The sequence below is a fragment of the Helianthus annuus genome, chromosome 16 (assembly GCF_002127325.2).
Source record: "Helianthus annuus cultivar XRQ/B chromosome 16, HanXRQr2.0-SUNRISE, whole genome shotgun sequence".
In the NCBI taxonomy this organism is placed as follows: Eukaryota; Viridiplantae; Streptophyta; class Magnoliopsida; order Asterales; family Asteraceae; genus Helianthus; species Helianthus annuus.
The window spans coordinates 9,672,879-9,744,967 of record NC_035448.2 but is presented as its reverse complement, the minus strand read 5'-3'; the positions used below and the strand labels follow the sequence as shown (position 1 = coordinate 9,744,967).

The window sequence follows — 72,089 nt, the reverse complement described above, 5'->3', positions numbered from 1 at the left end:
AGGATTAAACCTCATAAACTTGGTGTTTTGTTTAGGGTTTTTAACCCACAAGTCATGTCAAACTTTGTCTTTGATACATGAGTGATTATGGAACAACTTGGGTTGTCCAAACATACAATCCTCACATGATTTGATAATTTCTCTTAGTTAGTGTGTATATTTCTTATTCTTTATTGTATGTTCATGACCCTCCTTGGTTGTTTTTTTTACATCAAGTGTAGTGGTGAACACATAGAGGTGCCTAAATGGAAGACTTGATCTTTCTACCTCCTACATGATTTCTATGACATTTAGAGGTACCAAAATGAAGATTTTAATCTTCTACCTCATGCTTAAACTATTGGACATATTATATAACCTAAATATATTATTCGAATAATCGAATCTTTGATGATGAACTAGTGTTCATATGTCGGGGTACTAGATTACATCATCCTAGACTATGATAACTTGTCACGATTCTAATGGAACCTTGTTCCATGAAAACATCTAAACTCCTTCGAGTTTCCTAGTGTCAAGAACAAGCATCATATGTACTAAATGATTATTTCCCATGTTATTCTCATATCTTATTTTTATGTTGTTTTAAACACCGAATCTCGACTCTAAACATACTTGAACTTTAACCCTTATACATTCGGACTCTAAATCTCTACTCGTCAACAATTGGATAATCGGAAAGCATATGCAAGCCTTGTGAGTATACTCGTATTTCCCCCTTTTTACTTTTACCACTTTTGGGGTATAACATGTTTACTTATCAAAAACTTACACATGAACATTTTGCTTAAACACATGAACATTCCTATAACATGCTATGGCTTGATACTTTAAACTTGGGTGAAACTTATGTGTTGAATTTATCATTAACTTCGTACGAGCCAAACCGTGACATATGTAGCGCTATAGGATTAACGACCCGCCCTTTATCATCGGTAATGTCATGAGCATATTGCGTTTCCTTGGTTTGATATGTTAGACACATGCCATGTTTAAATGTTTATCTTGAATCACATGCTTGCTATGAGGAATTGTTTAAACTTATCTTTTACTATGTATGTATCAAACTTGTATACTCGCCTTTGCCTTTGCATTGAATTTTTTTAAACATGTGACAGGTTGATGAGGATGTTGCTAAGAAAAGAAGTAGTTGAGGCCTAGATACACATATAGACGTTAGGGTTTAATATGTTGTATCAATTTTGTTATGTTGTCATGTTATTTTGTTAAACTTGTTGTATTTGAATTTCTTGTAATGTTGACAATTCATCTTATGAAATGAAATCGGATTATTTAAATACTTGTCACAATTATTAGCGTTATGATGTCTCGAGCAATCTTCACACTTCGTCTCATCCCGATGTTTCCGCCATTGGGTGGGATGTGACAGATTGGTATCAGAGCCATAACTATAGGGAATTAGGAAAAGTAGGAATGCTTTAGCCTAGTCTATAGTTTTAGAGCCTTATTCTTATGTTTTACTTGAAACTACTTGCATGCTACCTTATTTGCTCTTATTCATTCTCTTTTGATCTTTTAGGCATATATGGCGCTTATGTGTTAACACTTGACATGCTATACTTGCTTTATTATGTGCTAATACATGTTTTATTGTCCCACTCATTATGTGCTATTCTTAATATGCTTCATTGTGCGTTTATATTTGTTGTTTATTCCTTTAACATACTCTTTCCCTCATGCATTTTACTCGACTATTCTAAATCCGTAAACACTCGAGACGAATTCACCAAAATAGGCGTGAAACCCACAATTTGGTGAACGACTCACAATCTACCTATTCTTCTTTTTACACGAGATATCGCCATTAAGCTAGGAGTGAAATCCACATCTTAATGGTAAATCTCAAATTTCAAATTCTAGTGGACCCTCGTCAACATGTCGAAATTAAATTTTGACCTGACGAGTACCAACCACACTTAGGATACGAAATTGTCAAGTTAGGGGTGAAACCCGCACCTTGTCGACTAGTTCCACTCCTTGATATTTTGTTTTTCATAAATCCCGCCAAGTCTCGAAATTTCGATTGATTTGGGACATGTAGTAACCGGAAGGGTAAATACCGTTTACCGACTTGTCGGCGAGAGTATTTTACCTATTAGGCCAAAGCATGCTCCTCAAATTCGAAAGACTTTTCGACCACTTTGGTTAGTCAAAGTTCCGTTTTGGAACCATCCAAATTTTGATCAACATGTGTTTCTAATATTTATTTTATACGATGCAATCTTTCAAACTCGAGTATACTTTCGATATTCTCTTTTCATGCACACAACATATTGAACCTTTACCATACATTTATATATATGCATGATTTCATATAATATAATTTCATATTCCTTGTAACGACGAGTGGAGACATATCATTAAGATTGGAGTGATTTCCTTACCTTGACGACTAACTCCACTCCCCTTTTTCTAAAAAAAAAACAACATAACCAACGAGTTAGGGGTGATTCCCTTACCTAGGTGATCGTTACCAAAATGTCTCTTCAAAATATCTTATTATGCAAACTCGATCATATTTTATACCCAAATTGTTTATCATTATTCAAAATACCCACTCATACCGATTTCAAAATGCATTGTTTTATCAAACGTACTTCTTATTCTACAATCTATTTTCACTCAACTCATATACGCGAAATTCATAATCATGTCTTAAAACGTTTTATTGCTCGAACTTCAAAACCTTACGAAATGCTACCTATCAATTTAATCGGCTCAATGAAACTCTTGCCTATGAACTTCATATTCGACTTAATCACTAAAACATGCTCACCTTCTACTTTTAATCAAAATCCAACCAACCTTTCTCAAATACTTATAAGATCTTATAGAAGTTATATGATTGTTTTACCAAATACCCTTTTCAACATCAACAAATCATTTGTTAATTTTTTTAATCACTAAGTCCTTTTGCTAAATTTCTCTTCTAAGGATCCTAGTTTTCACAAGAACCTCCTAAATTCATAATTTCTTCTTTGATGAAACGAACTTACTTTTTAACGAAAACCTTTTTCCTACACCAATTTACAAAACACGTGGGCAAGAAGACTTCATAGGGACCGACCATTTTTCGGATTACGTAAACCTTTTTAAACAAAATTAGCATTTCTATTTGTTACAAAATACGTTATGCATAACCAACGAGTACTTTATGTTCCTTTACATATACAAACTATATTCTACCTTTCAAACCAGGCTCAATCTAATTTTGATTCGATAAACTCAACGTTTTGTTGGAACAACTATACATGCACATCGTCATACACGTTTTAGTCGATATCTCGCGATAACACCATTTATATCGTTCGTATCTACATACTTAGCCTTTCTAATCCGCAATGCCTCAACGTACACCATATACGCAATATTTATTTTTCATACCTACACCTATGTTCATACGTTTTATGCTTGTACTCATACACATACTACTTATACGTTTTACACTTCTGCTTGTACACATACTACTTACACGTTTTATGTTTATGCTCATACATACATGCGTATTCATACTTAAACTTATGCTCATACTTTCATCCTTACTCATGATTCATACATTCGTACCTATACGCGAGCGTAACCTGAGGGATTCGCTTGCGTGGGTCCCACACATACTTAAACATGGACTTGTTTATATACTATATTCTTGTACGTACACATTCTAAACTTTTTTTATGTATACCCCGATTCATACACAACTAGTACAAGCTATGCGGATCATGCGACGATTAGAATAATCACGGGTGCACACGGGATTATAGTGATAGGCGTATGAGAACCATAGAGCGTGCTACTGCGTATGGTAATACACGGAACGTAACATGACACCGAAGACGAAACGGACGTAACATGGTCAAAACATGGTGGATACGCTGCTGGTACTTCCTATATATAAGTGTTTTCACCATGTTACCAAAATTTCGTAAAACGTGCCATGGGAAATTCAGTGTTTTACAGACCTCTTGGACCTAATACAAGCTTTAAGCAACTCACAAACACATTATGTCCGATTATCCATGACGAGACTTCATCCTTAACATGCTACTTTCATCTATCTAATGCCCATATCATTCGTATACTTGCGTTCATTTAGTGTCAATTGTTCGCCCCATGCTCCTATTTCCTACCTTTCATACGAACCTCGTTCACAATCAAGCTCGTTTCAGCATTCAAATCCTAACTTATCTTATTACCCTTAGAACTTTCTAATTTTTAGCCATTTCAAATCGTTTTACCTATACCTGTTTACCCCTGCTTATGCCTCAAACCCATTTCGGCTCGACAAATCATTTTACAAACTTATTCTTATCTTCCCAAAATCTCGTACTTTTCAAAACGTTTCAAAATCTCAAGTCTCGAACTGTTACCAAAACTCTTTAAATCTACCTCTTAAATAAATTTCGGGACGAAATTTCCTAAAGGAGGGGAGACTGTAACGCCCTGCTTTTTCATACTTTCCATAATTAGAAAGCTCGCCTTGTAATGCTATTTTTGGAAATCTTGTATTATTGTAGTCGTCTTTTCGTTGTAAAATCCGAGACTTGGATCATAAATAAAATTTGTATTTCTTTAAATTCACCATCTACATATTCATACATGTTCATACGTTGGAATTCATTGTACATCGAATCCTTATTTGTAATTCATACTTATACGATACTTATTCACGATGCATGTCCATGCTTGTCCTCAAATTGTTGATACCTAAAAACCCCTAATAATATGCTTATTTATACAACGGTTAATCATCTAATATGTGACATATACTTGTCACTTACAAACATGTTACATACTTGTACATTACACTTTTTACATAGTTAAATCATGTTTTATTTCAAATTTCACCTTGTTACAAGTTAGGGGAAACATTGTTGCATATTATTACACAACTTAATTAACAAAATTACTCATTATAATGTTTTAAAAAAATAAAAAATAAAGAAATATGGCAGCCCCAATTCAGCAAAATTCAGCCCCATATAGTTGGGTTTTGTGGGCTAGTTTCAAGGTGTAACCCCTTCTAAACACTTACAAAGCCCAACCCATTGAAACCCTAATCCTTCCCCCTATAAATACCACTTATAACCAGCCTCCCTACCACTTTTGCAACACTAAAAACTCTCAAAACATCCTCCAAACCGTAGCTGAAAGCAAGGGTTCGAGCAGATTGACACCCCTTCACGAAAATGAGCATAACTCACTCATTTCTTATCCGATTCACTCGATTCTTTTTCCTACTACTTTGTATTGACCTTATCTACGTTTCCATGGGTTTTTCACAGTAAATAAGTGTCACACCCCGATTTCCACGTGTATCACCGGTGGGCCCGGTGGGGGATTACCGTGACGATGTTGGCAACAATATAGTCAAACCACACAATTATATAAATGCACAGTGGAAGCTTTAAAGATAAATATATACTTCAACCTCTGGTTGTAATATCAAATGTATTACAGAAGTCGAATATATCCACAGCGGATCAAAATAATAATAAAATATTGTTCATTCAGATACGGCATCAAGTTTGCGAGACTATTCGTGATGCTTAGGAAGCTAATACCAGCCCATTTCGTATAGTACCTGCACTTAATCTTTTTGGGGAAAATACGTCAGTTTACACTGGTAAATGCATTCAACTGACACATTTGAAAATGTTTATTAAAATTGATTTGAATGCACAAGGCACAAACTCTTTTATAACTTGGGAAAATTATTAAAATCTTGTGAACGTTTTACATGTTCTTTTATGCGTTCAGTAGCCCGGGTCGTGCCGGGTTAAAGATTTATAGACACACCACATTGCGTAAAACCGTAGTATAAAAACCAACGGCTACGTCTTTTAATTTAATGTCGACAATATATACCGGGTGTACGCCTACACCGGGATGTCGATGGTCGCGGCCATTTCGTAAAATGATGCCAAGGATATCCGGGACAACGGTCATTAAACCCCCCAAAGGCTTTTAAGAAACAAAACTATTTAAATGAGCCGATCATATTATTTAATTAACCACCTAAGCGATGGAAAAATATAATGCTCAATCAAGCGGTATTAACATACCGTAACCCAAGCCCATATAGGGGAAATAAGTTAAAGTATTTACCTTTGCAAGTATATATCCTTAATTCGATTAAATCGCCGATAGCTTTTACCGGGCTCTTAATCTGGAACGAAGGTTTTAATTAACCTCTTAGAATCCTAACGGGTCTTTATATTGGCCGTAGCCTAGACCGATTGGTTCCGGAATATAAATATGGTTTAATCGCGCGAAGAGGCGAAAACCAAGAATGGAGTGTGATTCTGACCCAACAAGTTCAGAGACTTGTTTTATACGGGCTCAATGTTCACACTCTGGATTTTGGGGTTCAAATAATATATTTTGACCCGTATCGGCTAATTTATGAAAACTAGTTTCATAAGCCGAACCGTGCGCGCAGTAGGCGAAACGGTTAACCATGAGAGTCCTACGCTTATTTCCTAAGTCAATATGCCTTAAAGAGGTTGTGGTATCAGTAGGATACCTTCCGTGACGCCCGTAACGAGTTTTAGTTAATATTACGCCCCGTAGGGGTTTTTCGGTTATTTTAAAGACTTTTAAAGAGGTTTTCGAGTTCTACAGGAAATCTGAGTTTCCCGAACAGCTTATAAAGTCTAAAATACTTTATTTATTATTTAAAATCAGTAGTAACTGGAATCGGGTCAAAAGACCTTGTAGAACTCATGTTTTGGTCAAAAAGGGCATATTCGGTATTTACCGAACCGTAGCCATAACCGCAGGTTATGAGCGAGGTAAAAATTATTAAAAATCTTTAAAATTCCCAAAATATTATTTTAATACAGTGGGTAAAAATTTTGGTGACGAAATCTTGGTTTAGATAGGCGTTATGCTAATTGCGCCGTTTATTACAAAAGTTTACTTTAATTGCGCTATTTAGCATAACTCTCATTCTAGACCTCGGATTGACGTGAAACTTTAAGGACATGCTTATAATTTAATAAGCAAGGTTCTGGTCCGTTCACGTGTCCGGAATACTCGTTTTATTTTCAAAATGGCGTTACGGTCAACTTTTAGGCGATTAACGGAAATGTGCAAAAGACTCGGATAACTCATGAACCGATCACAGAGGTTTATACCATCATGTAACCTGGTCCTAAGAGAGTCCTAAGGTATATCTATACCTCACTAAAACGGGTCAGAACTGAAGTGAAGGCAAAAGTCAAACTTTTGCGACATTCGGCTCCGAACCGGGTCAATATAGCAAATGGTCGATTCAAACGAGCGCAAACAAGTTTATATGCTTAATATCATGTTTTATGAACATCAAAACAGGTTTCATAACGTATACATTACAGATTATGTAGAAAATGGCAAAATGACTTTCTGTTGACTTTTTAAGTGCGCGTTTGACTCGATATTTGACATAGTTAGAGTGGTGATCAGAGGGAAACCTTTTAGGGGTTTATTACCCACATAAATACCAACTCAACACTACTTTTGATTCGCCATAAGACTGAACCATCACTGATTTATTTTAAAGTCAAACCGTATTTACGACGGTTTGGCTTTTAGCTATTTACTAAGGAAATGTGAAACCACAAAGGGTTAGATCACTTACAGAAGCTTGAGAGAAGACTTAAGAACACAGAGGAATGCTTGAGAGCTCTTGAAATGATCAGATGAGTGTGTTTGAGGTGTGGTGAACTTATGAGCCAAGTGTGGCTATTTATAGTGTTTACAAGGCCATTAGATCATCACAACACATGCTACAAGTGATCATGGATGATGGGCAGGTGCCCCTAAGTGATATGGGTCGAGCATAGGGTGCCCATGCCTCATTTATTGGTTGTTGGTCGTTCAAAGGCTCCAAAAGGCAAGTAGTTACAAGTTTTCTGCATCTGGGCGTCCCACGCGGCCCGCATGGAGAATCCATGCTACTTTTACGCGGGCCGCCTGAGTTTCAAATTTCAGGCGAGTAAAAGAGGAGGCTCGCGGCCCGCCTCAACTTAAGCCAAAACCTCACGCGGGCCGCGAGAGGTTATGTTTTCAGAATTTCTAAATCTTTTGTAATGATTAACAGAATCGGGTAATTAATAACGAAATCTTTTGTAATGATTTACCTGGCCTTTCGGGTTTGAAGGGGTAACTTTGCGGTTTGGCCCTCGGTTAATTACAACTAAGGACCTCGTGTTATTTACCCGCGTTGTTAAGTCCCCGGTTTGTTTATTAATTATTCAGAAAGCCTTAACTTTCATTATTGACGCTTTTAACCCTTCTCATACGAATTCGATCATATCTTTCTCGTTTTAAAACGGAACTTCGTGGAATTTATACAGGATATTCTAGTGAGCGTATAATACTGTTACGAAGCCTTGGGAACGTTAAAGGGTCACTCAGAGGTATAATTAAACATGTTGACACAGTTAACCCCTGTAGCTCGTAATCTCTCACTTTCTTCCGCGTTTTGCTTCCGTACGATCTATGATTCATTCGTTTGAAGGTTCAAGCATTATTTAGGGTTACTATACAGTATATTTACCCTTATTGACATTTATAACCCTCGAATTTACATACTTTCAAGGTTTGTCAAAATTAGTCCTTTATTTATGATAGATGCCACGTGTAATCAAATGACACGTGTTAACACATCATTGGACACAAAATTTCGAGGTGTTACATCCTCACCCCCTTAAAATAAATCTCGACCCGAGATTTACTCAAATAAATAGGGGTACTTTTCTTTCATTGTGTCTTCGACTTCCCACGTATATTCGGGACCTCTACGAGCATCCCATTTGACCTTTACAATCGGTACGTGCTTTCTTCGAAGCTTCTTCACCTGTCGATCTTCAATCGACAAAGGTTTTTCTATAAATTTTAAGCTCTCATCTATATGCACATCTGTGTGTGGAATCACCAATGATTCATCGGCGAAGCACTTTTTGAGATTGCAGATGTGGAACACATTGTGAATTCCATTGAGCTCTTCAGGCAAGTTCAACTTATAGGCGACTGACCCGATACGTTCAATGACCTCAAAAGGTCCTATGTATCTCGGACTCAGTTTGCCCTTCTTGCCGAAACGCATCACCCCCTTCCAGGGTGATACCTTAAGCAACACTTTTTCACCTACTTCGAAGTGAAGATCCTTACGTTTTGGATCAGCGTAGCTTTTCTGCCTATCACGGGCAGCCTTGAGACGTTCCCGGATCTGGACAATCTTGTCCGTTGTCTGGAAAACAATCTCTGGTCCTGATAATTGGACCTCTCCTACTTCCGCCCAACAAACAGGCGATCTACATTTCCTACCGTATAATGCCTCGAAAGGCGCAGCCTTTATGCTGGTGTGGTAGCTATTATTGTAGGAGAATTCGATCAGGGGTAGATTCTTATCCCAGTTACCGCCTAAATCGATTGCACATGCACGAAGCATGTCTTCTAGCGTTTGGATAGTACGCTCACTTTGACCGTCCGTCTGGGGATGGTAAGCCGTACTAAAGTTTAAACGCGTGCCCAAAGATTGCTGGAAACTCTTCCAGAAATGAGACGTGTACCTGGTATCCCTATCGGAGATAATAGTCACAGGTATGCCGTGTAAGGCTACAATCTTATCAACATAAAGTTGGGCTAACATATCGGAGCTATACGTCTCCTTGATGGGTAGAAAATGAGCTGATTTAGTCAGCCTATCGACTATGACCCATATTGTATCGTTTCCTTTCCTGGTTTTGGGTAACTTGGTTATGAAGTCCATAGTTACGCATTCCCACTTCCACTCGGGAAGTTCAGGCTGTTGTAGCAAGCCAGACGGCTTTTGGTGCTTGGCTTTGACTTGAGCACAAGTCAAGCACTTTGCTACGTGGGCGGCCACAGACTTTTTCAAGCCTATCCACCAATAGTTTGCTTTTAAATCTTGATACATCTTGTCTGCACCAGGATGGACCGAATATTTGGAACTATGGGCTTCCTGGAGGATAACATCTCGTAGTCCTCCATAAATCGGAACCCATATACGTCCGTTCAGTCTAAGGATTCCATCCTTGCTAAGAGTTAACTGCTCCTCAGTTACTCCTAACTTTTCATTAGGATAATTAGCTTCCAACACAGCCTCTCGCTGCGCAGCTAATATCTTTTCAATTAAATTGTTTTTGGCCTCAATGCTCTTGGCATTGATTCGAATAGGTTTTACCCTTTCTTTCCTGCTTAAGGCATCAGCGACCACATTCGCTTTGCCGGGATGGTACCTGATCTCGCAATCATAGTCATTCAAGGTTTCCATCCAACGGCGCTGCCTCATGTTCAACTCCTTCTGGTTGAACAGGTGCTGGAGGCTTTTGTGATCAGAATAAATCACAAATTTAATACCATAAAGGTAATGCCTCCACAATTTTGGTGCAAATACAACGGCACCCAACTCCAAGTCGTGAGTGGTGTAATTCTTTTCGTGCACTTTTAATTGCCTTGAAGCATAGGCAATCACCTTGCCCTTCTGCATAGGCACACACCCCATGCCCGTGTGTGATGCATCGCAGTAAACTACGAATTCTTCTGTACCCTCCGGTAATGTCAGCACAGGTGCGTTGCTTAGCTTTTGCTTCAGTATTTCGAAGGACTCTTGCTGCTTTGGGCCCCAAATAAACTTTTCTTTCTTCTTGGTTAGGGAAGTCAAGGGCGCATCAATTCTCGAAAAGTTCTCAATAAACCTCCTGTAGTACCCTGCTAACCCCAGGAAACTACGGATTTCGGTAGGCGTCTTTTGCTCTTGCCAGTTCATGACCGCCTCTACCTTAGCGGGATCCACTTGGATACCACGCTCACTTACAACGTGACCTAAAAACTGAACCTCTCGTAGCCAGAATTCACATTTCGAGAATTTGGCGTAGAGTTTCTCACGCTGTAGTAATTCGAGAATGCAACGGAGGTGCTTCTCGTGGTCAGCTTGGTTCTTTGAATATATAAGGATATCGTCGATGAAGACTATGACAAATTTGTCCAAATACGGCTTGCAGACGCGATTCATGAGATCCATGAACGCAGCCGGTGCATTTGTGAGCCCAAAAGGCATCACTAGGAACTCGTAATGACCATAGCGAGTCCTAAATGCTGTCTTATGTACATCCTCATCTCTGACCCTTAGCTGATGATAGCCCGACCTCAAGTCGATCTTCTAGAAATAGCTTGCTCCTTGCAGCTGATCGAATAGATCATCGATCCTCGGCAAAGGATATCTATTCTTTATGGTAACTTTATTTAGCTCTCGTTAGTCGATGCACAACCGCATCGATCCGTCCTTCTTCTTTACAAATAGGACTGGTGCTCCCCAGGGAGACGAACTAGGTCAGATAAAACCTTTTGCCAGCAGTTCATCCAACTGGGCCCTTAGTTCTTTCATTTCCGTCGGAGCTAATCTGTAAGGTGCTCTTGCTATCGGAGCTGCTCCAGGAATGATGTCTATTCTGAACTCCACTTGTCTGTCTGGTGGCAAACCAGGTAGTTCTTCAGGAAAAACCTCGGGGTATTCAGAAATGACAGGAAGATCCTCGATCTTCGGCTTAGGTTCTTCTATTATCACCTGAGCCATGTAAATTACGCAGCCTCTGTTCAAACACCTTGAAGCTTTGAGCATAGATACGTCCTCGGGTAACCCGTACTGCGTATCTCCTCGAATGGTAAGCGATTCGCCACTCGGAGTCTTTAATACTATGTGCCTTTTGCCGCAAATGATTTGGGCCTGATTACGGGATAACCAGTCCATGCCTAGAACAATGTCGAAACCCGCTAGTTTGAAGGGAAGTAGAGATAGAGGAAAAGAATGGTTCTTAATGGACATTTCACATCCTTCTAGAACAGTGGAGACGGTTTCTATCGTGCCGTCTGCTAACTCTACCTCGTATTTCATATCTAGGGTTTTGATCGGCATGTTCAATAGTGTACAAAACTTTTGGTCTACAAAGGACTTATCAGCGCCAGAATCGAAAAGTACTCTTGCAAATATATTATTTACGAGAAAAGTACCTGTAAGCACATTGTCGTTCAGCACAGCCTCCTTTGCATCCATGCGGAAGACTCTAGCATTAGTCTTCTTTGTCTCCTCCGCCTTCCTGGTATTCTTAGGGCAGTTACTCTTGATATGCCCCTTTTCATTGCAACCGAAGCAGGTTGCGTCCTTGATTTTCTTACAATCCACCGTCTTATGATCCTTGGACTTGCATAGTCCACAGGAGGAAGTCTTTGGTTGTGACTGTGAATTCGATGCAAACCTGCACTTCCCAGAGTGGGGTTTCTTGCAGATTTTGCAGTTGGGCCTTTCACCAGCTTGCCCATCTTTCTTGGCCTCAGCCCCTTTCTTGCCGTCACCGTTTCCACGGTGCTTCTTTCCAGATCTTTGTGAGGTATCATCCTCACGTTTCCTCTTCTCAGCCTCCTTGCTCCTTAGGGTCCTCAGACGGACCGCGTCTAAAGTGAGAGACAAGGAGAGGTCAGTAACTGACCTGAAGGTCGTCGGCCGGGAGGCCTTTACACTTGCCTTTATCGCAGGCTCCAAGCCCCCAATGAAACGGGCAATTCTTCGAGGTTCTGGTGTCACAAGGTATGGGACCAGGCGAGACATCGTATTGAAGCTCGTCAAATATGCCTGGCAGTCCAGGTTCGTCATCACCAGTGACACAAAGTCAGCCTCGATCTTCTCAACCTCATGCTGAGGGCAGTAGTTTTCCTTAATGAGAGCAATAAATTCCTCCCATGTCATCTTGTACAAAGCAGACTTACCCGATGCCTGCACCAACGCTCTCCACCACGCCAGGGCCTCGCCCTTAAATGACTGGGACACATACTTCACCACATCCCTCTCTGCACACCCGCTGATGTCCACAATAGTGTCCATCTCATCTAGCCAGGTGATACAATCAACAGCACCTTTCTCCCCTTTAAATTCCCGGGGCTTACAAGATACAAAGTATTTGTAGGTGCAACCCTTAGCATTGGATGCATCAGTATATTCTCTATCGCGATGAACGCTGTTCTCAGTGGACGAGTGTTTGTCGTCATCTTTCTTGGGTTGGGAGGGTGGTTTGGAGTGTGTCTTTGGTTTAGAGGGTGGTTTTGTTACAGATCTGCTATGCGACTCAGTGTATTGACGGTCAAGAGCTGCCTGAACAGCATTGTCAATCAGAGCCTTAAGCTGTGCGCCTGTCAGATGCACTGGCGCATTGTCGTAGTCATCATCATTAGTATGGCTATTCTCTCCGTTGGGATCCGCCATTGTAACTTGAATCTGTTACAGAAGATAACAAAATTTTAGAAGTTTATTATATAATTGTCTTTCATGACAATTTGTCAACCATGGTAACAGAGACCATATTTGGTTAACTTATTACTCATTAAATCTTAGGATTTGAATATATCCTATTTTAGCTATATCAATAACATTGGCGGCATAAAGCCTAATTACGAGGATGTTTTATATTATTAGCCGAGATTTCAGAGAATCAAAGGCATAGAGATTTGAACCGTAGTTCTTTTATCTCTTTCTGACAGAGAGTCATAGACTACCACTGCCTTTTGTCTTTATGAGACAATTATTATGGCCCATAGGCACTACACCTCTAATGGATGTTTCAATATGGTTGGCCCGTAGGCACTACATCACTAATGGATGTTTTAATAAGATTGGCCCATAGGCACTGCATCACTAATGGATGTTTTAATAAGACTGATCACTTGCATAGGTGATTTAACCCACGATTTATAAATCATTTAGTTGGGCTTTGAAATCCTTAAAGGATTATTGTATAAGAATGACGCGCGTGATTTTAACGAATCACATCTGCCATGGTTGTTAACATGCTTGCAGCGGTTAACAAGGAATCTGAATCTTTTAATTAAGTCCTACCATCTTGACCGGATCTTAAAAGACACCAGGCTAGGTTTCACTCTTTAAGATTCTTTATTTAGGCAGATCAATTTAAAAGGATTGGTTTTGATTTATTTCATACATATTAAAACAAAACTCATAACATACATTCCATAATCTTAAATACAATTACATATTGCCCTAAACGGGTCTTTCAAATTGTACATACCTCCATAGAGGTTTAAAATAAGTGACAAGTCCACGCAGGGACTAATACAAGATAGGTGTCCATGTAAGGACTAAAAGATAAGTCCACGTAGGGACTGAAATACGATAAGTGTCCACGCAGGGACTTATTTCAAAATAGAAATGAGTACAACTATTAAGGGCTAATGGTCACGTTTCTTCTTCTTGCCCTTTAGTAGGTTCGCCAAGCCTTTGAGAAATCCTCGGTGGCTCTTTTTCTCTTCCTCGAACTCTCTCTCCACACGATCTAGTCGATGGAGTATCTCTTCTTGTTCAGGAGGAGAAAATCGTGGTTGTGGCGCGTGTTGCGGAGCTGGGGGTCTGGGAGGTATTGGATACCCATGAGCTGAGTAGTCCGCTGTTCCCATGTTCCCGTGAGCTCCGTCAGGGTAGCGTGTGTTATATCTAGCCGACACCACATATGGGTCGCGCTCATAATTGTATTTGTATTGTGCTTGCGACGGTTCGAACGGGTTGTAAGCCGTTGGACCCGTGTAAGCAGGTATGGGTTGGTCATACCCAAATGGTGGCGAATTTGGTGCAGCTGGTGCGGAGTTCGCCTCCTGTATAGGACTTGAAGGTCCTTCTTCTTGTAGTGGCGGATAGTGGCTACTACTAGAGTGTCGAGGGGTGCTGAAGTGGATACCCCCTCCTCCTGGTGTGGACATACGAGCATTTGTCCTCCTACGCCTTGGCGGATCAGGCATTACTGGTTGCGCCGGTGGCGGAGGTGGTGGTGGTGGCGTAACTGCCTCAAAGCGTGAATCCTCAGAGGGATCCTGTGGATGTCGCGGTTGTTGTGATGTCTGTTGAGGTGGCGTGTAGTACCACTCATGTCGGTCAAACAACGCTTGGAAACTGTCTGGCCCCTGATAGGGTGTGCCATGGAAGGATGACCCATCAGAGACTTCTATCGGATGCGTGGGCGTACCACGAGCAGGTTCAGTTGGATCAGTATCTTCATCCATATGGTCCTCGGAGAAGTGATCTTGTGGCCCTAGTGGAACAAAGCCTGAAGGTTCCTGTATGTAGTCAGCTGGATTAAACTGACCTATGAAGTATGGAGTAGGGTCGTCGTAATTTCGGTGCGATACCGAACGTTGTAGAGGTATGAAGGAAGGTTGTGGGTTGTTGGGATCATTTTCTGAGTTTGGCCCAAAGGAGTGCCGGTAGGATGGCGTCGAGCTGTGCGAGGTGGAATGCCTCGCGGGTTCGTAGAGGTCTCTTCGTCGTTGTGGTTCTTCGCTCCTTGTCATCGAAGGAGGTCTTGTACCTGACGGTCCAGCTTCGTGATCGTGATGTGTCACGACATCTCCTCTGCCTCTTCTTCCCCTTCCTCTTCCACGGAATATAACAGGTGGCATTTTCCTGCTCCAAAGCTTATTAAAAATCGAAATGAAAATAAAGACAAAAAGGAGTATTAATCCGAATTTGTCCTAAGTTATTGTCTAGACTCAAGTATGTGCAATTGTGTCATTGAGATTAAACACAATAGGATAGTGTTTAATTCGCTCAACGTTGGCTCTGATACCAACCTGTCACACCCCGATTTCCACGTGTATCACCGGTGGGCCCGGTGGGGGATTACCGTGACGATGTTGGCAACAATATAGTCAAACCACACAATTATATAAATGCACAGCGGAAGCTTTAAAGATAAATATATACTTCAACCTCTGGTTGTAATATCAAATGTATTACAGAAGTCGAATATATCCACAGTGGATCAAAATAATAATAAAATATTGTTCATTCAGATACGGCATCAAGTTTGCGAGACTATTCGTGATGCTTAGGAAGCTAATACCAGCCCATTTCGTATAGTACCTGCACTTAATCTTTTTGGGGAAAATACGTCAGTTTACACTGGTAAATACATTCAACTGACACATTTGAAAATGTTTATTAAAATTGATTTGAATGCACAAGGCACAAACTCTTTTATAACTTGGGAAAATTATTAAAATCTTGTGAACGTTTTACATGTTCTTTTATGCGTTCAGTAGCCCGGGTCGTGCCGGGTTAAAGATTTATAGACACACCACATTGCGTAAAACCGTAGTATAAAAACCAACGGCTACATCTTTTAATTTAATCTCGACAATATATACCGGGTGTACGCCTACACCGGGATGTCGATGGTCGCGGCCATTTCGTAAAATGATGCCAAGGATATCCGGGACAACGGTCATTAAACCCCCCAAAGGCTTTTAAGAAACAAAACTGTTTAAATGAGCCGATCATATTATTTAATTAACCACCTAAGCGATGGAAAAATATAATGCTCAATCAAGCGGTATTAACATACCGTAACCCAAGCCCATATAGGGGAAATAAGTTAAAGTATTTACCTTTGCAAGTATATATCCTTAATTCGATTAACTCGCCGATAGCTTTTACCGGGCTCTTAATCTGGAACGAAGGTTTTAATTAACCTCTTAGAATCCTAACGGGTCTTTGTATTGGCCGTAGCCTAGACCGATTGGTTCCGGAATATAAATATGGTTTAATCGCGCGAAGAGGCGAAAACCGAGAATGGAGTGTGATTCTGACCCAACAAGTTCAGAGACTTGTTTTAAACTTATGCTCATACTTTCATCCTTACTCATGATTCATACATTCGTACCTATACGCGAGCGTAACCTGAGGGATTCGCTTGCGTGGGTCCCACACATACTTAAACATGGACTTGTTTATATACTATATTCTTGTACGTACACATTCTAAGCTTTTTTTATGTATACCCCGATTCATACACAACTAGTACAAGCTATGCGGATCATGCGACGATCAGAATAATCACGGGTGCACACGGGATTATAGTGATAGGCGTATGAGAACCATAGAGCGTGCTACTGCGTATGGTAATACACGGAACGTAACATGACACCGAAGACGAAACGGACGTAACATGGTCAAAACATGGTGGATACGCTGCTGGTACTTCCTATATATAAGTGTTTTCACCATGTTACCAAAATTTCGTAAAACGTGCCATGGGAAATTCAGTGTTTTACAGACCTCTTGGACCTAATACAAGCTTTAAGCAACTCACAAACACATTATGTCCGATTATCCATGACGAGACTTCATCCTTAACATGCTACTTTCATCTATCTAATGCCCATATCATTCGTATACTTGCGTTCATTTAGTGTCAATTGTTCGCCCCATGCTCCTATTTCCTACCTTTCATACGAACCTCGTTCACAATCAAGCTCGTTTAAGCATTCAAATCCTAACTTATCTTATTACCCTTAGAACTTTCTAATTTTTAGCCATTTCAAATCGTTTTACCTATACCTGTTTACCCCTGCTTATGCCTCAAACCCATTTCGGCTCGACAAATCATTTTACAAACTTATTCTTATCTTCCCAAAATCTCGTACTTTTCAAAACGTTTCAAAATCTCAAGTCTCGAACTGTTACCAAAACTCTTTAAATCTACCTCTTAAATAAATTTCGGGACGAAATTTCCTAAAGGAGGGGAGACTGTAACGCCCTGCTTTTTCATACTTTCCATAATTAGAAAGCTCGCCTTGTAATGCTATTTTTGGAAATCTTGTATTATTGTAGTCGTCTTTTCGTTGTAAAATCCGAGACTTGGATCATAAATAAAATTCGTATTTCTTTAAATTCACCATCTACATATTCATACATGTTCATACGTTGGAATTCATTGTACATCGAATCCTTATTTGTAATTCATACTTATACGATACTTATTCACGATGCATGTCCATGCTTGTCCTCAAATTGTTGATACCTAAAAACCCCTAATAATATGCTTATTTATACAACGGTTAATCATCTAATATGTGACATATACTTGTCACTTACAAACATGTTAAATACTTGTACATTACACTTTTTACATAGTTAAATCATGTTTTATTTCATATTTCACCTTGTTACAAGTTAGGGGAAACATTGTTGCATATTATTACACAACTTAATTAACAAAATTACTCATTATAATGTTTTAAAAAAATAAAAAATAAAGAAATATGGCAGCCCCAATTCAGCAAAATCCAGCCCCATATAGTTGGGTTTTGTGGGTTAGTTTCAAGGTGTAACCCCTTCTAAACACTTACAAAGCCCAACCCATTGAAACCCTAATCCTTCCCCCTATAAATACCACTTATAACCAGCCTCCCTACCACTTTTGCAACACTAAAAACTCTCAAAACATCCTCCAAACCGTAGCTGAAAGCAAGGGTTCGAGCAGATTGACACCCCTTCACGAAAATGAGCATAACTCACTCATTTCTTATCCGATTCACTCGATTCTTTTTCCTACTACTTTGTATTGACCTTATCTACGTTTCCATGGGTTTTTCACAGTAAATAAGTGTCACACCCCGATTTCCACGTGTATCACCGGTGGGCCCGGTGGGGGATTACCGTGACGATGTTGGCAACAATATAGTCAAACCACACAATTATATAAATGCACAGCGGAAGCTTTAAAGATAAATATATACTTCAACCTCTGGTTGTAATATCAAATGTATTACAGAAGTCGAATATATCCACAGCGGATCAAAATAATAATAAAATATTGTTCATTCAGATACGGCATCAAGTTTGCGAGACTATTCGTGATGCTTAGGAAGCTAATACCAGCCCATTTCGTATAGTACCTGCACTTAATCTTTTTGGGGAAAATACGTCAGTTTACACTGGTAAATACATTCAACTGACACATTTGAAAATGTTTATTAAAATTGATTTGAATGCACAAGGCACAAACTCTTTTATAACTTGGGAAAATTATTAAAATCTTGTGAACGTTTTACATGTTCTTTTATGCGTTCAGTAGCCCGGGTCGTGCCGGGTTAAAGATTTATAGACACACCACATTGCGTAAAACCGTAGTATAAAAACCAACGGCTACGTCTTTTAATTTAATGTCGACAATATATACCGGGTGTACGCCTACACCGGGATGTCGATGGTCGCGGCCATTTCGTAAAATGATGCCAAGGATATCCGGGACAACGGTCATTAAACCCCCCAAAGGCTTTTAAGAAACAAAACTGTTTAAATGAGCCGATCATATTATTTAATTAACCACCTAAGCGATGGAAAAATATAATGCTCAATCAAGCGGTATTAACATACCGTAACCCAAGCCCATATAGGGGAAATAAGTTAAAGTATTTACCTTTGCAAGTATATATCCTTAATTCGATTAAATCGCCGATAGCTTTTACCGGGCTCTTAATCTGGAACGAAGGTTTTAATTAACCTCTTAGAATCCTAACGGGTCTTTATATTGGCCGTAGCCTAGACCGATTGGTTCCGGAATATAAATTTGGTTTAATCGCGCGAAGAGGCGAAAACCGAGAATGGAGTGTGATTCTGACCCAACAAGTTCAGAGACTTGTTTTAAACTTATGCTCATACTTTCATCCTTACTCATGATTCATACATTCGTACCTATACGCGAGCGTAACCTGAGGGATTCGCTTGCGTGGGTCCCACACATACTTAAACATGGACTTGTTTATATACTATATTCTTGTACGTACACATTCTAAGCTTTTTTTATGTATACCCCGATTCATACACAACTAGTACAAGCTATGCGGATCATGCGACGATCAGAATAATCACGGGTGCACACGGGATTATAGTGATAGGCGTATGAGAACCATAGAGCGTGCTACTGCGTATGGTAATACACGGAACGTAACATGACACCGAAGACGAAACGGACGTAACATGGTCAAAACATGGTGGATACGCTGCTGGTACTTCCTATATATAAGTGTTTTCACCATGTTACCAAAATTTCGTAAAACGTGCCATGGGAAATTCAGTGTTTTACAGACCTCTTGGACCTAATACAAGCTTTAAGAAACTCACAAACACATTATGTCCGATTATCCATGACGAGACTTCATCCTTAACATGCTACTTTCATCTATCTAATGCCCATATCATTCGTATACTTGCGTTCATTTAGTGTCAATTGTTCGCCCCATGCTCCTATTTCCTACCTTTCATACGAACCTCATTCACAATCAAGCTCGTTTAAGCATTCAAATCCTAACTTATCTTATTACCCTTAGAACTTTCTAATTTTTAGCCATTTCAAATCGTTTTACCTATACCTGTTTACCCCTGCTTATGCCTCAAACCCATTTCGGCTTGACAAATCATTTTACAAACTTATTCTTATCTTCCCAAAATCTCGTACTTTTCAAAACGTTTCAAAATCTCAAGTCTCGAACTGTTACCAAAACTCTTTAAATCTACCTCTTAAATAAATTTCGGGACGAAATTTCCTAAAGGAGGGGAGACTGTAACGCCCTGCTTTTTCATACTTTCCATAATTAGAAAGCTCGCCTTGTAATGCTATTTTTGGAAATCTTGTATTATTGTAGTCGTCTTTTCGTTGTAAAATCCGAGACTTGGATCATAAATAAAATTCGTATTTCTTTAAATTCACCATCTACATATTCATACATGTTCATACGTTGGAATTCATTGTACATCGAATCCTTATTTGTAATTCATACTTATACGATACTTATTCACGATGCATGTCCATGCTTGTCCTCAAATTGTTGATACCTAAAAACCCCTAATAATATGCTTATTTATACAACGGTTAATCATCTAATATGTGACATATACTTGTCACTTACAAACATGTTACATACTTGTACATTACACTTTTTACCTAGTTAAATCATGTTTTATTTCATATTTCACCTTGTTACAAGTTAGGGGAAACATTGTTGCATATTATTACACAACTTAATTAACAAAATTACTCATTATAATGTTTTAAAAAAATAAAAAATAAAGAAATATGGCAGCCCCAATTCAGCAAAATTCAGCCCCATATAGTTGGGTTTTGTGGGCTAGTTTCAAGGTGTAACCCCTTCTAAACACTTACAAAGCCCAACCCATTGAAACCCTAATCCTTCCCCCTATAAATACCACTTATAACCAGCCTCCCTACCACTTTTGCAACACTAAAAACTCTCAAAACATCCTCCAAACCGTAGCTGAAAGCAAGGGTTCGAGCAGATTGACACCCCTTCACGAAAATGAGCATAACTCACTCATTTCTTATCCGATTCACTCGATTCTTTTTCCTACTACTTTGTATTGACCTTATCTACGTTTCCATGGGTTTTTCACAGTAAATAAGTCCCTGGAACTCCAGCAAAAAGGCTCCAAAGTCCACTGATTGTTTTTGTTTTCATGAAATACTTGTTATTTCTTACCAAACTTGAGTCTATCTCATCTCAAACCTATGTCCTAATGCTTACAACACTTTAGTGGTTGGTTAGGCTTAAAAAACAAGGTTGAGACACTTAAAAATCAGAGGATTAAACCTCATAAACTTGGTGTTTTGTTTAGGGTTTTTAACCCACAAGCCATGTCAAACTTTGTCTTTGATACATGAGTGATTATGGAACAACTTAGGTTGTCCAAACATACAATCCTCACATGATTTGATGATTTCTCTTAGTTAGTGTGTATATTTCTTATTCTTTATTGTATGTTCATGACCCTCCTTGGTTGTTTTTTTTACATCAAGTGTAGTGGTGAACACATAGAGGTGCCTAAATGGAAGACTTGATCTTCCTACCTCCTACATGATTTCTATGACATTTAGAGGTACCAAAATGAAGATTTTAATCTTCTACCTCATGCTTGAACTATTGGACATATATTATATAACCTAAATATATTATTCGAATAATCGAATCTTTCATGATGAACTAGTGTTCATATGTCGGGGTACTAGATTACATCATCCTAGACTATGATAACTTGTCACGATTCTAATGGAACCTTGTTCCATGAAAACATCTAAACTCCTTCGAGTTTCCTAGTGTCAAGAACAAGCATCATATGTACTAAATGATTATTTTCCATGTTATTCTCATATCTTATTTTTATGTTGTTTTAAACACCGAATCTCGACTCTAAACATACTTGAACTTTAACCCATATACATTCGGACTCTAAATCTCTACTCGTAAACAATTGGATAATCGGAAAGCATATGCAAGCCTTGTGAGTATACTCGTATTTCCCCCTTTTTACTTTTACCACTTTTGGGGTATAACATGTTTACTTATCAAAAACTTACACATGAACATTTTGCTTAAACACATGAACATTCCTATAACATGCTTGTATACGTGATGGCTTGATACTTTAAACTTGGGTGAAACTTATGTGTTGAATTTATCATTAACTTCGTACGAGCCAAACCGTGACATATGTAGCGCTATAGGATTAACGACCCGCCCTTTATCATCGGTAATGTCATGAGCATATTGCGTTTCCTTGGTTTGATATGTTAGACACATGCCATGTTTAAATGTTTATCTTGAATCACATGCTTGCTATGAGGAATTGTTTAAACTTATCTTTTACTATGTATGTATCAAACTTGTATACTCGCCTTTGCCTTTGCATTGAATTATTTTAAACATGTTACAGGTTGATGAGGATGTTGCTAAGAAAAGAAGTAGCGTTGAGGCCTAGATACACATATAGACGTTAGGGTTTAATATGTTGTATCAATTTTGTTATGTTGTCATGTTATTTTGTTAAACTTGTTGTATTTGAATTTCTTGTAATGTTGACAATTCATCTTATGAAATGAAATCGGATTATTTAAATACTTGTCACAATTATTAGCGTTATGATGTCTCGAGCAATCTTCACACTTCGTCTCATCCCGATGTTTCCGCCATTGGGTGGGGTGTGACAAGGGTCCTTCCCAATTGGGGGCAAGTTTTCCTGGGCGTTCAGCGTTAGATGCTTCGTTATCGCGAAGGACGTAGTCTCCCGGGTTAAAAGTACAAACGCGCACGCGTGAATTGTAGTACTTTTCAAGCTTAGTTTTGTACTTGGCCTCGTTGATGGCAGCGTTTTCACGCCTTTCTTCTAGGAGGTCTAAGTCAAGCCTGCGTTCCTCATTGTTATCTATCTTGTTGATAGCCAACATCTGGGGTAAGGGAAGACCTACTTCCGCGGGGATCACCGCTTCCGAGTCATAGAACAGGCTGAAGGGTATCTCACCGTGACTTTTTTTGGGCTTGTCCTGTGGGCCCATAAGATACTTGGGAGTTCATCGACTCAGCCGCGTCTGGCTGTTCCCAACCATGCTTTGATGCCTTCGACTAGACTTTTATTGATACTCTCGACTTGGCCATTCCCTTGCGGATGCGCCACTGAGGAGAATATGTGTTCAATGTGTAGTTCCTTTAGCCTTTTTTTAAAGTCGTCGGCGGCGAAGTTGGTGCCGTTGTCGGTAACGATGCACATCGGTAGACCGAAACGGCAGATGATATGTTCCCAGATGAATTTTCTTGTTATCATAGCGGTGGTTGAGGCGAGTGGTTTTGCCTCTATCCATTTTGTGAAGTAATCGACAGCCACTATGATAAATTTCACCGCACCTGGTGCGTCCGGAAATGGTCCCACTACATCGATTGCCCATTTTTGGAAACGCCATGCGGTGGTGACCGGGATCAAGCTGTTTTTGGGGCGCAAGGTCTTGGGGGCGTGCCGCTGACAATTAAACCACTTGCGCAAGACTTTGACCGCATCCAGGTGCATGCCGGGCCAGTAATACCCAACGTTCATAATTTTGGCCACTACCATGCGTGGACCTGCGTGTATGCTACATATTCCCTCGTGTATCTCTCTGATAAGGTATGTAGCATCTTGGGGATCGACGCAACGTAGGAGTGGCCCCAGGTATGATTTTCGGTATAGGATACCGTCTCTCATTTGATAATGGCACGCTTTGTATTTCAACTTACGTGCCTCAGACTTGCTTTCGGGAGTAACACTTGTTTGCAAGTATGCAATGATTGGTGTCATCCAGGATGTTGTACCGTACTGGATGACATTCACTTGGCGCAGGGGTACAGAGGGTTTTGCAGAATCTCAATGCGTATCTCCTTTTCCAGGTGTTGAAAGCTGGTGGATGCGAGTTTGTACAGTGCATCCACGGGTTTGTTTTCACTTCTATTGATATGGCGGATATTGAAGGAAGTGAATTTTGATTTCAGTTGCAAGGCTTGCTCGAGGTATAGGATCATGATATCCCCTTTTGCGGCATAGTCACCGCACACTTTCTCTGCAACTAACAAGGAGTCGACGTGTGCTTCCAGATGTTGTACGCCGAGTTTGACTGCCAGACGTAGCCCTGCCAATAGAGCCTCATACTCTGCCTCGTTATTTGTGCTTTTAAAATCGAGGCGGATTGCATAGGTAAGCTCTTGGCCATCGGGGCTGACGAGTCGCAGACCCGCACCTGCACCATCCTCGTTGGATGCACCATCGGTATATAGTGCCCAGGTTTCTGAAGAGGATGGTGGTGGTGCAGGGTTTTGTTCTTCTTCGCATTCTTGGATGCGATTTGCCGGTAATTCGGCAACGAAATCAACCAGAACTTGTCCTTTGATTGCGGGGCGCGTCTTATAGTTCAGCGTGTGCGCGCCCAGTTCAATTGCACATTTTGCTAATCTCTCAGAGTTGTCAGGTTTTGATAGGATCGGGCTGATCCTATAGTTGGTTAGCACCGTGATGACGTGGTTTGCGAAGTAACGTCGTAACCGTCTTGACGCGTGCACTAGTGCGAGCACCAACTTGTCCATGATGGAGTATCTTGTCTCTTGGTCGTTGTGCATTTTCCTGATATAGTAGATGAATGTTTGAACTCCCTCTCGCTCCACTATGAGTAACGTGCCTACCGCGTTGTCTGCGGCAGATAGGTACAAGATAAGTGGTTCTTTCTTGCGTGGTGCGGTTAGAGTTGGGAGTTATATCAAACACTTCTTCATCTCCCAGAAAGCGTTTTCGGCCTCTGCGGTCTATTGGAATTGTTCCTTTTTTAAACAGTTACGCAGGGTTTTGATGAAAGGATAGGACATAGCTACATGATTGGCTAAGAACCTATTTAGTGCGGCTAGCCTGCCGGCTAGTCGTTGCATTTCTTTCATCGTGGAAGGCGATGGCATGCGCTCTATCGCCTGAACTTTTTCTGGGTTTACCCTGAATCCATCTTTTGTTTTGATGAATCAAAGGAACTTGCCTTTCTCCATTCCAAACGAGCATTTCCCAGGATTGAGCTTCATATTGACGTTTCGCAGAGTTTGTAATGTTCTTTCAATATCGGTGAGCATGCTATCTTCTTCCATGCTCATGACGACCAGGTCGTTCATATAGATTTCGACACTTTTGCTGATTTGGCCGCGAAAAGTGTCGTTCATCAACTTTTTATAGTTCGCGCCTGCATTGCGGAACACGAACGACATTTTTGTGTAGCAGTAATTTCCGGTAGGCGTACAGAATGCCGTTTTATCTTCGTCCTCGATTGCCATTTGTACCTGGTGGTAGCCCTTGTAACAGTCGAGGAAACACTTCAATCGAAATGGTGCGAGGTTATCGACTTTTTCGTCGATCTACGGAAGTGCGTAACAATCCTTGGGGCAAGCTTTGTTGAGATCTTTATAATCGACGCACATATGCCAGCCTCCGGTTGGTTTTTCTACCATGACTGGGTTGGACAACCAAGTCTGGTATTGGACTTCCCGCAGGATGTGTCACGGCCCCCGCCCCGGTTTTACCTGTTTCAGGACCCGCGGGACAGAAAGTCTGCGGTATTCTGTTTATTGTGAGTTTAGCAGCGGAAAATTTATTTCACAGGATCGGCTAAGTTAAAATATTTCCCGATTTATTTTATTTCATAATTCGGGATACAACCCCGGATACTTTACAATAACAAGATTTTATTAATAAAACATAATTCTTTATTTTATATTGAGCCACTATCTTAAGCTTGAAATGCTTCCCCTTGCATTTTTCCTGAATTACAACAGATCACCTGAAACATGTTTGAAAAAGATTTTGTCAGCGGGGAAATACTGAGTGAATTATTCTAGTTACTGAAAACGACACATTTATTATAATTCACAGTGGTAAGATCTTTTACAATGTCTCTGATATCAACCAACTACCCACAGTACTTTACCACTCGATCCATTGGCCCATACGTCCAATGGTATCTGTGATTATGGTCATATCACCCAATGGCTGCCCCAATGGTGAAGATTATCAAGTAATGTGCACAATACCCCACATACCGGCTGTAACTTGGTGATTCACATAAACTTAATCACTGTAAGTTATAATTCTGAAAATAATTTGGAGTATTGTAAATAGTCATAAACTGTGATAAAAGAATTTATAAAAAGAGAATAACTCACATTACAGATTTAGTACTGACAGAATGTAATTTTTATCCTTGTTTAACCTAATTTCATAATAATGCACACAAAACAGAGTTAGTAATCAATACAGCAGTTACGATAATTTCCCGAGATCAAATACTCGTAATGAATGACCAAGTGCAATACTTCAACTCATTTATCAAAATGACAAACGACAAAGTATAGTACTTCAACTCGTGTATCGAATTATCGACAACGACAAAGTACAATGCTTCAACTCATTTATCGGATTACCGACAAACGACAAAGCATAGCCCAATGTGGGCGGCACTTAGACATTCTTTGGGTATATTGATCCTGGAAACTGAACCGTAATAGCGATCGAGTACTTACCCTGTTCTGCGGCAGCGATTCGATAATTGTGTGTGTGTGTTGGATTGTTTTCTTATAACTCGATCTACGTAACTCCGATTTTCGTCGTTCAAGTGCCAAATTTCAAGTCCCAACCCCTGCTATTTATACTGAAAATTTGACACCGTCGCGTAGCGCGAGGGGGTACCCCTTTAGGCGTCGCGCTACGCGAGTGATCACCCTATTTTCATAGAGTAGCCCTTCGTGCATGTAGGCTTGCTGTGTCGACGGTTTTTAATTTTTCGAATTTTATAATTAGTTATGAAGATAATCGTTATTAGGGTTTTCCCCCCCCCCCCTGAGTTTTAGGGGCCCTGATCCTGATTCTGATTGTTCTGGAAATTCTAGGGTTAGTGCAGAATTACTTGGGTTTCTTAATTAGGGTTTCCTTAATAGAAGTTACCATCCTAATTATTAATTTTAATGAGAGTTGTTACATCCTCCCCACCTTAGGAAAAATCTCGTCCTCGAGATTCACTGGAATAGATGAGGATACTTGCGCTTCATTTCTGACTCTAATTCCCAAGTGTATTCCGGTCCTCTCTTGGAATTCCATTTGACTTTTACCAACACAAGTCGCTTGTGTTTGAGGAATTTGACCTTCTGGTCTTCTATTTGTAAAGGTTTTTCTATGAATTTCAGTTTTTCATTTACCTCTATGTCTTGAAGAGGTACTACCAGAGATTCATCTGATAAACATTTCTTAAGGTTGGATACATGAAATACATCATGTACTCCAGCTAGTTCTTCTGGTAGTTGTAAGCGATAAGCAACTGGTCCGATTCGTTGAATCACTGGAAATGGTCCAACATATCGGGGACTCAGTTTTCCTTTCTTACCGAATCTTACCACACCTTTCCAAGGAGATACTTTTAGTAGTACTTTGTCTCCTATTTGGAATTCAAGTGGTTTGCGACGATTGTCGGCGTAGCTCTTCTGGCGATCTCTAGCTGTTTTCAATCTTCCTTTGATTTGAATTATCTTGTCGGTGGTTTCTTGCACGATTTCTGGACCTGATAATTGACTTTCTCCTATTTCTGCCCAACATACGGGTGTTCTGCACTTGCGTCCATATAGTGCCTCGAATGGTGCGGCTTTAATACTTGAATGATAACTATTGTTATAGGAGAATTCAATTAATGGTAAATGGTTATCCCAATTACCTCCAAAGTCAATTACACATGCTCGAAGCATGTCTTCCAGAGTTTGGATTGTCCTTTCACTTTGTCCGTCGGTCTGTGGATGATATGCAGTACTCAGGTTGAGTCGGGTTCCCATTGATTCTTGGAAACTTGTCCAAAATCGGGAAGTGAAACGACTATCTCTATCCGATACGATGGAGAGCGGGACTCCATGTAAGGATACTATTTCATCCACATATAGCTTGGCTAACCTTTCCATGCTAAAAGTTTCTTTTATTGGTAGAAAATGAGCTGATTTGGTTAATCGATCCACGATTACCCAAATTGCATCATTACCTTTTCTGGTTCTGGGTAACTTAGTAACAAAATCCATTGTTATGAGTTCCTATTTCCATACCGGCATTTCTAATTGTTGTAGTAAGCCTGAGGGTTTCTGGTGTTCTGCTTTAACTTGTGAACAAGTTAAACACTTAGATACATATTCAGCTATATCCCTTTTCATTCCTATCCACCAGAAATTCTTTCTTAAATCTTGGTACATCTTATTATTTCCTGGGTGTACAGTATACCTAGATTTATGAGCTTCCTCTAAAATTTTCGATCTTAAATTTCCTTGTTTAGGTACCCAAATTCTGCTTTGGTGAAATTTCCAAATTCCATCATTTCCTTGTTCTAATTCTTTTAGGTAACCTTTCATTCCTTCGGCATCGTCCTTGATTGCCGTTTTCTGGATTTCTTTCACTTGTTCCCGTAAATCTACTTGTAGATTTATTCTAAGAGCACGGACTCGCTTTTGCTTTTCATGGAACTTACGACTTAAGGCATCTGCTACTACGTTGGCCTTTCCTTCGTGATATTGAATATCACAGTCATAATCACTCAGGACTTCCATCCATCTTCTTTGTCTCATGTTTAACTCTTTTTGCCCGAATATATATCTTAAACTCTTATGATCTGTATAAACAGTAAACTTACTTCCATACAGATAATGTCTCCAAATCTTAAGGGCGAAAATTATGGCTCCTAGTTCTAAATCGTGAGTCGTATAGTTTTCTTCGTGCTTTTTCAATTGTCTAGAGGCATACGCAATTACCTTCTTGCGTTGCATCAACACACATCCGTATCCTAATTTTGAAGCATCACAGTATACTTCAAAACCTTCCGTTCCTTCTGGTAAGGCTAAGATTGGCGCATTGGTTAATTTCTGCTTTAAGATTCTAAAAGCTTCTTCTTGTTTTGGTCCCCATTCAAACTTAGTGGCTTTACAGGTCAGCTTAGTTAATGGTACAGCTATCTTGGAAAAATCCTTAATAAACCGTCTATAATAACCGGCTAAACCTATAAAACTTCTAATTTCCATTGCAGTTTGTGGAACCTTCCAGTTGGTAATTGCTTCAATCTTAGCAGGATCTACGTGAATACCTTCGTGATTCACCATGTGGCCTAAGAATTGCACTTCTTGCAGCCAGAATTCGCACTTCGAGAATTTTGCGTACAACTTTTCTTTTCTTAACAGAGTTAAGAGTGCATGCAAGTGCTGACAATGCTCGACTTGACTTTTGGAATAAATGAGTATATCGTCAATGAATACGATCACAAATTTATCAAAATATGGTTTACAGATTCTGTTCATCATGTCCATGAATGCAGCTGGGGCATTGGTTAATCCGAAGGGCATGACTGTAAACTCATAATGACCATACCTAGTTCTGAAAGCAGTTTTAGGTATGTCTTCTTCTTGAACTTTCAACTGATGATATCCGGATCTTAAATCTATCTTAGAGAAATACCTAGCTCCTTGTAATTGATCAAAAAGATCGTCAATCCTAGGTAATGGGTATCGATTCTTAATTGTGACCTTATTCAACTCTCTATAATCAATACACATTCTCATTGATCCATCTTTCTTTTTCACAAACAACACTGGTGCACCCCAAGGGGATGAACTAGGTTGTATAAATCCTTTGCTTAGTAATTCATCTAATTGCTTTTTCAATTCTAGCATTTCGGTAGGAGCTAATCGATAAGGTGCCTTGGCTATCGGTGTAGTTCCTGGAATTAGATGAATCCTAAATTCTACTTCTCTGTCTGGTGGTAACCCAGGTAAATCTTCTGGAAATACATCTGGGTATTCTGAGACTACAGGAATTTCCTTGAGTTCTTTACCTTTAGTACAAATGATTACGGAAATCATATATACTATTCCTTGGTTTCGTTCATAATTAGCAACTTTCATTACTGATATGAACTTTAATGGCTTCCTAGGTTTATCTCCTGAAATCTTAATTACCTCTCCAGTAGGTGCTTGAATTTCTATAGAATTTCTATCACATATGATTTGAGCATGGTTGGCTATTAACCAATCCATTCCTAACACAACATCAAACTCAGCTAATTTCATAGGTAATAGGTTTGCAATAAACTTATGACCTGAAAGTTCTATTTCTACTTTTTGCAAAACCTGATTAATTTCTATGGAATTTCCATCTGCAGTTTCGACTGTAAAGATCTGCCTAATTGTAGTTAATGGTAACTTAAGAGCTTGACAGAATGAAGTATTTATAAAACTTTGGTTCACACCAGAGTCAAATAATACTTTTGCATAGACGTTGTGGACTAAAAACGTACCGGCGATCACCTCCGGAATGAGTTCTGCTTCTTGAGTAGTTAGCTGGAAGGCTCTGGCATTCTTCTTAATAGTTCCTTCAACGGGTTTGCCTTTGTTATCAGTGATTTTGTTCAGTTTAGGAAATTCGGTTTTGTAATGTCCTGTTTCTCCACAGTGAAAACAGGTTACAGTTTTCTTCTTACAGTTTTCTTCACTATGGCCCACCGATTTGCAGAAGTTACAAATTGCATAGCATTTTCCAAAATGCTTCCTTTTGCAATTTCTGCAGAATGGCGGGATGGAAGATTGTCTTGTTCCTTTCTTCTTGAAGTTACTACTATTACCCACCCTAAATCCTTGGGTAATTTTCTGAGCCAATTCTTTCTTCCTATCTTCATCTCTTGTGCGTATCAGTTCGTCGGTTAGGGTATTAGCTAATCCTACTGCATCGTCAATAGTGCGAGGTCTCGCAGCTTTAACGATATTGCGAATTTCGCTAATTAATCCTCAAATATATCGAGAAATGAGTACCGGTTCTGGCGAAGCCAAGTTAGGTACCACTCTCGCATATTCGAAGAATGTTGAGGTATAACCACGACAATCTACCCCTGTCATTCGATGATTTAGGAACTTATTTGCCATTTGTTCCTTCTCATACTCAGGACAGAATTTTCTTTCAACAAGATTCTTAAATTCTTCCCAGGTCATAGCATAAGCCACCCGTCTTCCTTTTGCCTGTAGCACCGTGTTCCACCATTCTAGTGCTCCTTCCTTAAACAGATTTGAGGCGTACATGACTTGATCTTCGTCAGCACATTTGCTTATTGCAATTACTGCTTCGGTTTTCTCTAACCATCGCAGTGTTGCAGTTGCTCCTTCGTTGCCTGCAAATTCAGCGGGTTTACAAGCAAGAAATTCTTTGAAAGTGAAACCAGGTGTTGCAGCCTTTCGTTTCTTAGGGCGCTGCGTGTGCTGAGATTCATTGTCATGATTTATATGATCATTGCCCCCGTTTATACTGTTACTGAAATTATCTTCGATGGTATGTTTACTAGGAACGATATGTTGCGGATCGTTTGGATTTTTCATAGCAGCAACGAACATTGGAATTGCGTTAGCTATTCCTTGGGCAACCATATTTTCAATATCTTGTTTGGTCATATATTGATCTTCTGGGTGTTGCTCCGATTGATTAACTTCATTTACTGGTTCGTTATCGTTATTTGCCATCTGATGATAAGTTATTATGAATAATTAGCAATTAACAATTTATACAAATCATTAAACAAGTTATAACACATAAAGCCCAAAATTATCGATTTCTCGATTTCATGTTATATCCGTATAGTATGCATCAATACACACAAATATCTTACAACGTTTTATTTGTTATGTTACAACTGGTTTCGCTATTTACTATTACTATTATACAAAGATAGTTTCCGTCCTCCTACTTGTCATTTTTAAAAACGAAGTTCCCTCTCGTCATACTTCCAGGCAATCTGTCCCCCTATTTCCCTAATTCTATTCCCTGCATCCATCAACTCTTCACCAAAATGGCGAAGTTCAGCCAGGTTCTCATTGCTCATCGGTGGATTGGGTAGGGGTTCTGGGTCGGACTGTGGAAAGAATGAGTAAGCGTTATTGACAATATTTTGAAATTGCCAATCGTTGGTCCACCATTCTTCCATTTCTACAGGTTGGTTATGGACTATTGGTTCAGTGAGGGTTGGTGCAAAATTCATAGGAATTGGGTTTTCGATAGGATAAGTAAAAATACCCGGACTGACAGGTTGCATAGTCTCACATTTTTCTAATAAAATATCTATCTGATCCTGAAAAGTAACTCTTTTGGTTTGGTTAGAACTTTCTCCAACTTCTACTTGGGTTGGGTTAGAACCTTGCCCTATTTCTATTGCTATTTCCTGAGAATACTGATCGAACTGCTCCTCCATTTGCCTAACCTCATTAGCTTCAGTTTCCTGTTCTTGTGGATTAGGGTTTTCCTGGATTACAATCGCTTTTCCTTTGTCTAAAGGTTTACTAGTTTTAGGGGTTTTTGTAACTGTCTTTCTTTTACGTATACGGCTTCCCCATACATAATTTTTCTTTGGCCTCCTTTTTGGTTTGGTCACTGGTGGAGTAGGGAGTTTTACAGGTTGGTCCACATCAGCAATATATCCCGTGAATTCATGAGAAACTTCTATGTTCACTGGGTACAAATTGAGGTTCTGAAAAGCTTCAGATATCTCGTTCATGCTGTGTAGCATATATGCAAAATGCATAAAATATTTAGTTAAAACTTTGGAACAAAGTTTAACAAATAACATGGAAGTTTTATTGCACACTATTTGTACAAAATACAGGAAAACACACTCAAATTTATTTCACTTTTATTTATTTACTTATTGGGAAGTACTGCTTGAAATTTTAGGGCATTTTTAAAGATTTGCATGTTCTGCCACAATAGCTAGCATATATAAATTTGCCCATTTTTCATTTTATCTTCCCAAGGTGATTTATCGATTAAATCCTGGGTTTCCTTTTTAATTTTCCTTTCTCTGATTTGCTCCTTACTTTTCTTAATAATCATACTCCTTTTTCTAGGAGAAAGCGGATTTTCATAATTCGCTTTTTGCACAAATATTCCTTCCTCAGGAATATTAGGGAGCTTTGAAATTTTAGTTTTAGACGAACTGCCTTCTTCGTAAATTGATCTATCTAATTTAAGATAGATATCTTGCAACTTTTGTTTACCCATACTGTAATTAACAAATAATCAGTTAAAAACACATAAACACATAATCACATAATAGTAATCAGGAAAATTAAGTATCGTTTAAATACTTAATTAGCTTAACTTAGTGGCTCTGATACCACCTTGTTTCTGTCACGGCCCCCGACCCGGTTTTACCCGTTTCAGGACCCGCGGGACAGAAAGTCTGCGGTATTCTGTTTATTGTGAGTTTAGCAGCGAAAAATTTATTTCACAGGATCGGCTAAGTTAAAATATTTCCCGATTTATTTTATTTCATAATTCGGGATACAACCCCGGATACTTTACAATAACAAGATTTTATTAATAAAACATAATTCTTTATTTTATATTGAGCCACTATCTTAAGCTTGAAATGCTTCCCCTTGCATTTTTCCTGAATTACAGCAGATCACCTGAAACATGTTTGAAAAAGATTTTGTCAGCGGGGAAATACTGAGTGAATTATTCTAGTTACTGAAAACGACACATTTATTATAATTCACAGTGGTAAGATCTTTTACAATGTCTCTGATATCAACCAACTACCCACAGTACTTTACCACTCGATCCATTGGCCCATACGTCCAATGGTATCTGTGATTATGGTCATATCACCCAATGGCTGCCCCAATGGTGAAGATTATCAAGTAATGTGCACAATACCCCACATACCGGCTGTAACTTGGTGATTCACATAAACTTAATCACTGTAAGTTATAATTCTGAAAATAATTTGGAGTATTGTAAATAGTCACAAACTGTGATAAAAGAATTTATAAAAAGAGAATAACTCACATTACAGATTTAGTACTGACAGAATGTAATTTTTATCCTTGTTTAACCTAATTTCATAATAATGCACACAAAACAGAGTTAGTAATCAATACAGCAGTTACGATAATTTCCCGAGATCAAATACTCGTAATGAATGACCAAGTGCAATACTTCAACTCATTTATCAAAATGACAAACGACAAAGTATAGTACTTCAACTCGTGTATCGAATTATCGACAACGACAAAGTACAATGCTTCAACTCACTTATCGGATTACCGACAAACGACAAAGCATAGCCCAATGTGGGCGGCACTTAGACATTCTTTGGGTATATTGATCCTGGAAACTGAACCGTAATAGCGATCGAGTAATTACCCTGTTCTGCGGCAGCGATTCGATAATTGTGTGTGTGTGTTGGACTGTTTTGCTTATAACTCGATCTACGTAACTCCGATTTTCGTCGTTCAAGTGCCAAATTTCAAGTCCCAACCCCTGCTATTTATACTGAAAATTTGACACCGTCGCGTAGCGCGAGGGGGTACCCCTTTAGGCGTCGCGCTACGCGAGTGATCACCCTATTTTCATAGAGTAGCCCTTCGTGCATGTAGGCTTGCTGTGTCGAAGGCTTTTAATTTTTCGAATTTTATAATTAGTTATGAAGATAATCGTTATTAGGGTTTTGCCCCCCCCCCCCTTAGTTTTAGGGGCCCTGATCCTGATTCTGATTGTTCTGGAAATTCTAGGGTTAGTGCAGAATTACTTGGGTTTCTTAATTAGGGTTTCCTTAATAGAAGTTACCATCCTAATTATTAATTTTAATGAGAGTTGTTACAGGATGCCTGCGGAGAGCAGTTCTGTGACCTGCTCATGCATCGCCTCGTTCTTTGCAGACCAAAGGTGGCGTTGGCCTTGGATCACCGGCTTGATACCTGGCAAGGTATTCAAAAAATGTTACGCGATTTCGCGTGGCACCCCTGTCATGTCTGCGGGTGTCCACGCAAAAATATTCTGGTTCCTGAAGAGGAGCTGCTTTAGGTGCGCTATGATGTTGGGGGACAAGGCGTGGCCTAACGTGACTGTTTGCTCTGGGTGTCTCGCGTTGGGAACCCACTTTTCTGGTTGGGTGTTGGGGGTAGGCGTTGCCATCTTGTTCGGACCCAGCTCGTCCGACGACATGACTTCCCTGCGTGTGTAGATTATCGCAACCCCCGTTTCGGTTGGGAAACCGACCGCAGAGTGGGGTACTGACGTAATCATGTTGAAGTCGGCTTGAGATTCTCTCCCGAGAAGCACGTCGTATTTGGAGGTGTGAGGTAAAACCATGAAATTCACCTCCTCCGTTCGTGTGTGCCTTCCGTTGGTGAGGCGCACAGGAAAAGTAATTTGGCCCTGGGGGAAAACAATTTCCCCTGTGAACCCGGCCAAAGGGTAGTCCACTGCTTGCAACCGATCCTTGTCTTCTTGATCGAACTGGTTGAAGCACTGCTCGTATATGATGTCAAAAGTACTGCCCGGGTCGATGAATAATCGCTCGGTGCAGTAGTGAGCCAGGTGGCCTGTAATAACGACGGCGTGCCTGTCGCGCGGATCGCCTCGGACTTTTGGAAAGATGACTTGCTCGTCTTTCCAGTCATTGTCCGGTCTTCTCGCCGCCTTGCGCGGCTTTCCTTTGCCTCCGTTGATCATATGGGTTGAGGCCACATACATGGTGCTCTTACCTGCGGAGGTGCCCTCGTTGTGGGGGGGGGGGGGTGATGCGCTTGGTTGGCTTTTGCGCACCGGGCAATAGATGTTGCAGCTTACCCTCCTTTAGGGCCCGCTCAATCTCCAGTCGGAGACTGATGCAGTTGTTTGTTATGTGGCCCGAGTCCTTGTGGTACTCACAATAGAGTGTGAGATCCTGGTTTTTCTTGAACTTTATCGGCTGGGTCGGTCGCAGAAATTGCGCGTCCGTGAGGAGGACGTCGCTTAGCGACTGCGTAATCTCGGTTCAGTTGCGGTCCCGAGGCTCTTGATTCGACGCCCGATTTTCACATTGGGCGTTGATTGTTGCCCTTGCGTCGTGCTGGTTGTTACGCGGGACATATGGCTTGAAATCGCTGCCGCGATTCCATGTGTCCCGGTTGCGCTTGTTGTTGCGCTTAGGTTCATGGCCGGAGGACTAGCCTTCCGCTTGGGGCTGTGCCTTTGGGAGGTGCGGTTTAAGGGACCGCTGGGTCTGGGCATATGTCTTGACTGCAGCCATGACATCTTCCCATTTCTTTGGCAAGCCTTCCTTGCCGGAGATGGTCATGACCATTTGTTCGTCTTTAACGACTACAATTAAATGGTTGCGTGCCATCTGGTCTGCCATGCCACCTATCTCCAGGCATTCTTTGTTGTAGCAGACGACGAACGACTCATGAGATTCGTTGTCTCCGCGCCAAATGTTCATGACGTCTATCGAGTCACGCTCGTGACGTCGCTGTTGGCAAAAATGTGCGAGGAACTTTGCATGTAAGTCCTCGAATGAGGCCAGTGACCCTACTGGAAAAGTATCGAACCTAGCCCTGGCCAGACCCGTTGCACCCTACGCCGATGAAGATGTTCATGTGATCGTCCGGGTCGGACGAACCATTGTATTACCCAACGTTTAATGGGAATTTAGTGGTGGTGACATCGGCGTGGGCATTCTCCGGGATAAACTTTGAGTTTTCGGCCGCAGATTTTGGCCTGTAGGGTTGGCTCTAGGCGACTGTCATTGGTGCCACTTGCTCTGTACTGTCAGTCCCACTTGCCTTGTGGGCAGGATGCGGTGCCGTGCCGCATCGCTACCTGCGGTAACTGCCGTTGTTCCCGCGTTGTCCTTCTGGCAAAGACTGTGGGATGCGGTGCTAGGCCGCATCGCCACCTGTGGTGACTGTTGCTGTTATCCAGATCCCTTGTATTGATAGAAGTGTTCAAAGGATGCGGTGCTAGGACGCATCGCTATGCGTACACCGTTTTCATACACTAGATGCGGTACCGTTCTCATACTCCAGGTAAGTCCTCTTCCATCACTGGGCAGATTGGATTCGACTTCTGTGTTCGCGCGTGTCCGCACGGACACAGATAGGTCTTTAGCTAGTGGGGGTTTTGATAAGGGTAATGGTCACTCGCGGTCATGCTGACGCGAGAACTGGGACCATACCCCTTCAACAGTAGTGTTTCAAGTTTCAACACAACTATTATACAAAGGTTTACATAAAAAAATTAAATAGATAAAACTCGATCAAATCAGACTGAAAACAGGGCCGACTCAAGGGGGAGTGAAATAAAGCAAGAGCTTTAGGCCTCCATTTTCTTAGGGCCTCAAATTCTAAGAAAATATATTATATGTTGGTAATTTTGGCTTTGAGATTGTTAACATTGAGGTCTATGATCTATAATTATACGTATACAAAGATGATATATGAATAATAGGATTCATAGCAATTTTTTTCGTTTACAAAAAAGGCTCCAATTTTGCTATCCGCTTTAGGCCTAGAAAAATTTAGAAAATTTTGAGCCGGTCCTGACTGAAAATCATCATTTTATTTTCTACTCATTTGATCGTTCTTATTTGTATTTATCTTTATATTATATCCAACTAGAGTTAAGCCCGCGTGTTGTGACGCTGACATAATGAACGCAAACCATTTATAATATAAATGGACCGCTAACTGTTATTGCATATTCTTAGTTTCTAGTACACGACACTTTCATACGAAATGTAATACAATAAATCAACAAAGTAAAGAAAACCAACAAATCAAAAGGGTACAACCAACAATGTACATAAATCTTGTAAATTAAGAAGCCCACCCAAATTTTTGTGTACTAGAAAAGCACAAGCATCATGGTTTTGTGGCATTTTTTCCCATCACTGGTTTCATCCGGTTACAGGTACATGACAAAAATGGCTTAATCAGTGGTTACGCCCATCAGATGATACAACCAAAAAGCACCGACTGTCTTGGAAGTGCGTGTGCCGGTTGATCTACAAATAATAATAAGTAACTGTCTGTTAGCATAAGAAAAAGACAGTTAATATATAAAACGATAAGTGGTAAGCTTACCATGATGTAATCAACTCCGACACACACATTCTAGGTTGACGTGTGAATCTGAAATACGCACCAACTAGGCAAGCGATAAGGAAATGACAAGTCATCGGAGCAAACGCAGTTCTGCATAAAGTCTAACAACCTATTGCACAAAATAACAAAAATGCATAAGTTGCTAATGCCAACAAAGTTAAACACTCAAAGCATATATTCAACATTCTGTAACAGAAATATAATCAAAGGTTAAAGCAATGACGCGAAAGCTAAAAGCATTAACTTACCATAGGCACCAATGAACCTAGGTGGTCCAAACCCCGAAGCAAAAGGAACAACACGACTAGGAAAACAGAACCCAAAAAGGAAAAAATATAATTAACAATGAAAGTAGATGTTACTGATTAACATTATGTAAATACATTTACAAGCTCAGGTTATCGGCTACAAGTGGTGGCTGCATTAAACCCACTTTCGTTGTCATGCCTAGATAAAAACATCTTCATATCCACAAGAAAGTAACCATGAATACGTCATCATATCTAAAATAGGCAAAGTATGGGTCATTTACCTATCCGAAACCCAAGGGCCAACAAAAAAGCCAACGTAACAAATAAGGAAAGAGTCTCACATGAGGTTGCCCTCACCATCATCGACCAGTTTAACCAAAAGTAAGCAAAAGAGTACTTACAAACATCCACCAATGGTAGTCGACATGTTTTTCGGATTCCAATTTGCGTACAAAGTACATACGATGAACCCAGAAACAAATTTCTTAACCAAATCAAAAACAAAACGAAAGCGGGGAAAGCACAGTATAAATAAAGGCTCGAATCGTAGTAATGGAATTCGCCTTCACCCAAATCTGTCATGGCTACAAACGTAGTTGCAAAAGGTGTAGAGAAAATATACAAACAATACAATTGCCATCTACATTTCCCAGCCAAGATATAGATCGGATCTACAAAGTCCAATTACTACAGCCAATCATCATTACAACCTCGCCATTAAAAAAATACAATAGCAAAAGAACATGAAAGATAAATATGTAATTAATATGTTACCAAAGGTCCCAACAAAGCAAAACATATCCAAAGCACACCATAATCCTTTCAAAAGAATTAATTCAAAGATTTTTATGCATTGTTGGTTTTACCTCCAACTTTGTGTGTCTCAGCATAGCGTCACAGACACACAGACGTGTTAGGCATCGCTCGAGGGCGTGTGTGTGCCACGTCACCTGTGAACCTATACGAGCACGCCACACAGTCGCGCCGTATTAGCTCACTCTGGTGCGCTGCGCACGTCACATCAGGCCCCATGCACCATGCGCAACCGCGCGCCTTCATGCCATGTCACGCGCTTCGAACCACTTGCTCCTTGCAGCCCATGTGATCCACCACGCGCACGTGGTCAAAAATACAAAGGCGGCTCACGGCGATGCGAAGTGTAAAGTGCGCCATTGATGTGTGTAAAATGCAACATATAAAACACATCATTTAAGGCATAAAACTAACCCTTTTTAAGTACTAATGTTGGAAAAAGAGTGTTTTTGTCTTCCTTTTGTATTTTCAGGATGAAATGAGCTCAAAATCACAAAAGAAGCAAAAAGACCACTAATTCTACCATAAATACAAGAAAAGGAACAAAAGTAAACTGCCCGGACCCTCAACGACACCTCCCAAGACAAAGAGAAGAGAACAGAGCCTGAACACGCCCCGTGTCCAGTGAACACGGGGGCGTGCCCAGGAAGCAGCAGAAAAGACAAACCAGTAGAAGCTTCCATTGCTCACCACGGGGCCGTGCCCAGCGGACACGGGGGCGTGTTGAAAGTACAGCAGGCGCATTAATTGTAATTCGCAATTACAATTAATGAAGAGAGAGAATGTCAGACGGGCACGGGGCCGTGTCCAGCGGACACGGGGCCGTGTCCAGCGTTCTGTTCAGCCTATAAATAGAGGAGCTTGGCTTCATTCTCTCTCATCCCTTGGCACACCACCTCTCTCACACTTCATCCACCACCCACCACCACCATAACACCATCATCCACCACCATCATCCATTGTCCATCATAGAGTGTGTGAGTCGTCTCGGGATCCAAGATTGATCGTAAGAGTTCTTGACAATCAAGGCCATGTTTGCCTAAGTCTCTTACATCACTTGGTGAAGACAAGTGTTTAGTATAATACTTTTTATTTTTAATCTTTTGCACTTTTTATTTGGTTTTGTATTAATGACTTTAATAACTAGTTACTTATGTTGAAGGTGATCTTTCCTTATCGTTTGTCCGTGGTGTCTTGGCATTATTTTACTGTCTATATAAAATAAAAGATTTTCACCATTCATATCTCCACGGTCTATATGGAGGTATGTTGGCTACCTGGTCGGGGGTTAAGGGAACGGTTTGGTAAAGGTCTTGCCCTTGTTCAGCGTTTAGAGGTCCTGCTTGGGACCTGGGTCAAATTTAGTAGGATCTCCTTCAATACCCATAGGTATTGGATGGCGGGGATCCAAACTCTTTGACCCCCTCATAAGCTAACTACTATTAATACTATAACCCGGCTATTTAGGACTGTATCCCTGCTGACTCAGACTACTTAGCCGAGGGTAACGTCACCGCCAAAAGCGGGGCCTACCATAATTTGCATTAATAACTTAATTCATTATCTTTCAATAATCCGACCCTTTAGGATTGTATCCTTGCTGACTCAAACTACTGGGTTGAGGGTAACGTCGCCTTCAAAAGAGGGGCCTACTACAATAACTAAGATAATCTCTTAAACAAGTGCAAAAGTGCGAAAATAATCAAAGGTTATACTAATACACGTGTCGGATCCAAGTGATTCATCTTGTCTATCTGTTTTTATTTTATTTTCTTTTTCAGCATTTAGTTAGTTTTTATTTTTCTTAGTTTAAAAACATTTTCCTAACTTTTTGATTTGATTAGACGTTGAGGATAAACCGGTATTAAAAGCTCTTGTGTCCTTGGACGACCTCGGTATCTTACCAACACTATACTACGTCCACGATGGGTGCACTTGCCCATATGTGTGTTTAGTGTTAGTAAATATCGTGTTTTATAAATTTAAAACTTGGCTAAAAGTGTAAAAAGGGCTTAAATATATATCTAAAAATATAACACACTTCACGCACATCAGCCATCAATATCTCATTCATCTTAGCTCCGTTTTGGACGTGGTTTAGTTCGTTGCGAATCTCTTCCAACATAGAACACAAACCCTCAAATAAATATATAAAACCCGTTCATTTTCTTATATTTATATCTAGTCCAAAATAGGAAAAAATCATTTTCCTATATTTGTGAAAAATGTTATTTTCATCAATTTTTCCAACATGTTATACGGCCCGTATACATGTAAAACAAAAAAAAAGATTCCAATACATTTATTTCTGTACAAAATTATTTTATACGGGCCGCATAACATTATACGGCTCTTATAGACTAGAGATGTAAAAATAAAATTACAGAAGTGTGTATAAAATTAGCCTTTTCAAAGTGTGTTATATCTTCACGCCAATGCGCCACACACCACATATCAACTTCACTCACATAGTCACATGTAATCATTTTCGTCCGATGTTAATTCAAAATTGGATTTAGAAGAGTCTCTGCCACATATTATTACATTTATAATCGTATATGTTGTTATCTTACTTAACTTAAGATACGGTATTAAGTGTCATGTATACTCATAAACGTTTTCATTTCTATCATCTTTTTTAACCTTTTTTTTTTCTACATATTCTATATTTTATTTAGTAGAATTGGTTTTTCTATTCAAAAGGTGGTGGCGGCGCAACTTGTTGCCCGACTACCTGCCACATATTTTTTAACCTTTAGCGACGAAGAATTACTATTAACGACTTTTTTAACCCGATTCAAAAGTCGCACAACGTCAGGAGCGAGACCACCAAAGGTATCAAACGCAAACGGGACAAACACGTGTTGATTCTCCAGGCAGGCTTTCTCATGTTTTGCCACTTTGCTCGCCTCTGCCTTGAGCACTGCTTGCCCTACGACAAAGCCTTTGTCCTTGAGCCCGACAAGGGGGGAGACTCCAGTTAGATCTACACAAGCGTGTTTCCCACCTTCCCATCCAAACACAAGGATGTCCGCTGGGCGTAAAGTGGACCTCCCCTCTAAGGGGTCAGTCAGGAAATTTACTGGAGCCTCCTTTTTGGCAGAGATCTCGGCCCGCTTAAGAACATCACATAACACATCTCTCACCCAATCATGCCGATATTTAAACCCTGGTAGCTCTTTACAGTGGATCGCGTGCTGGCCGAAAGAATCCAAACACGCTTTGCGGCATACCGGACATGGCTCGTCAACTGGGAACAAAGGAATCATCAGTCGGTATCTAAGTATAGCACGATATTCCATAGCCGACATGTGTTGCCCCAAGCCTTCAATAGGTACGACAGACAGAAAATCCTGAGCATGTGGGGCACGTAGACATTCAAACACAGCTCTTTGCCGAGGGGATAAAACAAACTTCTCTTCAAACCTCTTGACAATTTCGCCATATAAGGCATTCGCCAGAATTTTATGGGATTTAGGAGGGGTGGTGTCTTTAATGTAGAAACCGCCAATATCAAGGTCGGGAAGAGAACTATGCAAAAGGTCCAACGCACTCCTGTAATCGGAGTCTAAAACATCCCCACCACATTCTCGGAGTATGTGGTCTTGTAAACCCCAAGATTGGGCCCTTGAAGCCACGAATGCATATGAAGAGGCATCATCGGTCGTACAAATCACTAAGCCTCCGAACCGGGTCGGGAGAGAAGCCAACCTCCACTGGAGATCTCCAAAAAAGGTACCCCCACAAACAACAATATCCTCTAATGCTCCCCGGAGGCCTTCATAAAAAACAGAGACAACTCCCCCGACCAAAGAAGGTTGACACGTTCGAAGACCAAACAATAATTTAGCAACACCCATACAAGAACGAAGCAAGAGGAGCTCGCTTTGAGGGTCCTATAGGCGTTTAAGGCACCTCATCAGCTCGATTGCACAGTTCGCTCTTTTAAGAGCCATACTACTAATAAACTCTGCATCACGACTAACGACACCCCCAGGAGTTTCACACCCAGCACCGGCCTCTCAATCCCCCGAGGGAATAAGCCCTCCTGAACCTTTACACCATTGCAGGTTGGCCAGAAAACTTCAGTTTTCTTTATATTAAGTTGAAGCCCTAAGGAAGGACCCTCAGCTCTGATGATATCTAAAGCATTAGCCACTTGGGTGGCATCTCCAATAAGCGTTCCGTCATCTAGGTACCAGACGTAAATAGAAGATTGCAGCAATCTCTTATTCGGTGAACAAGGGGGTGTAGAATAAGGGCAAAAATAATTATATCATAGTATTATTAATTTTACTTACTTATACTCTTTAAAGATTTACATTCATAATATTGTCATATGAAAATGATTATGTGTAATGTGAATATAATCCCCTTAGGGGTATGGGTACCCAAGGGTAGTACCTTTGCTCCCATCGATCAAATCCCATCATGTCAAAAGTCTAAAAACTATGCTTAAGCCATAAAACATTGACGACGTCTTACCTTTGCAATGAACTGTTTTTTTGAACTTTAATAAAGTCAAATGCCTCGATCAATCAAAACCCATCAATCAATCACAAGGTCAACAACCTTCTCAGACAACTCAAATCTTTCACGGGTACTCTTTAAGGCATAAACAACCCGCCAGCCCTACCCTTGTGGGTGGCGGCGATGTTGTGACACCTCAACGAACCCGGGGAGGGTACCCGCATGGGTGCCCCCTCTTCTACTTATAGACGCTTAGCAAACCATAAGAAAAGCCCTAACAAAATGGGAATAATGGAAAGTTCATTGGTTTACAATATGTGAAAAGGTGAGACCCTCACTGGTTATTTGAAGTTGGGACTGCTGCCGGCCAATAACTAATAGTTGAGATTTTTAAAATTCATTATTAAAAAAAAAATACGATGTTTTATTGGAGAGTAGAAATTCATTCTTCATGCCAATGATTTTTAGATCAAGTGATGGAAGGCTTGCATTTCTTTTGGGAGATACAAGTTCAACTCCCACTTGGTACACAGTGAGGCACTCGTGAGCAATGATAGGAGACATAGGAAAACTTGGGTTCGATCCTTGAGCCAAACGAGTTTTACCAATAATTTCACCGTCGTGCCTACGAGCGGGTGGGTTACCGGGTTTTCTTCGGAATTGGTGGTGGACTCGGATTACTCTCGGAGTACTCCGTTTAGTATAGTGAGTATCCCGAAAATGCTCGAGATTAATTTTGTTGGCCGTTCAAAAAAAAAATCCTCATGTATTACTCAACATTCATTACTCTCTTTTTATCTCTCTTCCCTTCTCATACAACACACTAATCCTAAAGTTATCGCAAAAAACGCTTCCTCCAGTGCTACTACGAGTCTTAACAATAATTTTTGTTTTGTGCAACCATTAGGCAACGTTAGAAGCAGTGACTATCACTCGGGTCATTTTAACAATATCCCACAACTATTTATTTGGTGTAAATGAGAACAATATCGTGTAACATCATAGCTCATACACTTAAAAATATCAAGACTTCTTTGTTATATAAATGTTATACCATACAAGTTTTAATAAGGGTGTATAAACTATAAATTCATCCCAACAAACCAAGTCACGTTTCATTAAATGCCGTCAATTATTGTTTAATGCGATTTGGTTGGAGGAGATATTCATATGTTAACTACTAAGATCATACCATTGGCAACGATATTATAAATATATTAAATGGATGGGACCCACCAACTGGACCCCTTCTTCATCATACGACATGGATATGGATGTGGACCTACAAACAACCAAACAAGCCCCGACAGTTTCACGAAATCAAGCGCCCTTTTTTCCTGTTTCACCAAATAATAAAACCTCGTTATCTTTCTTCCTCATGCATGTTGATGGGTCGGGTCCGTTTTGGGTCGAACCCACAAACCCGTTAGCTAAACAGGTCGGGATTGTGTTAACCCGACGGATTTACAGGTTGAACTGTTTAAACCAATTTGTTTTGTATTTGTTTTATACCATAAATTAAAGGGTAAATTGCCATTTTAGTTCTTGAGGTTTGGTCCAAATTGTCATTTTAGTACAAATAGTTTTTTTTTCTTCTTTGGGTCCCTGACTTTTCAATTTTCTTGCCATTTGATCACATTGCCTAACTCAGTCTAAAAATCTGGTTATAACCAAGGCTATTTTTGGCATAACTGTTGTGTAGTGATAACCAGGAGTAGTTTATAACATAATTTATAAACCTCATAATAATTTAATGCCAAAACTACCCCTGATTATAACCTGGTTTTTAAAATAAGTTAGGCAATGTGATCAAAATGACAAGAACAAGGAAAAGTCAGGGACACAGAGGAGAAAAAAAACTATTTAGACTAAAATGATAATTTAGACAAAAACTCAATGAATAAAATGGCAATTTACTCTAAATTAAATGTGTTATATATTTTACGTCAAAATTTAAAACTTAATAGAGAGCTTTATTTGTGTCAAAATGTAAATTTAGAGTGCTAATATGCGAAAGAAAAAAAAAACTCAGGTTAATAGGGATGTGTTTATGTCAACCCGCGAACATTCGTGTTGTATTCGTGTTCATATGTCTGACATGATTTTTGGATTCGTGTCATGTTCGGCTTTATATCAAATTTACAGGTTCGCGTCGGGTTAAACCTGCAAACCCGTTTAGCACTCCTAGACTATAGACTTAATACTATGCGAGTTACCTGTTTAAAAAAGAAAATATAAATTCGAATATAAAACCACTTAAAAAAATCGAATATAAAACCACTTACGGACCAAAGAGCTACTATTAACGGCTACTTTCATGATTTCATCATCGATTATAACTTTTACTTTATATAATTTAACAGGAAATAATTATTTCCATATTTTAATTTGGCGGCAATTTGTTCTTTTTCTTTATTCTCTTTGACTCCACCAAATCAGCACAAAAAACAGGAAGAAAGTCCACATTACAAAAAAACACAATTTAATTTCCACACAAAAAAAAATTTAACTAATCAAATAGGTGAAGAAAGTGAAGTCGGGTCAGCTGATGATGGCATATCCGGCCCGACCCGACACCCTTCAAGCATGAACACCACATCCGACATTGAAGGTCTACCAGTCGGGTCAGATGTTGTGCATAACAACCCAACTTTTAATCCTAACAAGAACTCTTCCCACTCGGATGATTCCGGGTCAAGCTCCAACAGACCCGGTTCCAAGAGTTCAGAAATTTGGCCTTTTTGTAACTGTTTTTTAACCCACTTCACAATGTCCTCATCATGGTTAAACAAAACCGGGTTTTTCCCGGTTAGGATTTCTAACAAGACCACCCCGTAACTATAAACATCGGCTTCTTTTGTCGGTTCACCGGTTAATGTGGCTTCCGGGGCCACATACCCGAGTGTCCCAACCGGGCTTGTGGTTGTGGATGTTGATGGTTCGGATTGTGTAAGCGCGGTTAGCTTGTTGAGACCGAATTCGGATATATGTGCTTCGAAATCCGCATCAAAGAGTATGTTTTGTGGTTTAATATCCCCGTGGAACATCGGGATCGAGTGTAGAAAAGCTAGCCCTCGAGCGATGCCTAACGCGATTAAATGCCTCATTGGCCAGTTTAAAACGTGCCCGTCTTGATGCACGGCCTCTTGGAGAAGAGTGGCTAGGTTTCCATTTGGCATGTAGTCGTATACAAGTAAGCGCACGTTATCCGACCGGCTTGTGAAATACCCACGGAGAACGGTCAAATTTTGGTGTTTGACTTTCCCGAGAGATTCGGCTTCTCTTTGAAACGTTGCTTCTGGAGCAGAAGTATCCAGAAGCTTGCGGATGGAAAGAACTGTTCCATCCGCAAACGAGGCTTTGAAAAGAAGCCCAAATGTCCCCCGATTCATTACATTTTCTTCATCAAATTGTCGCGTTGCCTCGAGAACATCCGTGTAAGTGATTTTGTTCTTGAACACCACGAGTTTCGGAGCCCCGTTTTCTCCTCCACCGCTCTCTCTACCGGAACTTCCACGGGCCGGGCTTGGTTTCTTCACATCACCGGATTTCCGCATTCTTAACAACTTTCTACGCCACCGGAAAAGCAGAACAACATACCCACAACACAAAACTAACAAAAGCAAACCGCCACCCGCAGCCAAACACATCAGTAGAATTAGTTTCTTCTTCCTTGAAGAAATCTTTCTCTTGCATTTTCTTTCAGATGGCTTTCCGCATAACCGATTGTTTAATTCGAACACCCAAGGATCCGTAAATCGATCACCTAACATCTTTGGTATCTCACCTTCAAGATCATTCCTTGAAAGGTTCAAATGTTCTAGGTTAGGAATCGAGGAAAGACTCGCCGGAATTTCACCGGTCAAGTCATTCGAAGAGAGATCCAACTCAGTTAATTTCGATAATTTCGAAACAGATTCCGGTATCTGGCCGGAAAAATGATTTGAACCCAATAACAAAGAGTTCAAAGAAGAAGCATCTGAAAAGTTTTCCGGGATTTCACCGGTTAATCTGTTATGACTTAGATCAAGCCTTTTCAGATCAGATAGTTGCGAAAGACTCCCCGGAATTGAACCGGTCAAAGCATTCCAACCGAGTTCTAAAACCTCAAGACTTGAAAGACTCCCCAATGCTGCAGGAATGGAACTATTAATCCTGTTATTCGAAAGCGAAAGCACAGCTAGAGACGAAATGAAGCCATATTCCGCAGGAATATGGCCCGAAAACGAATTGGACGATAGATTCAAATGCTGCAAACTTGACAAACTGCTAAAACTTTCAGGAACATCACCAGAAAACTTATTTTCTTCCAAAGCAATAACTTCCAAATTCGGCAAACCGAAAAGCTCAACCGGCAGCTCACCCGAAAAACTCTGCTTACTCAAATCAAGCACACTGAGGCTTCTCAAATTCACAACAACAGCCGGAAACTCACCCGAAAAGTGGCAACCGCTCATGTTTAACTCTGTTAAACTCGATAAATCCCCAATGACAGTCGGAAAACCACCCGAAAAATTATTATTACTTAAATTCAATGAACTTAAGTTACTAAGCTGTGCTAATTCTCTTGGCAAAGCTCCAGTAAACTTATTATCACCTAAGTTTAACGATTCAAGCTCCGAAAGCTCGAATAAACTCGACGGTAAGCTTCCGTTGAATCGATTTCTTCCAAGTGAAAGAACCTTTAACCTCTGCAATCCCCCAAACATATCAGGAACTGGACCTGAAAACCTGTTTCCTTCAAGATCAAGCACATTTAACAAGCTACATTTTCCAATTTCTTCAGGAACATAACCAGTAAACAAATTGTCAGCCACTTTAAGCTCCTCTAAACTTAACATATTCCCAATTTCAACTGGTAAATAACCAGAAAATAAATTTCCAGATAGATCCAAAACTGTAAGCGTGTGCAAATTTGTTAACCAAAACGGCAACGTTTCATTAATAAGATTCTCGTGAACGTCCAACACTTCAATAGAGTTCGAAAATGTTGTCGAATTCGAGTTTTCGAACAAACTGGTGAACTTATTAGACCTTATTTTCACGATTCTTATCGAACTACCAGATCTCGATAACAGAGATTGCGGAATTGAACCTGTAAACATGTTACCGGAAAGCGAGATCACTTCCAGATTCGGAATCTCGCCGATACTCGCCGGAATCAGTCCTTGTAACAGGTTATCATCGGCGCTAAAGTGAATCAGTGACGAGCAGTTAGCGATCGCCGATGGTAACGTGCCGTACAGCTCGTTCGAGTCGAGAAACAAGTATTGCAGGCTCTGGAAGCTTCCGATTGTCATCGGAATCTCACCGGAAAACGAATTGAACGATAAGTTAATCAGCTGGATCTGAGACGAAGCTGAGAGATTCGCCGGAATGTTTCCGGTGAATGCATTGGAAGAAACGTCGAGGTATCGAATTTCCGGCGGTAAGTTGCCGGAGATTTCACCGGAGAGGAGGTTGTTTGCGACGTTAAGTATTAATAAGTTAGTTAGGTTTCTGACCGTCGGAGGTAAGCCGCCGGTGAAGTAGTTATTTTGTAAATAAACATTTCGTAAGAGAGAGCATTTAGTCAGAGCCGAAGGAATTGAGCCGTGAAAGTTGTTAGAATGCAAGCTGAGCCGACGCAAGTGAGTCAGCTCGGATAGCCGGCTTGTGAGCCAGCCCGATAAAGCGAGCCGAGGTAAACGAAGCTCGTGAACTCGGCTGCCGTTGCAGGAAACGCCGCGCCAGTCACATGGCGCGTATGGAGTTGACGTGTTCCACGCGTCCAACGCGCCCAAAGGGTCCCGTACGTTTTGTTTGAAGGATATTAGAGCTTGTATCTCGGTTGGTTCCGCCGTTGTGGAGATACTGGCGTAGAATAGCACGATGGCGGTTAAAGAAAGAAAGCGAATGATAGCAGTCGTCATGGGCAAACGTATGTTAAGAGTTTAGCAGCAGGCATGCCCAAAACAAACAATGGAGAAAAAAATGAAAGAATGATTATATATATATATGTTGTAAGAATGTGTTTGTGTTTGGGTTTGTTGGGGTGGTTTTATAACTGGGGTAGCAAATGAAAGGGGTTTGCTATTTATGGCAATAATTCTTTGTGAGTTGTGTTATTTAATTAAAACTTAGGATTAGATATAAACAGAGTAAACTTCCGTTTTGCTCCCTGTGGTTTGGTCATTTTAACGGTTTTGCTCCAATAGTTTAAAAATAGTCATTTTCCTCCCTGATCTTTCGAGTTTGTCGCCAGTTTGCTCCCTAATCTTTCGAGTTTGTCGTCAGTTTCCTCCCTGATGGAGTTAGAGGCTGGGAGCAAAATGAAGATAAATTAGAAAAATCAGGGAGGAAAATGGCTATTTTTAAACTATTCGAGCAAAACCGTTAAAATGACCAAACTACAGGGAGCAAAACGGAAGTTTACTGATATAAATAATATTAACATGCATCTGGACAAATGCTATTTGTATCAGTAATGATAAAAGTAAAATGTTTGGAATAGACAAAACATGTTATTATTTTGGTTGACAAAGTTATTAGTTTGACTTAACCCATGATACTTGGTAATGATCATGAGGATACTGCTGAAGTAGATATAATGATATAATCATTATACCTATTTCCCCCACTGTCTTTTGGAAAATTTTCAAGAATTTACAATGGTTTGAATCCTGTATATGTCTATGCCATGGTTGTATTTTGTGGTTGAAGATTGTTTTACATGTTTAGCCATTGGTGGTATCGCGACGGTAGGTCATCACCGGCAAGTGTTCCTATGTAAAGGAGATGGTACTTTTATAAAAAGAACTCTTAGAGTGATCTTGCTTAGGAAGAAAGCTCAACCCAAACAGTTCCTTCGGCGTTTGGTTAAGCTCTACTATCCCGACCAACTTAGCAACAATCTCCGCACTCTCCTTAATGTGATCAATGTCGTTTGTTTTGGTCCATACTAATTGAGACAACTGGAACCTTCTATATTTCGAGTCCAATGAAATTCCCCACTTTTGAAAAAGTACATCTCTTTGCGTCGATGAAAACTTCTTTAACATTTTCTTGCTCAGCATTACTCTTTCGCGACTAAGAGCGCGCGCACTGTTGAATTATTAAACATTTAAACCAACTGAACAACGGGAAGTTAAAAACGGAAATATGGTAGGTACCTTGTGGCACGAGATGGCGTGTTCTTTAGAAAAGAGAGTCTTCGAAGCTCAACCTCCATGTACACGGAATCAGATCGATCGCCTTTAAATAGCAAGAAAAAGTAGGTCCGGTGAATCAAAGGCGTGTTGCATTCATTCCACAGTTTAATTATTTCTCTTCTTTGTTTCTCAAAAACCATAGACCAGTCTTTTTCAGGATCTATCGGCTCATTGGCTTCTGGTTCGGTCTTCTTATCCTGTCATTAGATTTTTCATAAACAACCCTTTGTTTTTTTAAAAGACTAAAGTTAGTTATAGCTAGTATATAAGCAGTGGCGAAGTATAGAAGGGGCGGGGAGGGGCGCCCGACTCCCCGAACTTTTCGCTCAGTAGTGTTATATATATAGTTTTCGTATAGAAATTTTTGGGTATATACGTTTTCGACCCCCCGGTTCTATAGAATTTTTTTGGTATAGACGTTTTCGACCCCCCCCCCCCCGGTCATTCGGGTCAAGCTTCGCCACTGTATATAAGAACAACATTGTACCGGTTCATTAGAAACATCTGATGATCTTATCTTCTGCTCTATTTCTTTCTCATCGAGACTCGTGACAGGAGTACTAGAGTCTTGTTGATCTATTGTTTTAACATCTGCCTCTGATTTTGATCTTGGTATGATTTGTATATGTTCGTCTTGTTTTCCAGTTTCAGATCCGTTATCGTCAGTGTTCTCTGCTATAACTTCTTTTTCAGATGATGCATTCGTAGTCAACGCGTAACAACTTTTGCTTCTCGTTAAACAGATGCCTTCTGAATCAGATATTTCTGAGTCGGATGAACATGGAGATCGTTCTACTTTTGTCTGAACGTCCTGAGTGATTTCCTTCGGACTTTCATAACTATCATCCATTCCGGTCTCGTCAGCAGTAATAATATTGTTTATGCTCGATATTTCCTCGATATTTTGATCTTCTTCCTTGCTACTGTCTTCTAAAACTTTTGCGATATTATTATTATTGTCTATGCTTAATGTTTTCTCAATACTTTGATCTTTATAGCTGTCTTCTGGATTAATTGTGATTTCTTTAGATGGGTCGGGCACATAATGTTGACCCGAAAAGTGCCTAGGTGAGTTCTCATCAAGAAAGTCAACTTTTGAACCTTCCATGTCAGCATGACCATATTTGTTCATTGAATCACCCTCATATGTTTCCAATGCAGGATATTCATTGATTAAGCTCTTTTCGTAAATGTCACTAGTCTCGGTCTCGCCCTACATAATAACATCAAGGGTAATGATAAGAAGCTAAATATTCTTAATAATTATTTAGCTTAACGGAAAAGAGTAAAATGACATTTTCGTCCCTGAGGTTTGGCCAGTTTTGCCACTTTCGTCCAAAGGTTTGTTTATGCGCATCTAAATCCAAAAGGTTTAAAATCTTGCCATTTTCATCCGGCTCGTTAACTCCATCCATTTTTCTCTGTTAAGTCAGGGGTATTTCTGTCTTTTTTGTTAACTTAAAGGGCAATTCGGTCTTTTTCACTTTATGTACAAGCATTCTATTCTAAAGACCGAATTGTCCTTTAAGTTAACAAAAAAGACGAAAATGCCCCTGACTTAACGGAGAAAAGTAAATGGAGTTAACAAGCCGGATGAAAATGGCAAGATTTCAAACCTTTTGGATCCAGATGTGGAAAAACGTGGAAAAACAAACCTTTGTACGAAAGTCGCAAAACTGGCCAAACCTTAGGGACGAAAATGGCATTTTACTCGATGGAAAATAAAACCTACCCAAGGTAAAGAATTTGGATCAGTTCCGGTTACTCGAATTAAATAATCAAGTCGAGATTCAGCACGATCACGTTGCTGAGTCAGCTCCTCTATCTCTTTCCCCATCTGAGTAAAACAGATATCAGAATCAGACGAAATTAGTTATTATTATTATTTTATAACCGAGTCATGTAACCGAAATCCCGAACTCTTGACCTTTTCTATTTGAAGCTCCATCTCTTTTATAAGTGCTGCAGAATCATTTGAACCGGGAGGTAATTTGAGCTCGTTTGCCAATCTAGCCAATTCTTGTTGCAACTGTTTCACCAACGCTTTATCTGATATTACGACATTAACTTGTGCATTTGTACTGACATCTTTCGCACAAGAAGCGAATAAAAGCGTGTTTCTTGACTGGTCAACATGACTATGCGCGGGAGACATAGTGCATACTATCGCAGTTCTTGCATTACCTCCAAGTGAGTTTTGTAGTATGCGTGTTAGCTTTGAGTTTCTGTAAGGAATATGACTTTTCCCTCCTTCGCTACACCCAAATAAGAGTAAAATGCCATTTTCGTCCCTGAGGTTTTCGTCCAAAGGTTTGTTTTTTTCCCATGTGGATCGAAAAGTTTTGAAATCTTTCCATTTTCATCCGGTCTTTTTACATAAAGTGAAAAAGACCGAATTGCCCTTTAAGTTAGCAAAAAAGAAAGAAATACCTCTGACTTAACTGAGAAAATGGATGGAGCTAACAATTGGCAAGATTTCAAACCTTTTGGATCCAGATGCGAAAAAATAAACCTTTGGACGAAAGTCACAAAACTCAGGGACGAAAATGGCATTTTACTCCCCAAATAATAAAGATCGTTCAGTTTGAACATAATCAATGCAAAATTAATAAAATATTAAAAAGGGTAAATTACTTTTTGAGTCCCTGTGTTTTAGTGGTTTTAACCAGTTGAGTCCAAAAGCAAAAAGTTTAACGACCTGAGTCCCTATAAGCATTTTCATTAACCATTTGAGTCCTTTTGAGTCCAAATTTTAACCTTTTGAGTCCAATTTTTTGGACTCAAATCGTTATAAAATGAACAAAATTGGACTCAAAACGTTATAAAATAAATGGTTAGGGACTCAGGGCGTTAAACTATTTGATTTTGGACTCAAGTGGTTAAAACCACTAAAACACAGGGACTCAAAAAGTAATTTACTCTATTAAAAATAAACTGAAAATATGCACCTTAACTTGCGAATAACAGTTCCTAGCGTTAGAAGACTGCGATTTATGTGACTGCCTTCTTTTAAACGTGTACCAGCTGCTAACGTTTGAGAAGCACGCTCACTTCCTGCTAAATCAACAAAGTTCTGCATAGACCATAGTAACCAATTTGGTTATTAATCTTTTTACCAACATCATGGATCTATGACAACAGATAATTAAGTGAAGGTTTAACGTAATGCTTATTGATAGGAATTTAGGAAGCGTTCATACCACAGAAGCTGCAAGTGTTCTTCCACTGTCAGATCCTTCATATGCACATGCAGAACTTTCAACTGTCTGAAATAATTAATGGGAAAATCACCAAAATGGACATTGACCAGTCAACGTTACCAAAATGAACATCGATCGCGTCTGTGGTAGACCCGATCCTTGAAATCCATGCAAAGTTTGCGTCTGGGTATGAGATTGTGCCATGGGTTTCCGCGCTTTTTTCTTTTCCACCACGATTTTTAAACGAGCATAACTTTTTTCATACGATAGTATTTTCTTATAAAAAAAATACACCAAGTTACAGATAATAAAATTCTCTTTAATTTAGTGTTAACTTTTTTAAAAAAGAGTTAAATGTCATTTTAGTCCATGTGGTTTGGGTCATTTTGTCAGTTTAGTCCAAACGTTTCATTTTTCACCTGTGGGTCCCAAAAGGTTTCACCGTTGCCATTTTAGTCCACTGGGTCAACTTCATCCATTTTTTCTATTAACGAGAAGGGCAATTCGGTCATTTTAGTCCACTGGGTCATTTATATGTAATTCTGTTAACTAGAAGGGCAGCTCGGCCATATAAAATGACCGAACTACTCTTCTCGTTAACAGAAAAAATGGATGAAGTTAACCCAGTGGACTAAAATGGCAACGGTGAAACCTTTTTGGACCCACAGGCGAAAAATGAAACCTTTGGACTAAACTGGCAAAATGACCCAAATCACAGAGACTAAAATGGCATTTAACTCTTTAAAAAATATTAACGCGTGAAAAAGTTATGATCATTTAAAAATCATGGTGGAAAAGTAAAAAAAAACTAAGGATTATGACACATGTCAGTCCCTAAACACAATCAATGTTTAGTGGATGTTTGGCAACTTCTGAATGGTTAATTGCTGAACCAATAAGAGGTCTGAACCATTAAGTGTTGGAGGTCTGAATCATTAAGAGCCTAATATAATTCTTAACCGTTCAGAAGCAAATGTCTGACCAATTCAGCTTAGAGGTCTTAATCATTCAGACTCAGTATAATGCTTATCCATTCAGAGGCAAATGTTAGAATCATTCAGACATCTGCTCGCGAAACAAACAGTCTGGACCATTAAGTGTTGAACCAGTAAGAGGTTTGAACTATTAAGAGCCCCATTTTGGTCAAGTGAGTGGGTTAAACGTTTAATTTCGTGATTTTCTCATAATTAATATCCAGTCAATGATTAGTGTCTATTACTTTCATTATGTTGATATGTAGTTAGATTAAAATAGGTACCAGACGAAGAATCTGATGAGATCTGGAACTCATTTCATTCAATGTCGTCTCCCCGGTTTGCCTCTCAGCTATAAATACATATGGCTAACTATATCATCAATACAAATTCTTGTGTAACGAAATAAGTATAATAACATATGAATAAGTATATGATATTACCTTCACATGCAGAGATAAGTTCTTTTAAATGGTTGCAGTCCCTCAGATTAGCTTCAGTTAGTTTTTCTACAACTACCCCTTTCTGAAAATTCAAAACTTTAAAATATATTTTTTAGAGTTAAATGCCATTTTAGTCCCTGTGGTTTGGGTCATTTTGACAGTTTAGTCTAAAGGTTTCATTTTTAACCTGTGGGTCCAAAAATGTTTCACAGTTGCCATTTTAGTCCACTGGGTTAACTTCATCCATTTTTTCTGTTAACGAGAAGGCCAATTCGGTCATTTTATATGGCTGAATTGTCCTTTTAGTTAACAGAATTACATACAAAATGACCAAATTGGCCTTCTCGTTAACAGAAAAAATGGATGAAGTTAACCAAGTGGACTAAAATGGCAACTGTGAAACCTTTTTGGACCCACAGGTTAAAAATGAAACCTTTGGACTAAACTGGCAAAATGTCCCAAACCACAGGGACTAAAATGGCATTTAACTCTATTTTTTATTATACATTCGAAAATATTTACTATTTAAAAGTTCTTACCTCCGGGTCATCGAGGAGTCTAAGTTGAGCACCATCGTGGCTTAAAAGATCTCTAACGCATTCGTTGTAGATTTCTATAGCGGAAAATTTCAACGCAAATTCTCGATCATTTTGCTGAAACAGAAAAATGCGCCTTTGAGAAAAAAAGTTCTATAGAAAATGTGTGTGTAAGAAGGACAAGGAAATTACATAAGTACCCTGCTTATGTAGTCATATATATCTGCTATCGCGTATTCGGTAATTCCAGACATGGTGTATGTTTTCCCACTGCTCGTCTGCCCATAGGCAAATATACTTGCTGGAGTAATAGTTATTCGTTTAAAACATATTACTAGACGTAATTATCTAAAATGGAATATTAACAGAATTATGTTACTTACAGTTAATGCCATTAAGAACAGAAAGAGCAATTCCTTTTACTCCCTCCTCATACACTTCTTTTGTTGAACTGTCACACCCGTATACTCGGTCTATTTCCAGAAAAAATCATCATATACAAGTCACATTTATGGGTAAAAAGTTAGATGAAATGCAAGGAGATGCATGGCTAGATGACAGCTTACCAAACGTATAGGCGTTTGGGTATGTTGATCGTTCTGATGGGTTGTTTTTGAATATGATGGTGGTGTTGTTTATACATTCCCAATCGGATGCATCGCCCTTTGCGATTTCTTTTCCGTTCAAAGGCCTAACCCTCACTGTAACAAAAATCTTCTCTTGTGCAGTTGAATCTTGTTCATCACTTATTTCAAACTCGTCTCCCGAAATTGACTCCATATCTGTCATACGATCATGCAGATCAAATATATATGCTTTAGCTCATTGTTCAAGTACAGAATACCCCGAATAACTCTTACTAACAATATAATGTACGTTATACGTCACCCCATTTCTTTTAAGCTCATGATTAACCATTTCCAAAAGTAATACTCAATCACACACGTAGCTCAACACGGTTGAATTTAGATTTTTCTCATATAAACTCCAAGGTGAAGTTTCAAAACAAATAAAATCTCACATTTCCTAACCCTGAATCAAAAGGATTGGAAGTTCAGTTTTATGTTATTTTTTCTTAAATCAACCAACTCTAAATCGATTAACTTGCTTAGCGCCACCCTACCACCTAGACAACTATAGCGCCCCCGGGGCGCCATCAGCCACCCCTCGACCACCATGGAGGGGGCGCTATCCACCCTCCACCAGCACGCTAACGCCAGAAAATGGCTTTGAAGGTGGGGCCATTCTTTTCAACCAATCAAATCTCCTCTTGATTTTTTTTATTTTGTTTAATAGGGGGCTTTAAAGGGGCTTTAAACCATTGCATGCAAGTTAAAGGGAGGGGCTTTAAAACTCCCTATGTGACATGACACTGATGTGGCGCTGATGTGACGTGATAAAGCCCCTAGGGTAGAGGTGTACATATCGGTTTTTTTTCAAAAACCAGTTTCGGTTAATAACCGAACCGGTTTTTTTTCACCCAAATCGAAAACCGTTTCTTTTATAACCGGTTTCGGTTACTAACCGGTTTTTCAAGTCCAAAACAATAACTGGTGTAACTAGTTGGGACCGGTTTTTAACCGGTTTTTGCCAAAAAAAAAAAAAAAAAAAAAACCGGTTTTAACTGGTTTTTCGTATCAAGAATAGTAACCGGTCACAAACCGGCAGTTCGGTTATAAAAAAACCGGTTAAAAAAAACCGTTTCGGTTTTTTTCCCGGTTTCGGTTCTAAAACCGGTTTTTTTACACCTCTACCCCAGGGGCTTTATACCACACCCTCCTGCCTAATCATCAGAAGAAATATATTAAAATTAGAAAAATGACCAGAACAATGAACATTAATTTGAAAACAATAAAAACTTATATTAACCTCTGCATTCATAGAACTTGAATCGAATACCTTAAAACCATATGAATCAATATATCAAATACTAACTTAACCTAGTTCCATTAATCATATAACATTATAACCTGAAATAATAAGATATCTAACCTCATGATAACCGATTCACCGAACAAAAACAACGCAAAAACAACAATCCTCAAACCATTCGGAATTCAAAAAATTCAAGCGGAATCAGCTCAATTGACATGAATCATAATCATCGAAAAGAAGATATTTATGAGGATGAGAGAAATTGCTGAAGATTTGAGGACGTAGAATCGATTAACGTGCACTAGATTATTTCTTCTGGTGATTTTGTTTTAGTTTCTACGAATCCAATAGAGATTTTGGGGAAATTTAATTCGTGTGTGTTGGACCTTTATTATGGACCTATAAGAACAAACCGCCATTTTTAACAAACCTAACAGGAAAAGGGAGAATTTGAGATAATTTTGCTTACTGCCCCTTGATTTTTTCGGAAACTACGTTTTAAGTCCCTAAGGTTATGTCTAGTATAAATGAATCTCTGAGCAAACGGTTCACGAATGATTTACTGGTGTATGCTTCGTTTACAGGCGCTTCAATTTCAAGATCAAATTAATGGTCAAACTCTTATTAGTAGTTTATCAAATTAATTTCAATTCAAGATCTTTTTATTTGTATGCATGGTTGCAGTAGTCGTTAAGCGCTTACTGTTAGAAAAATAAACCGGATTTACAGGATCAGCCTATCATCACCTCCTTTTTTTATAATATTGTGTTTCCTTTTTAAGCTTATTTGGTTTCCTTGTATTCTAAAGGAGCCGTTGCCTTTAGTCTCTATATTTAGGGTGGCTTCCAAGTTGTAAATGCATCACAGAAATAAAGAACCACATTCATTCAATAAAAATAAACTGATTCTTGGTTCCTTTCCGGCTGATTACCGTTTAACATGGTATCAGAGCGGGAATAAATCCTCGCTTTCATCATTTACCCGGAAAAAAGACGGATTACTGCCATGCCGGATTCCGACGGTAATAATCTGTCTTTACAGATTGCCAACCTCTTGAAGGAAGGTTTGAATCAAACCAACACATCCACAAAACATAGCGTTTCCGACAGCCTCCGTATCAATATCCAACTCAATAGCCAGAACTTCGGGCTATGGTCTCGTATGATACGGGTGGCTATTGGTGGGAAGTCAAAAAACCTTCTTAGCCATCTCGATTCGAAACCACCCGAAAGCACGGATGCTCGATACGACAGTTGGGAACAAGACGATTTGATTGTATTCTCGTGGCTGATTCAAAACATCGAACCAGCAATCGCGAGTAACCTTACAGAATTTCCCACATCTAAAACCTTGTGGGAAGCTCTGCAAACCACATACAGCAGTGGGAAAGACAAGCTACAGATTTTCGACCTTCACGTCAAAGCAAACAGCTTAAAGCAGAAAGAAGTGCCGGTCGAAGATCTCTGGATTAACTTACAAGGGATCTGGGAGGAGATTGACAGAAGAGAGCCAAACCCGATGACCTGCACTACCGATATAAACACGTACAATAGGCTGCGATCCGAACAGAAACTATTCCAGTTTCTAAATGCCCTTGATCATCGATTTGACACCGTGAAACGTGAGATTCTCCGGAGTGAACCTCTTCCAACCGCGGAAGCCGCATATGCTACCATCCGGAAGGAAACGACCCACCAAGTAATCCTTGGAGCCGGGATCTCCGAAACTCAGATCCATGGAATCGCATCTGGGTTAGCCACCACCAATCTGCAACAAACTGATGGTCTAGGGCTAATCTCCAAAGGGTACCGCCGATCGGAAAAACCCACCGGAAACAAAAATGATCCAAAGGCAAAATTAAAGTGTGATCATTGTGGAAAACCTCGCCATACTAAAGATCAGTGTTTCCATCTGGTAGGCTATCCGGATTGGTGGGAGATCGGACCCAAGAAAAACAATAAGGACGAAGGGAAACGCGGCACCTCCACTACCGGCCAAGGCAGCAACGCCGGCGGCCGTGAAGGATTTGGGGGAGTTGTGTCCGGCGACAACAAGGAGAGTACGAGCGGCGGTTCGAGCGGCGGCCATGGCAGTCAGAAAAACCCTCTCTCTTATGAAGATGACAATGACCGTAACATAGGTACTGGGGTTGAGAGAGGCTTCTCAAAACCCCCTTCTACTTTGTTTAACTATAAATTTTTCCCTGAAAGTATCCATCACCTTCTAAATACTAAACAAGATATAGGGACTAAACCTGTAAAGATGGATATTAGTAGGGGACCCAAGTCTGATAAATGTAAACAGGGAATTGGAAAGGCTTATAATGGTTTTTCTATTGGGAACATCAATAATAATAAGAGACATAAATCTAGAAACTATAAGTTTTTTAAGCTGAAAATGAGGGTAAAAATAAAACAACTTGCTTTTAGACGTTTTTTTAATAAAACCAGTTCCCTTAAAATCGCTAAACACATAGGGTATGCAAATATGGCTAATCGGAACACCGTTAACACTGGCCCCTGGATTTTCGATTGTGGGGCCACTGACACCATGACATACGACCCGAATGATATTAAAACCCAAAAAAAACCCAACAAAAACCCATATTAAAACGGCCAGTGGCGAAATTGTCAAAGTTGACGGGGGAGGGACTATAGAGATTGGACCCAACTTAAAACTTACCAACTGTCTCTATATTCCCTCGCTATCACATAAACTTTTGTCAATAAGCCATGTCACAAAAGAACTGAATTGCATTGTCTTAATGCATCCCACGTTCTGTATATTACAGGAGATCAGGACGGGGATGATTATTGGGCGTGGCACTGAGCGTCAAGGCCTGTATTATGTGGATGAGGTGTCCCATGATGGGGTGGCAATGTTGGCTCATGGAAGTGTGGATCGCGAAGTATGGCTATGGCATCGACGTCTAGGACATCCCTCAGACGACTATTTAAAATTATTATTTCCAAAATTTTTTCCTTTACATCAAACTTTAAATTGTGAAACTTGCATTTTAGCTAAGAGTCATAGACAATCTTTTAAACCAAATAATACTAGGGTTAAAATGCCATTTTCATTAATTCATTCTGATGTTTGGGGGCCTGCCAAAATTTGTGGGGGCCAAAACATCCGCTATTATGTCACCTTTATTGATGATTGCACTCGAATGACCTGGACCTATTTTCTAAAAAACAAATCAGAAGTTGTGGATCAGTTCACAATATTCCACACCATGGTCGAAACCCAGTTCAAAACCCAAATTCAAACTTTACGATCTGATAATGGTGGGGAATTTGTGAATGACCGCATGAGAAGTTTTTGCAATTCTAAAGGGATAATCCACCAGACCACATGTGCCCACACCCCAGAACAAAATGGGGTGGCTGAACGAAAAAACCGTATCCTCCTCGAGGTCACCCGAGCCCTCCTAATCTAGTCTAACATACCTACCTCTTTTTGGCCTGAGGCTTTGGCTACCGCCACATATCTTATTAATCATCTCCCAACCAAAGCCCTCAAACTCAAAACCCCAATCGACACACTCGCTGCTCTTACCAACACCGACCCACCCCTCACCTTAGAACCTCGGATCTTTGGGTGCACGGTCTTCGTTCACATTCCCAAGCGTGAACGAAGCAAGCTTGGTCCTTGTGCAGAGAAGTGTGTCTTCCTTGGCTATGGTCACAACCAGAAAGGATACCGGTGCTACAACCCTCTTCGTCGTCATATGCACACTACTATACATTGTGATTTTCTCGAGACCAACCTCTTCTATGAATCCCAACTTCACGGTCAGGGGGAGACTCACTCTACGAATGACACATTAAGTTGGTTAGGATGGCCTACTCCTACTCCCGCTCCCACTGCTCCTACTCCCATGACTTGTGACTGTGACACCCCCGCTACCACATCCTGCCCAAGCCAAAGTGAAGAAATCCATAATGAAGAAATCCACATTGCCTCAGAAAGTGAAGAAATCCACGCCAACAATAGTGCCCCGCCCAACAATCACTCCAAGACTATCCAACAAGAAAATCTGGATATAATTGAGGGGGAACCACCAAACCCCTCACCCACTAACAATACTTGTGTAGACAGTGATACAGGTATACAGGAAACTCAAGGACGATACAACTTACCTCCAAGGGCCAACAGGGGTGTTCCGGCAAAAAGATACTCCCCGGAAAAGGAACCGAAAAAAACAACAAGATACGGGATTACAAATCTAGCAAGTGGGAACCTATCTAAAGAAGCGAAAGCCTACTATTCCGCTATATACTCTGAAGAAATCCCAAATACCGTGGAACAAGCCCTCAAATCAAAACATTGGAAAGAAGCCATGGAGACAGAAATGGATGCCTTAATAAAGAACAAGACATGGGAAAAACACACCCTCCCCCCTCAGAAGAGAACTGTTGGGTGCAGATGGGTGTTCTCAATTAAACGAAAACCTGATGGCACCATAGAACGATACAAGGCCCGTCTTGTCGCAAAAGGGTACACCCAAACGTATGGGATAGACTACTCGGAAACGTTTTCGCCAGTAGCAAAACTTGACACCATTCGAGTTTTGTTCTCCGTAGCCGCAAATGAAAACTGGCCACTACATCAATTAGATGTAAAAAATGCTTTCCTCCATGGTGAATTAAAAGAAGAAGTGTACATGGACCCCCCTCCAGGATTCAGGAATGGCTTCAGGACCGGTGAAGTGTGTCGATTACAAAGATCCTTATACGGCCTTAAACAATCTCCCCGGGCATGGTTTGGAAGGTTTACCATGGTGATGAAGAAATATGGCTTTGCCCAAAGCAACTCTGACCACACGTTGTTCACAAAGCGACAAGGTAAAAACATTACATGCTTAATAATTTATGTCGATGATATGATTGTTACAGGAAATGATCATGAAGAAATAGCAAGGCTAAAGAGACACCTGTCTGAAGAATTTGAAATGAAAGACCTAGGAAGACTCAAATACTTCCTAGGAATTGAAGTGCTCAGATCAAGGCAAGGAATCTTCATATGCCAAAAGAAATACACCCTAGACCTCCTGGCTGTGGTTGGAATGCTCGACTGCAAACCAGCGGACACCCCAATTCTCGTCAACCATGGGATGTACATAAAAGAAGACGGAGAAAGTACAAACAAAAACCAATACCAACGCCTGGTAGGCAAACTCATCTACCTATCACACACAAGACCTGACATCGCGTATGCCGTAAGTGTTGTCAGCCAGTTCATGCATCAACCTCAAAAAGAACATATGGAAGCTGTGATGAGAATTATCAGATACCTCAAAGGAACAGCAGATCAAGGCATCACATTCAAAGCAAACAAGCACTTAGAAATCAAAGGGTTCACTGATGCAGATTGGGGAGGAGCTAAAGATAACCGCAGATCAACGGCAGGATACTTCACTATGGTCGGAGGCAATTTAGTTACTTGGAGAAGCAAGAAACAGAAGGTCGTGGCATTATCTAGTGCCGAGGCAGAATTCAGAGGCATCGTTCGGGGCATTACGGAAGTGCTATGGCTCAGGAAACTTCTCACAGAAATCGGTTTCCCTCCTACCATTGCCACTGAGATCATGTGTGATAATAAAGCCGCTATTCAAATTTCTGAAAACCCTGTTCAACATGACCGCACAAAACACATCGAAATCGACCGTAATTTCATCAAAGAAAAGATAGATACAGGCATCATCAAACTACCATTTATCCGATCGAAGCTGCAACTAGCTGATGTATTAACCAAAGCCGTCCCATGGAGCCATCTAACTACTTGCCTCAGCAAGTTGGGTTTTGGAAATCCCACAACTCAACTTGAGGGGGAGTGTTAGAAAAATAAACCGGATTTACAGGATCAGCCTATCATCACCTCCTTTTTTTATAATATTGTGTTTCCTTTTTAAGCTTATTTGGTTTCCTTGTATTCTAAAGGAGTCGTTGCCTTTAGTCTCTATATTTAGGGTGGCTTCCAAGTTGTAAATGCATCACAGAAATAAAGAACCACATTCATTCAATAAAAATAAACTGATTCTTGGTTCCTTTCCGGCTGATTACCGTTTAACACTTACAGCCTTACAGGTCGGTCGACTGAGGAATCGTGAGTACTCAGTCTAGACGAAGAGCGCTCAGACATGTTAATTGTAAAGAAATTTGTATTCAAGAAACTATATATATGTAAATATCATAAATTTACTAATATTTATAACAAAATCCGTGAATATCAATATAAAATAAAAAAATACATGTTCAAATAGTAAAGTATTTTGAAAATTGATATTAATCCCTTGAATAATAATATTTATTTTTTAATGTGATAGATACAAGAATTATATTTTATTTCTTTAAAGTTAAACTTAGCCTGAGTTGACCAACTAGATCTGATTGTGATTGAGATTGATCGTGTTTGATTGATTCCAAATAATTAGGCAGAGTTGAATAAAAATCGCATCGGCAATCTACCTTGTAATGATTACTTGGAGAATACTCGACTTTCTAGACCTTATTTTACAACATTGTATTGTTTATATGTATAAAAAATATCATAATTTGAGGTTGTAAATTGATTACCATATAAGTAAGGATTTGTAAATAATTAACCTAAAAACTAATATCCATTCAGATTTGTGTTTGGACTTCCCCCATAGAAATACAGTCTTAGTTGGATATGACTGGTATTTAAATTTGATAATTGTTCATCAACTAGATGGTGGTGCGTGTGTGTTGTGGTGGGTTCACTACACGATGAGAATTCAATTGGCGTTGGTTCAGTTCGTTATGGTACTGATACTCAATGTAGTAACGAAAAAGAATACCCAAAAAATAAGATTGGTTCGTTACCGGGGGCGACACACGCTATAGCAACCAAAAGAGAAAACCCAAAAAATAAGGCTGTAATATGACCAAAACGATATCTACGTATGCCTGGTTCGTTGCGACGGTGTAAAAAGTGGGCTAGTTAAAACAGCTTGACCAAAACAATAAAAATGGTTGGCGGTGTGAAAAATTATATGGTAGGCGCCGGTGAGAAGTCATGGAGAAGTGGTGTTATACGTAAGCGTCTTTGAGAGAGAGAGGATTTGAAAAAACGATGAAAACATGGAGCTATAAGATGGTGACACATGAACCAATTAAGGTGAACCACATTCACCCAACTTGCTAATTACTATAGTATGAAACTATGAATTGCATCCGCATACTGGTGTTTAATATAAACCGATTACAAATTAGAAAACTAAATTGTAAATTAATTATTAGAATATTAACTAATAATCTTAATATTTGGTTATAAACCTAAATAAGTCCTACCTGCTAGTCGGTGAACAAGAATGAAAAGTATTTCCATATTACATGTTTGGTCTTTCATTTTTTTTTTTTTTTGAACGACAAATTTGGATCACTGACGGATCACTGGAGTATCATCGTACCACCAGCGGAACCACCCGATCATATCCATCTCCACTAGGCATAATGCCTATACACCAATTCAGGAGGAAACCCAATAAATATGGGAAAAATCCCTTTTGTGGGAATCGAACCCAGGACCTATTGGTCCCAAAGTCTTATCCCACCTCCAAGATGCCACTAGGCTATAAAGCCATGGACGTTTGGTCTTTCATTTAGTCTATAGATATAGCCACCACTCTTTATTAATTGGGACTTTAGCTTCTTTTTCTTGAAGTTAAATATGGCGATGATACATCCGGACGGTGATTTTGGAATAAAGTCCTAGGAGCTTTATTGTGTTACGTTAGCGACTTAGCACCATATAGGTTTTAGGACAACAATGACGTCCCCTTAAACATCGATGATGTGGTTTAGCGCCCCTTTTAAAGAAAAAAACAAAACAAAAAAATTTTGATTGGCTCACACAAGGTGGCTCCCACCACACAAGTCTTTGGCGTTAATGGTTTTCTAACGGTTGTTAATAAGCGCAACATTTCTCCATTATAGTATCTCATAGAATAAGATTCGTGTCCTTGTATAAAGAAAAGATATAATATTTCAAAACGTTGTATTGTCAAACTGGTTTACATCGTATACGATATGTGAAATAATTCCGTGTAGTTCATGGCTTTTTCATAGTACCAAACACCAAAGAGATGTTTGATGATACACGAAAAAATTTCACGTATATCATACATTTTATTAGTTTTTAAAACGTTACTCTAATGTGTGAATATAAAGTAAATACATTATACATGAACTAATTTCATGCATCTCATGTAAATGTATAATTTGACATCATATACGGAACTCAAATCTCATCAAGAGAACTAACTTTGTTCTTGTTTTAGAACATTAATGTACGTAGTAACCATCTATTTTGACCAAAAATGTCAACCCTCTTCATTTTATAATCTTATAAAATACGTCAAGCAACACGCATGGAAACATTATCCACCATTCACCACTGCTTAAATGCTTCACAAATTACATCATTTCATAACTCATATGCCTTACCAAAATGAAATATTCCAACAACCCCCCTTTCTCTGCAAAGTTGTTCATGCACACTTTAAGCATGACTTTGCTCATCATAATCATGGTCACCTCCTTCCAAGCCATGGCACTCGAGCCCGCCGTACAAGCGCCTGACCCAGAGTTTTCATTTGAGCCGGAGCCACTTATGTTCGACCCTGAAGATGAGATACTCGATTATGGTGATTGGTTTGGACCACCGAACACTGGTGGGACACCTGATAGCGGTCCTATACCTCACGCGGAGGTGGATGATGAAGTTGATATTTATTTTGATGATACTGATCTGATAGATTGATCTTGAAGTGATGTGTTTAAAGTTTACATATATTTCATGCTCGAAATGAATACGTCGTATTTATGTAAAACAAAAGGAATGTATATCCTTGTTCAGTGATTGTTATAATTGAAAATAAAATTGCATCTCACTCTTGTATAGCTCCTTTAAATTCTTTTTTTGGCGTGTCGTGCCTCTCGTTTTTCCTCCTTCGCTGTAGCCTGCATCAATCAAACAAAACCGAGTTTCGAAACCAATAGTCGGTTATCTTGTAAAATAAAGATACGAATTACAATCAAATGTAAACCATACGCTCTTTCTTTTCTTCCTTTGTCGATTCTTGACCATGTTTCTTCGTTGGAAGCTGCAGATTCTTCAGTTTACTCCTATCTTTCACAGCCGCGGTTGCAGAAGTCAAACCAACGGGATTACTCTTGGCAATGAAAGTGAAAAACAAAAAAAAAAAAAAAAAAAAAAAAAAAAAAACAGAGTGTGCCAAGACGCTGACACACACTACTAGACTTGGCGGTACAAATTATTATCGGCTAATTCGTCATTGTTTGTTTTAGTAAAATCCAATTTACTTTTCATTAACAATAATTTTTTGGTAAATAATAATAAACATGTCACAATTAAGTATTATTAAAACATAAAACAACAACAATTAATCAAGTATTAACTTCACACATTACCAATCACAATGCACAGAAATCAAACACCAACTACTTAATGTCTTCCAAGGGCTTAATTATAGGTTTGGTACAATGGAACTAGCTAGCTAGCCAAGCAAGGCATAGGTGGTGAGGTCTGAAGCAACAGCATGAAGATTTTCTGGATGATTAGGCTGCAGCCGTAGAGTTAGGATCTGCGGCGTGGAAGCGATATGTGGCGGGTATCCATACATGGCTTCATACTCTCCTGCGTCTTCTATCATCCCGTACTGTGGATCATCTCCTCGAATATCCTAACAAGGTACATTACATTCGTTTAAATAATAATCATAATTACAATACATAGTTAAAGGTTATGGGGCTTACAAATTCATGCATGAGCTTTTTGTATACGTCTTGAGCACTCCTCACCTGAAAGAAAATACATGATATGCAAACACTTTTTAAGTGAAGTTATGTATCCAAATATTGTTATTGTGTATTAAATTAATGCTAAAACTATTGCACACTTTAGGGTTTATATACGCTATGTATAGACGTATACGCACCGTATAGGGTTGTATAAAAATCAGTGTATGACTGAGTTCAGTTCTGGTCTTCTGGTCTAACTACTCCTATACGCTGCGTATATAAAGGGTCAAAAAGACAAGATTTTATAAATGTTTCTAAAAAACACTCTTTATATACGCTGCATATAAGCCTGTAGCAGCCTATATAAAGGGTCAAAAACACAATTTTACCCCTGGTTTGGGCTGCGTATAGCCCCCAATCCAGGGGTAAAATGTTTTTTTTACTATTATAAAAGTTTGCTGAAACGATAAATAATGTATAACAATGTTTAAAAAAAACCACCCTTTATATACGCTGCGTATATGCCTATACGCGGCGTATATAAAGGGACAAATTCTCACATTATATCAGAGATTCTCTTGGAAATTGAAAAAGGTGGCTATACGCGGCGTATATAAAGCTAGGGTTTGGTGTGCAAATATGTACACCCTAAATTAATTACCTTCTTCTTCAAAGTCTCCAACTTATTACCAATCACTTTGAGCTGCATATTTGTCCCAAAAAAAATGATATATATCAATTTCAAGTCTTTGAAATACATTCTCAAAAGCATGTAATTAGAGCTAACTCTGTGAAACTTAACTTTTGTTAGTGTAATTGCGCGACATTTGTTATTTCAACTAAATTTTTGGATCGAACTTGGATTATACTTAAAATAGACCATTTCAAATATGCAAAATAGAAAAAAATTTAAAAAAAAAAAAAACGAAGAATTTGACCTTGCGTTCGCGAATGATGTATACAGCCTCCTGTGACTCCTTCTCAAGATCAAGCAGTTGTTCAAAACCTAGATTTTCCAAGCAATCACCCAGCCTTTGCCTTTCCCAGTTCATTACACAGAAAAAATGAAATTAATTATTAAAAGAAAGGAAAATAAACTATAAAAAGAATTGCAGAAAAGGAAAGGAAAATATTAACAATTTACCGAATTTGCCTTCTAAGATTTTTGTTCACTTCTTTCAGTTGTCTCATTTCCTCTTGCATTTTCTATATCAATTCACACAAACTTACTCTTTAGAAATAAACCAGTATGACTACTCAAATATTACCTCTTAATATAATTAGATCATTTAAAATATAATGTGATATATAACATGTTGACACGTTCAAGAAAGTATCCAGTCTGCTACAAAATGCATGTAAATGGGGTGCGTTTAGTGAAGCTAAACACACCCCATTTATGCTTAAAACGCCCCCCTTATATAAAAAAAATTGAGTGATGAAGTGACTCAATTAGTAGGGGATAGTATTTAGTAAGGCTAGAGGGTATGGTGCCCATCCTCCCTTGGAGGATGATCCGCCACGTAGGCGCCACATCATAGTCCTCCCAAGGATGGTCCATTGCACAAAACTAGTGAAAATGGGAGGATGGTCCTAGATGATCCTACCACACCGCTTTTTTATATATATATTTTTTTAATCTCTATGCACTATGTACAAGTAGTAATGCCTAATGTACAAATCACTAAAGCTTTATTAATCTTTATGTTGAAATTCAAACACAAACACAAACAAAGAGGGCCACCAGATTTGGATCGTCTTGAACGTCTAGAGGTCGCTGGTGAGGACGGGGACAGTGGGGGCGGGATGGTGTTATGGCGGCTCCGTTCCTAGACGGGTATGGGGACGGACCCCATACCCACCAGCCTAAAAGCCACATAAGAGTAAAAGCCGCGTAGGAGGTTGTACTTTAAGCACAACACATAAACTATATTTTGAGTCTTAATTAATTATGAGTTAAATGTCATTTTAGTCCCTGTGGTTTGAGCAATTTTGCCAGTTTAGTCTAAAGGTTTGAATGTTGTCATTTTAGTCCAAACAGTTTTAAACGTTGTCATTTTAGTCCATTGAGTTAACTCCGTCCATTTTTTATGTTAGCTAGAAGGTAATTCGATCATTTTATGTGATCGAATTACCCTTCTAGTTAACAGAATTACATTATATGACCGACAAAATGACCTTTGGATTAAAATGACAAAATGACCAAAAACACGGAATCTAAAATGGCATTTAACTCATTAATTATGAACGAATTGTAGTTGATAATCTTTTCATTCTAGTAGTAACTAATAATTTATCCATGGCTTTATAGCCTAGTGGCATCTTGGTGGTGGGATAAGACTTTGGGACCAATTGGTACTGGGTTCGATTCCCACAAGGGGGTTTTCCCATGTTTATTGGGTTTCCTCATGAATTGGTGTGGCATTATGCCTAGTGGAGATGGATATGATCGGGTGGTTCCTCTGCTGGCACGATAATACTCCAGTGGTCCGTCAGTGATCCAAATTTGCCGTTCAAAAAAAAAAGTAACTAATAATTTATTTACCTTTAGTAGTAACTAATAATTTATTTACCTTTCGAAAAAAGAAAAACTAATAATCTATTTAAGTGGTAATTTAGTCATTTTACTTTAAAACTTTCCTTTACCCATTGAACTATTGGGTATATGCAGATTTGAGACGTTTCAGAACAATATATAGACGGCTGAATTAGTAGTTCATTAGCTAAGAGACTTTTGATGTTCATTTTGCATCTATATTTCCTTTTTATTATATAATAACAAAAACTTTTACTGAAATCATATGCATATTTTATGTTGATAAAAACGTCTGAACCATTAAGAGCTTGTATAATACTTAACCAGTAAGAGGTCTGAACCATTAAGTGTTGAACCAGTAAGATGTCTAATCATTAAGAGCCTGTATAATGCTTAACCATTCAGAGGCAAGTATCTGACCAATTCAGATTAGAGGTCTTAACCATTCAGACTTAGTATAATGTTTAACTATTCAGGGGCAAATGTCTGAACCATTCAGACATCTGCTCGTGAAACAAACAGTCTGAATCATTAAGTGCTAAACCATTAAGTGATCTGAACAACATTAAGAGCCTTATTAAGAGGTAAACAAACAACCCTAAGACGATCCAACTATCATGTAACAATATATATTTCAAAAACCATATGTGAAATGGGTAAAACTGAAATTTAACATGCATAACCCTATATAGGCAGAAGCAGTTAATATGTAATAATAACAACAAATTAACAACCTCATAATGAGAGTTCCAAAGATCAATTCCAGATGCCTTCTGATAATGATCAAAAAACTGCTTCGTCCTGACCACAACCAAAAACATAAAAAAAAACTAGGGTTTCAAATTTCAATTCTAGAGAGAGAGAGAGAGAGAATTAATTAACAACGGTGTACGTACGTAACAGAAGGGCTTATATATTCATGAAGCTTATCAGTGCAAGACACCATGATAATGGAGACTTTAGCATCACACAACACTGTGAGCTCATTCGCCTTCTTGAACAGTCCGTTTCTTCTCTTGGAATACGTCACCTGCCTGTTCGTTGAGTTCTCGATCTTCCTGATCTGGATCTTTCCCCTTGCCATCTGAAGAAGCAGAAGTTAAGTTTCTGGTGGATATGAAGAGAGATGTAGAAGATGATCAAGTGTGTGTGTGAGAGAGAGAGAGGGGTTAAGGAAAGGAAACAAGAAGAAAGTGAAGAGGAATAGTTTCTATAAAAGGGAAGTATTGCTGCAAACGTGAAAGGGTAAAAGAGGGTGATCAAGGTGCAGACATATATTGTTATGATTCGTTGACCAATAAAACATTAATAAATTTAAGAGTTAATTTGTGATTTTTTTTTCTAGTGGTTTATCAAAAATTACTATTTCAGTCTATTAGTTTAAAAATTACGATTTCAGTTCATGTGGTTTCACTTTTGTAACCATTTCAGTCCACCTCATAATCATTTCAGTCCTTGTACTTAATAGAATAATGGATTGAACCATCACTGGTGCTCTAGTGGTGGCCACGTGTATTTAAGTTCCACCTATGGTGGGCCCGGATAAGTTTTCCCCTCCAGGTCTCAAGTTCGAGTCTGGGGATAGGGGTTTCTCATTGAGGGGTTTAGATTGGGGATCTATTGTGCGAGGGGGCTCTCTAGCGTGGACCCGGTTAAGACAACGTATACTAGACCTCCCGACATTCGCGAATATTCACACCTTTCAAAAAAAAATAGAATAATGGATTGAAATGGTTACGAAAGTGAAACCACAGGGACTGAAATCGCAATTTTTAAACTAATGTACTGAAATAGTAATTTTTGACAAACGATATATATGGACGAAAACTAATTAACTCTAACTTAAGCGGTGTTAACTAACTTTGTTATCAGTGGTAACT

At 39.5% G+C, this 72,089-nt stretch overlaps 3 protein-coding genes across 4 annotated transcripts; all 3 read right to left on the bottom strand.

Moving 5' to 3' along the window:
- Positions 1-46,054: 46,054 nt before the first annotated feature.
- On the bottom strand, positions 46,055-49,656 carry LOC110916154 (probable LRR receptor-like serine/threonine-protein kinase At4g36180). The gene has a single exon (XM_022160907.2). The coding sequence runs from the start codon at positions 49,577-49,579 to the stop codon at positions 46,181-46,183; it is 3,399 nt and encodes a 1,132-aa protein (XP_022016599.1). The 5' UTR covers positions 49,580-49,656; the 3' UTR covers positions 46,055-46,180.
- Positions 49,657-50,148: 492 nt separating this feature from the next.
- LOC110917214 (kinesin-like protein KIN-7C) lies at positions 50,149-56,788 on the bottom strand. 2 transcript variants are annotated; one of them, XM_022161808.2, is made up of 13 exons: positions 56,577-56,788; positions 56,394-56,483; positions 56,211-56,311; positions 56,014-56,127; positions 55,475-55,556; positions 55,316-55,383; positions 54,058-54,123; positions 53,806-53,930; positions 52,785-53,112; positions 52,590-52,694; positions 51,345-52,070; positions 50,819-51,054; positions 50,149-50,750 (listed from the first exon to the last, which is right to left on the bottom strand). In XM_022161808.2, the coding sequence occupies exons 3-13, from the start codon at positions 56,262-56,264 to the stop codon at positions 50,432-50,434; spliced, it is 2,223 nt and encodes a 740-aa protein (XP_022017500.2). In that variant the 5' UTR covers positions 56,265-56,311; positions 56,394-56,483; positions 56,577-56,788; the 3' UTR covers positions 50,149-50,431. The 2 variants fall into 2 exon arrangements, with proteins under 2 accessions (XP_022017500.2, XP_022017501.2); XM_022161809.2 differs by lacking the exon at positions 56,577-56,788 and having other exon boundaries at positions 51,345-52,064; positions 56,394-56,475.
- Positions 56,789-67,269: 10,481 nt separating this feature from the next.
- On the bottom strand, positions 67,270-71,359 carry LOC110916843 (floral homeotic protein PMADS 1). The gene is made up of 7 exons (XM_022161501.2): positions 71,106-71,359; positions 70,944-71,010; positions 68,818-68,879; positions 68,612-68,711; positions 68,335-68,376; positions 67,689-67,733; positions 67,270-67,615 (listed from the first exon to the last, which is right to left on the bottom strand). The coding sequence occupies exons 1-7, from the start codon at positions 71,291-71,293 to the stop codon at positions 67,430-67,432; spliced, it is 690 nt and encodes a 229-aa protein (XP_022017193.1). The 5' UTR covers positions 71,294-71,359; the 3' UTR covers positions 67,270-67,429.
- Between the last annotated feature and the right edge of the window lie 730 nt (positions 71,360-72,089).

Excerpts from the sequence above, each read along its gene's own strand:
- LOC110916154 (XM_022160907.2), bottom strand. The coding sequence starts at position 49,579 with ATGACGACTGCTATCATTCGCTTTCTTTCTTTAACCGCCATCGTGCTA.
- LOC110916843 (XM_022161501.2), bottom strand. The coding sequence starts at position 71,293 with ATGGCAAGGGGAAAGATCCAGATCAGGAAGATCGAGAACTCAACGAAC. Across the intron at positions 71,011-71,105 it reads TATATAAGCCCTTCTGTTAC|GACGAAGCAGTTTTTTGATC; the intron begins GTACGTACACCG and ends GGTTGTGGTCAG. Across the intron at positions 68,880-70,943 it reads TTTGGAACTCTCATTATGAG|AAAATGCAAGAGGAAATGAG; the intron begins GTTGTTAATTTG and ends GAATTGATATAG.
- LOC110917214 (XM_022161808.2), bottom strand. The coding sequence starts at position 56,264 with ATGTCTGGAATTACCGAATACGCGATAGCAGATATATATGACTACATA. Across the intron at positions 52,071-52,589 it reads ATCCAAATTCTTTACCTTGG|GGCGAGACCGAGACTAGTGA; the intron begins GTAGGTTTTATT and ends GTTATTATGTAG. Across the intron at positions 51,055-51,344 it reads CAGATGTTTCTAATGAACCG|GATAAGAAGACCGAACCAGA; the intron begins GTACAATGTTGT and ends ATCTAATGACAG.